General features: G+C 34.5%; 5 protein-coding genes, 1 long non-coding RNA gene and 2 pseudogenes across 10 annotated transcripts; 4 read left to right on the plus strand and 4 right to left on the minus strand.

The window, feature by feature from the left end:
- Nucleotides 1-883: 883 nt before the first annotated feature.
- LOC25491607 (uncharacterized) lies at nucleotides 884-3799 on the plus strand. Of its 4 annotated transcripts, XR_003011694.2 has the most exons (5): nucleotides 889-1212; nucleotides 1998-2107; nucleotides 2266-2390; nucleotides 2906-3457; nucleotides 3550-3799. It is a non-coding gene; the product is annotated as an uncharacterized lncRNA (long non-coding RNA). The 4 variants fall into 4 exon arrangements; XR_003011696.2 differs by having other exon boundaries at nucleotides 884-1212; nucleotides 2257-2390; nucleotides 2906-3799; XR_003011695.2 differs by having other exon boundaries at nucleotides 897-1217; nucleotides 2906-3799.
- A 4200-nt stretch (nucleotides 3800-7999) lies between these two features.
- LOC25491608 (F-box/FBD/LRR-repeat protein At4g26340) lies at nucleotides 8000-22543 on the minus strand. The gene is made up of 5 exons (XM_024780411.2): nucleotides 22393-22543; nucleotides 22036-22309; nucleotides 8679-9132; nucleotides 8396-8548; nucleotides 8000-8212 (listed from the first exon to the last, which is right to left on the minus strand). Exons 1-5 carry the CDS (start codon nucleotides 22541-22543, stop codon nucleotides 8000-8002), a joined length of 1245 nt encoding a protein of 414 aa, XP_024636179.2.
- Nucleotides 22544-27960: 5417 nt separating this feature from the next.
- LOC11425558 (putative F-box/FBD/LRR-repeat protein At3g56780) lies at nucleotides 27961-31160 on the plus strand (annotated as a pseudogene).
- Nucleotides 31161-35892: 4732 nt separating this feature from the next.
- On the plus strand, nucleotides 35893-38100 carry LOC11421273 (protein AGENET DOMAIN (AGD)-CONTAINING P1). Its single transcript, XM_039833706.1, has 3 exons — nucleotides 35893-36326; nucleotides 36450-37358; nucleotides 37697-38100. The coding sequence occupies exons 1-2, from the start codon at nucleotides 35916-35918 to the stop codon at nucleotides 36522-36524; spliced, it is 486 nt and encodes a 161-aa protein (XP_039689640.1). The 5' UTR covers nucleotides 35893-35915; the 3' UTR covers nucleotides 36525-37358; nucleotides 37697-38100.
- Nucleotides 38101-41719: 3619 nt separating this feature from the next.
- On the plus strand, nucleotides 41720-43478 carry LOC11424368 (FBD-associated F-box protein At5g18780-like; annotated as a pseudogene).
- A 2175-nt stretch (nucleotides 43479-45653) lies between these two features.
- LOC11434081 (DNA repair protein RAD51 homolog 3) lies at nucleotides 45654-50188 on the minus strand. Its single transcript, XM_003605111.4, has 9 exons — nucleotides 49994-50188; nucleotides 49783-49884; nucleotides 48233-48355; nucleotides 48003-48036; nucleotides 47789-47859; nucleotides 47477-47703; nucleotides 47161-47292; nucleotides 46368-46434; nucleotides 45654-46005 (listed from the first exon to the last, which is right to left on the minus strand). Exons 1-9 carry the CDS (start codon nucleotides 50103-50105, stop codon nucleotides 45830-45832), a joined length of 1044 nt encoding a protein of 347 aa, XP_003605159.1. The 5' UTR covers nucleotides 50106-50188; the 3' UTR covers nucleotides 45654-45829.
- A 1401-nt stretch (nucleotides 50189-51589) lies between these two features.
- LOC112421251 (methyltransferase N6AMT1) lies at nucleotides 51590-52767 on the minus strand. Its single transcript, XM_024781994.1, has 2 exons — nucleotides 52641-52767; nucleotides 51590-52532 (listed from the first exon to the last, which is right to left on the minus strand). The coding sequence occupies exons 1-2, from the start codon at nucleotides 52641-52643 to the stop codon at nucleotides 51762-51764; spliced, it is 774 nt and encodes a 257-aa protein (XP_024637762.1). The 5' UTR covers nucleotides 52644-52767; the 3' UTR covers nucleotides 51590-51761.
- On the minus strand, nucleotides 52642-57749 carry LOC11434540 (pentatricopeptide repeat-containing protein At2g22410, mitochondrial). Of its 2 annotated transcripts, XM_039832985.1 has the most exons (3): nucleotides 57617-57749; nucleotides 53948-56261; nucleotides 52642-52767 (listed from the first exon to the last, which is right to left on the minus strand). In XM_039832985.1, the coding sequence occupies exon 2, from the start codon at nucleotides 56005-56007 to the stop codon at nucleotides 53986-53988; it is 2022 nt and encodes a 673-aa protein (XP_039688919.1). In that variant the 5' UTR covers nucleotides 56008-56261; nucleotides 57617-57749; the 3' UTR covers nucleotides 52642-52767; nucleotides 53948-53985. The 2 variants fall into 2 exon arrangements, with proteins under 2 accessions (XP_039688919.1, XP_039688918.1); XM_039832984.1 differs by lacking the exon at nucleotides 52642-52767 and having other exon boundaries at nucleotides 53556-56261.
- Between the last annotated feature and the right edge of the window lie 3006 nt (nucleotides 57750-60755).

A 60755-nucleotide genomic window follows, 5' to 3' on the forward strand; every position in this document is an offset into this window, starting at 1 on the left:
CAGGGAAAGCTGTCACTGGGCTGCTCGCCTCGCGAGTAAGGTTACTCGCCATGGCGAGCAATTCCAGTGGCTACTCGCCACCAACTCGCCTCCAGAGGATGACAGTTTGCAGAAAATTCTGTTTTCGTGAAAAATCCATTTTCACCCCAAAATCCCAATTTTTGACTTCCCAATGCCCAAATTGATTCCAAAGGTTTACCCAAATGGTTTTAGACATGAAAAGATACTCAAATCCATATACAAACTTGAATCAAACATCATTTTAAACAAAATCACCATTTGACCCATTTTCTCAAAACAACAACAACATCTCATTTTTCATCATCAATCGATAATTATGTATACCCAAGCCATAATTCACCCACAACAACATCAGTTAATAGCAACAACATCAATGGAACATGAATCACATCTCATTTCAACAACAACATATTAAAATTCACTAATTGAGTATAATTTCATAACTTAACATTTATACATACTTTGAAGCATGTAATTTCACCCACAAACATACCATAATCATCAATTCATGCACACACTACACCATTTATTGTCTCTGGCAACAGTTTTTTTTGCAACATGTGTAAATTGTTGCCTAAAAGCTAGATTAGGGGACGTTTTATGTACGTTACGAGAAATATTTTTGTAACAGCTTATAAATGTCCCCTAAAAGCTCTTTGGGGACGATTTTGAAACTTTCATAAGATTTATTTTCGGTGACATTCAATAAGTGTCCCCTTAAAAACATTTGGGGACGATTTTCAAAGTTGCATTAAAACTTGTCTAAAATAGTAGCAATGCGAAAGATGAGAGAGAGTGTCTGAAAACAAGGAACTTAGGTGAAAATACAAAAATTACACCATTACCCTTATATCATTTTGAAAACGCAAAATTACCCTTCTCTAAAGGTTTCTTTTGCATCGTCATCTCTCTTCTCAAACGCCAAGTTACTTCTTATTTCTCTTCTCATTCCAGTTCTGCCGCAATCGATGACAAATTCCACCAGATCCACAAAGTTCCATCAGATCTATCATTATTTTTTAGTTTTACCTTCGGATCTTTCAGTTTCTCTTTTTATCTCTTCTTTAGTGACGATCCTGATCTGAAATCCCGATTTCAAATTGCGATACCACCATGAACCCTAATTTTGCAGTTCAAATTCCAATCGTAGCAATCGTGAGACCGCGATGAACCCTAATCTCACTCCTCTATGTAAGGTCCTAATTTTCACACTCTTTTGCTTTCAATTTTGGCATTTTATCTTCTATTCTTTTTTATTTTTTTATTTTAGGATTTCTTCAAATTCATTTTAATCGCATCTCTGTTAGTTCACAATTTGTTTTTTTCGTGTGTTTGCCGAGATTTCACAGTTCTACTTTTGTTCATCTTACAATTTCATTTAGATTCAGAATTTTGTTTATTTATTTGGGTTTTGTTTTTGTGGCTCTACGTAGTACTATTACTTATCTAGGACTGTTGATAAAGTTTGGAAGGTGTGAAGTGGAAGTGAAAGTGTTGAAAACAAGTTTTGATAGAAGGAATGTGTGAGTGGGAGTTTATTCCTTGAGTTTGTAGGATTTATAATATGGTCTGAGAGTGAATATGGTCATTTAGGTTAATTTTTTCACAATAATTTTATCCTCCAATACTTTTTTTTATAGTTATAATGATCACGTTGCAATGTTTGTGTTATGGTGTGTATTCTATAATAATAATGATACTAGTTTAATTATGATGTTGACCTTAAAGTGCTTGTTCCTTTTATGCTTATATTAATAGTTGGGGAAAAAGAGATGTATTGTATCACTTGGTAAGCAAAACGTGTAATGGGATCCCTTATATGTTGTTTTGTTTAGGAATTAGCTATTTTAATCCATGGCTTTGATACTAGGCATATCAAATTGACCATTATTTTGATGCTAGGCATATCAAATTGGCCTTATGATACTAGTCTTTAAGCTATTTTAATTGTTGTGTACTTCCCTGCTATGTATCAGGACCTATCGGATACGTGTCCGACAATAATACTTTGGCATTTTTGGAGTATCGGAGCTTTCATAGATGCAACCGCGATGTATTTATTCTATGCTACAAAAAAAAAAACCTTGTAAGATATAGAATTCTTTTGATATTCCTATTTAATATCTAGCATGAACCTCATGCTTTATCATATGATATATGAATTATGAATCTAGCAAATGAAACATGGGAGTGGGTCAATCTAAAGAGGTAGTTTGTGTGGTTCTCTCATAATAGTGTTTGCAGGGACTTTTTATGCTATTTCTACTTTTGGGGCACTTGGAATTGGAGCTAATATTTGATAAAAGAAAGAGTCTTCACGGTGCAACAATGGTTGTGAATGGCTTCAAATTCTTGACACATTTCTCAAGGTACTCTTAGGCTTTCTAGTATCATCAGAACTTGTTATTACGTTAGGCATTGCAACATTGATCTTCATTAACTAATTCTAAGTTAGGCACTCCAACATTGACTTTCTATAACTTGTGGTTGACCTAAAACTAAATTTGATTAACAAATGTGAAATGTGATTACGTCCCAATTGGTATCACAAATACTGAAAATACTAAGTGTATCTTAGAAGCCGCCTCCACAAAAATTTCAATGCATGTTATCTCATGGGCCGGACACTTCAAAGAACAAAAGACTATCACCAATAGGAATTTGAGCAGAGATTAGTTTGCTTGCATAATTTAATATGTTAATTATAAGGTACTAGCTTACTCAAATGAAGAAGGAAGTTAGGTAAAGTTACCAAAGGGGCACTAGTGAGCTCCTAGGAATGAAATTACTTTGAACTTTTTGAACCATCATTCTCTAGTAAAATAATGAGCAATGCCGACGTCAAACGCTTTAATACACTCTCTCTGGTTGATTTTTGTTTCAGGTTACATCTATTTTGTTGAAAGAAAATGAGCTTCATATGGTGAATACTCCTGCTCGCATCATGTTGATTTTGGTGGTAAGGTAAATTTAGTTGGTGAGCTTAATATGTAAAAGGAACTTATATATATAATTGAATTTATTATAATTAGATAATACTAAATATAATTGAATTTATTATAATTAGATAATACTAGACTTGATATTGTGTTGGCTACGCATAAGGTGTGTATGTTTAGTTTGACCCCATCATTGAATTCGGAGTGGAATGGTATTGTGGTTGCAATTGCTAATTGGGTTTGAATTTAATATTGTGTTGCTATTGTTATATTATGAAAGATAAAGAATGCCAATTTGCATGATAGTTATGAATGAAATTTTTTGGGTTTCTATGTTGTTAGCAGTAAATCCCCTTTTTAATTTTTTTTAACACATCCATGAGTTTTTAGAAGCAAGTCCATGAACCTTACATGTCTCAAGGCCACCTATATTTTGTGGAAAGAAATTGAACTCAAATAGGGTTGATGCTCCTAGATATGTTGATTTTGGTAGTGAGGTAAACTTGTGCTTTTAAACTACATCTTATTTTGTTTTCCTTAAGCATATTAATTGTATCATTGACTTGTTCTACTTTGTTCTATTTACTAGCAATTTATAAGGCAGCTGGTGATATGAAGTGGATTAAGTGGAATGAAGTGATGTTGGTCATTATGTGGAACACACTCCAATATGTCTTGGCATTGGTTCGATTTATGTCGTGATTTTATGTATAAAGTATTGTGTGTATTTGGTGTAGAAATGTTCTTGTATCATTGAAAATAAATGTGTATTGATATGTGAATGGTAAAATATCTTGTTTTACTATGTGAATGGAAAAAAAATCCATGAATTGAACACATTTAACTGCTCGCTTTTTTTTTTTTTTAATATAAAAAATAACATTAATTAGCCATGGTTCAGTCATGATCGTGGCTTACGATTTTTTTTTTTAAATTATAATCTATCGCTACGTTTTTCGCGTGTTCTTATTGTTCTACCTTTAGGCAACATTTAAAAGCGTCTCCTCAGAATCCCAAAAAAATCGTCCCCATTCCTAAGGTTTAGGCGACGTTTTCAAAAACTGTGCCCAAAGATCATGAAAAAACGTCCCCATAGACTATAGGCGACGCTCGTATAGGAGACGCCCGGAAAATGTCCCCTATACCTTTAGGGGAAGTTTTCCTTAGTTCTGGCAACATTTTTCGATTGTTGTTAAAAAGGATAAATGGTGTAGTGACAAGAAAATAGCATCACAGCAAGAGCACGAATTTAGCAACAATTGTTCATCAACCCATTTTCATACAACATGAGAAAATGTAAAAATTGTACATGATTATGATAATAACTAACCCAAAAAATTGTACATGATTATGATAATAACTAATCCCCTTACCTTAGATGATGTTTAATCTTAACTTAAGCTTCACTTTAACTCCTAATTGCTTCAATCTTCAAGTTTCCCCCTTCCTCTAACCTTGTTCTTCCTTCACCTCTCACTTCTCTCCCTACCTCTCTCTAACTTAGTGAAATTAAAAGGAATGAATGAATTTGCTCTCACAACCCTAATGTTATTTCCCCCTAGTGGGCTTAACCCGTTTCTATTCAAACCACAATTCTAAAAAGTTTCTATACACTCAACGGTAATTACTAACAACGGTAAATTATAACCAACGGTCACTAACGGTAAAAACTAATCACTACACTAGTAACTTAGTAAAATAAGGGTTCTCACTAATTATTAAAATAATTCTCATCAAAATTACCATTTTACCCTTACCCGCTAAATGACCAAAATACCATTCTAATACGGTAATCCATGTAAATGCACCCAATGACAATTAAATACACACAAGCACAAATAATCACACACAAACACATAATAAAAGTAATTGAAATAAATCTAGCTAAAAATCGGGCTGTTACACTTTACGCATAGCTGCTGCCATGATATCAGTCATGATTTTATATACAATGACATGATAACATTCTTGAGATAATGGATGCATTGGAAATTACGATAATCAATGTTTGTTCGTATAACGCTTGTTTCACAGAGTTCTGCTATGGTTTAGTCATATGACTCATAATGTAAAACGCTTGTTTCAGAGTTTAGGTATATTATTTGAACTATACGGTAACACAGTTAAAATATGTTCTTAAATAGCGGTGATTTTACATTGAAGAATATCAAAGTAAAACTCTTATCCTAAACAACGGTGATTTTACATTGAAGAATAAGACATATAACACAGTTAAAATATGTTCCTGGATAGCGGTGATTTTATTCTGAAGAATGACACAGTAAATATCTTATCCTAAATAGAAATGATTTTACATTAAAGAGAGTAAAAATCTTAGCCTAAATAGCGGTGATTTTACATTAAAGAATAACAGTTAAAATATATGTTCCTGAATAGCGGTGATTTTAGATTGAAGAATAACACAGTAAAATTCTCGTCCTAAATATCGGTGATTTTGCATTGAAGAATAACACAATAAAAATTTATTCCGAAATAGCGGTGATCGCCACTCTTTAGGTTATGAAGATTATATGGTTATATGATAAATATGGTAACTGTGAAAGAGACGTTCTGTCGACATTGCATTTTATACCGTGACACGTAAAACAAATATGATACATGATGGCCTGATGGCTGTACGGTGCTATACCGTGACACGTAAAACAATTGGGATGAAACATTCACGTTGATGGGTTCTTCTTGCCGGCTGCCAAATAATCATCTTCTAAATAGATACCTTCATTAGACAACATTCTCTTATTTTTCTTACATAGGTGAAACCATAGGTAAATGCCAAACAATTGTCTTAACTTCAGTTTCTTAACCCTTACATTATTTGTGTTGTTTTAGTTTCTTTTCAATTTCATTTATTCATCATTGAACATGATTGAATTCATATTAACATGGATTTAATTTGTATTCGACATGCTTTGTTGACAGAGAGGAAAGAGTACACAATGTAAGGTAAGTTTATGAGATATACATCAGTTAATTGCCTTCCAAAATTCCCCATGTCACATTGAGTAGTTTCAGTTTTGTGATTTTCATAGTCATTTTTTTCAAGAAAATTGAGAATGTAATATACAACTTTCAAATTTAATACAAGACATAGATCTGCAAAGTTCAGAATAAAATTGATGACCTCCTTCTATACGTGTGGAAGTTTTTATTTTATTACCATTTTGTCAGTTAAAAAAAAAGTTACTATTTTGTCATTATTAGTTCGGTGGACCAACATAGGTTTCTTACCTGGTTTCAAGTGGTTAACACTTAACACAATAACATGGTGCAAGAGGTTTGTATTATTCTCACAAGGGTGGTTTCAAAGAGGGTTAATATCATTATGCTATCTAGATGATACATTCAAATTTTGGATTCCTCTTAAGACAAAGTATATATATGTTATGCTCTTGGATCTTGAATAATCTGTAGCACTAATACTTTTGATGGAAACTGTGTTCGGTCCAGTGTTCGACACTGACACGAACACAGGTTGTTACATTCATCTAATTCATTTTCTAAAAATTTTCCGAATGTCGACAAGTAAGTATCGTGTCCAATGTCAATGCTCATAGCTTAAATATACTATTGCTATCTCATACGGGGATATTGATTTGTAGGTTGAATGTCTCTCATATCGTTCTGATCTGCAATTTTTATCTCTCTAGTAATGTGTTTTTGTTTTGTTTTGTTTCCATATGAAGCAGTACACAAGATGATGGAAGGGGATGGGGAGAGGTGTGTGCCATCTGCCTATATAGATAGAAAAGTCTCCTCTTTCTTTTGAATGCATGCTTCAATAATTGAATTGTACCAAGGGTTTTTCTTTATTTTTTTTTGTTATTTTGTATCTATTTAATTTTCTTATTGTTCTAACTAAATTTTTTGTTCCCTTTTCTTTTGTTTGGACAGTGACAAGTGTGGTGTTTCCTCAAAAAACTGTGGTGTTAATTGACATTACAAAATCTGTAACAATCCATAATGTAAAAAGGGATAAACCATTCTAGATGAAGTAGGGATTCTGTGAGGAATGGCTAGAAACGAGAGATAACAAAAGTAGATGAAGAACAAAGGAATATCATCGGAGCATCACACGAAACCAGCGATGGTGTGGATTGGCCAACCACGATGATATCAATGTGAGTACAACGGGTTATCACAACGGCGATGCAGGGGCGGACAACCATAAGGCTTGGTTGCTAGGCACCAGATTATTACCTTTTTTTTTCCTTTTGCGATTGGAAACACATAGCGCACACACAACACCTCTCACTTCTTCTCACTCAGTCGCTCTCTTCTTCTCTTTTTTCATCTGAGGAAACATGGTTCTTCTGAGTATTTCAAGAGGGAACATTTTCTTTTAAATTCAAACAAATGTAAACTTCTGTTTTGTGTAAAACAAAATTTTCTTCCTATGTACTTGCAGTTGCAGTGTGCCTCGTAAGACATGAACAAATAATTGATCCATGTAATTTGTTCTAATTTCCCTAATGAAATACATAACATAAATGTTCAAATTATGATTGAACACACTAATTTCTTCCGTAATTATGTACAAGGAAAGAAACTCGTAATTGATCCACAAACATAAAAAAATTTACTTTAATATGTAAATACCACAAGACTATTTTCTTCTTACCTTAGATTGTATAGAAGATCAAATTCATGAAACAAGGTTTGTAATCAGCTAATAATAGAAAAGAAAGTACTTCATCAACAAAGGTGATTATGATCCATCAAAGTGAACACTAGTTAATGTCCCAAGAAAACAAAGATTTACATGCAATGACAATAATATCACAGTAGAAATCACGAAGTTAATTTGCAACAAGTGGCATGAATAATTACAAATCTTGCACCTTTTGCATAACATCTAACGAGTTCGAAGAAACTTTAGAAGCTTTGAGTGTTAAGCAAGATTTGATTCGGCATACTATGACAAAGAGAATGGATCAAGATCGAGAGTTCACACCATTTACTGATACTACTCAGTCAAATGCAAGTCGACACATTACTGATGCTCTTGGCACATTCGATAGTCATTTTAGAATGTCATACTTCTTCCCTTGGTCTACGGTAATATCAGCAATAATCACTGTCTTTAAAACAAGTCCTTTTTGCAAAACATCCTCAACAAATGATATCTCATCTGAAAAACCTCGAAATCCTTTAAATTCAATAAAGGTAAGGTGGGATACGAGACAATTAGGAGCAGTTGGCTGTGGAGCCCATCCTAAAATTGGTGACTGTTTCTGCAGGCAAGAAAAGGACTTGAATAAGATGCAATATTCATTAATGAATTAATCATGTTATATATTAAGTGGTGTACTGTTCAATAAGATGCTACTTCTAATTTATGTAATCAATATTTCATTAGAATTGATTAATTTTGCATCAAAGTTATGTAGATCAAATTAAGCTTTGATTAAACAAACCTCCTTGTTTCGAATTTTAAGAACTCGAAGAATAGGACATTTGTGAAGCAAGCTGAGGAGAGAATTGGAGCTAAACCAGGGAAGAGTGAGATCTAAATGAAGCAAATTGCAAAATTCTTGAAAAAGTAGATCACGGGGTTCACCAAGCAGCCACTGTTCGTCCGCATTGTCAAGTATTAATTAGTACAAAACCATATATATCTATATAGATATAAATCATGATTACTAACTTACACCATATAAATTATGAAGTAAACATCAAATAACTAAAATAAAACTTAACCTTGGTTGTTGAATCACTCAAAACTAGATGTTTTGCCCTGGAGAGATTGTTGAGGAGCTTGAGTAATGGGACGACGAAATCATACGAGAAAGGCATGAGATCGAGACTTGCTTCTATAACATTGTGCAAGTTTTTCATGTTTAAAACATCGCTGAAACTGTATTGGTAAATGTTTATGTACTCAAGATCTGGCGCGTTTATTTCAAGCGAAGGCCCGACCTCCTTACTCTCTATTCCAATTTTCAGCCTTTTCAAGGTAGGTGGAAGGCAAACATTGTCCAAGCTATTGGTTAAAAATTTAAGATCTAGAACTTCGATGTTTGGGCAGCCACATAGAAGTGCATTCACCATAGGCACTTCCACATAACCGAAGATGTCAATTAGCAGTATCTTCAGTGATGGTAAACTTATTGTCGTAAAGCTTTGTATGTTTAGATGAATTGCATTGCAAAGACTGTGGAACAAACGAATTATTTTATATCACATTCATAACTATTTAGCACTGATACATAAGATTTAATGTATATACACTATGGTACCAAACAACAACACGACATGAACATATTGGTTATACCAAAAATGTTTCATAGATTTGAAAATCCCAAAAAAGTGATTTAATTTAGTATGTCAATTGATGGCATATTGGACACCGAGACATTGGTGTTCGACAATACGTGACTTATTGATTACATTCAATTACTTATATCTTCTTCTCTCTACAATTCTTTGTTGGGGACAATGTTTTAAAGATGATTAGCATATTCTACTTCCAAAAGACTTTTGATGCCCTCATTTGTCTCCTTCAAGACCCTTGGTGTGTAGAAGTTTACATAATTTCTACTTTAGATTCTCTAGCCGTTAATCAGGTATTAGATTCTATGTATAGCCAAGGTTTATGCAATAGATTAAATAATTTTAATTTAGATTTTGTTGCTAGGGACAATGTTTTAAAAGATGATTAGTATTTCTTCAATACCTGAAGTTTTTTTTAGTGGATTCCCTGCAAGACATCTTTTACGAACTACTTATTCTGAAATTTGCACTAACTTTGAGTATTCCTATTGTTTGTCATGACAAAGAACAGAAGCCTATAATTACCAACCAGGATGCATGATGTAACACCCCGTTTTCCCAATATACAAATTTCTTAAACAATTATCAGAGTAAAAACCATAAACGGGATATCACATAGAAACGTAATCCAAAAACAGTTAAATAATAATTTAACCTTCACAATATCTTTAACATAGCAGCGGAATATTTAATTCAAAATCATAAATCAGTTTGGCACGTAGGCCCCATCAAAATAGTTCATATTCCATAACATAATAAAAATAACATATTATCCACGTAAGAGAATGAAGCATGTTATAGCATATAACCCCATCCCGTTACGTATCAGAGCGACCTAGACGACACAGTGAAGGCAAGGCCAACTCACGAAGCAACTGCACACTAAGCACGATCACCTGCAAGTTACCCATACGAAGGGCAACATTTTCAAGCAGAAGGGGTGAGATTTCATAATAAAATAACATTAATCAATGTAATTGCGAATCATAAATTAACATCAATCATTCCATTATTAACTTTGCATAAATGCTAAACAGTTATCACGTAATCATATAACCAATCATTATAAACAACATAACATAATCAAATAACACTTATCACATAATCACATATCCATTCATTATCAACAAGGCATCTTAATCATGACAATGTGACAATGCTCCTAGACTCCTTATATGCATGTGGTACCAATCGTCATCATAAGTATTAATATACTTTAATCGTGCGGAGGACAAAGCTCCTATAAAACGTGCGGAGGACAAAGCTCCTAATTTTCGTGGTGAGGACTAAGCTCAATGATATGCTATGCATGGACACATATGAACAAAACATCATAATCATCGTAATCATGTGCATTCAATAACTTGATGCAAAACGTCATCATTTTCATTATATTCATATATAAACATTGCATACTCAGTTAAATAACAGCAGCAGCATAGTCAAGTCGCATAACAGCAAGGAGATATCAATATATCAACAACAATTTACTAGAATCATAATCATTTCAATTATATCTTACATATTGCATAATACCTTAATCATGCTCAAATAATATCAACTTAACTCAATAGCTTTACAGACTGCATTAAACGTTATCATAAGGTTTCATTACCAATTAGGGGTTCACTCTGGACCAAAAAGTGCGACACAGATCGCACAAACACATAATCAAGTTCATCCTGGTTGTACTCGCGAGGCGAGAGTACTTACTCGCCATGGCGAGCACCACTCAACTCACAAACTAAGCTTGTTCTGGGTTCCCTCTGATCCTACATTCATTCCTAATCAATACTAGGTAAGTTCAGGTACTCAAAGGCATACAAGATTCAACTAAAAAGGTCGAAACACGAAATATGACATGCACTCTGCCTAAGCTCGCGAGGCGAGGAAGGTTGCTCGCCATGGCGAGTTGAACCAAACAACTCGCGAGGCGAAGGAAAGGGGCTCGCGTGGCGAGCGATGAAGTTCATCACTCGCCGTGGCGAGCGATGAACAGAAGCACGGGCAGACTAGGGTTTTTCTCAAAAATCCCTCACACAACATGGTTCAAAGCCTAATTTTGATTCCAGAATTCATCCTAAACATGTTCTAAGGTTATAGGACGGTTCTTACATCAATCTAAACAAGTTTTACCGTTTGATCATCAATTTTTAGGGCTTTGACCTAATTCCAAAACTTCTCTAAATCAATCCTAACTTGGTCAACTAATCATCAGAATTACAACAATCAATGCTATTGAATTACTAGTCTCACCCTTACCTGGTTATGAAGAAATCGCAGCTCTCTCTATGCTCTTCTCCCTTCTAAGCTTTTTCTCCCTTTTCCAAAAGTTTTCACGTACAATGAGTTTCTAAAATATTAGGTCTTCTCCTATTTATATCTTTTTCTAATTACTTATCTTATCTCACTTTCTCCCCAAGACTATCTAAAATATCAAAACAGCCCTCAACTAAATATTTTATATTATTTTCAAATCTTTATTTTATTTAACAATAAAATAATTCCCATATCATAATCAAATCCTTCAATACTCATAACTTAACACGTCATCGATCAAATCACCAAAATCACCACAAATCATCAAAACATATCAAAATCATACATATATTATATAAATATAATATAATCACCTAAACTCGATTAAATAAACGATTAAACGAAAGTGGGCGTTACAACTCTCCCCCACTTAAAAGATTTTCGTCCTCGAAAATTTACCTCAAGCAAACAACTCTGGATAAGACTCCAGCATCTTACTCTCAAGCTCCCACGTCAAGCTTTCACCAGTCGCTCCCGACCAAACGACTCTCACGAGAGGTATCTCCTTGCCTCTCAACGTCTTCACTTTACGATCATCAATCCTTACCGGTAAAGTCTCTACCGTAAGGTTGTCTCTAACTTGCACATCGTCGCTTTGGATTACATGAGATGGATCCGGAACATACTTTCGAAGTTGCGACACATGGAAAACGTTGTGCAAATTCGAAAGATGCGGCGGTAAACCCACTCGGTAAGCCACCGTTCCAACTCTTTCCAATATCTGATACGGACCAATGAACTTCGGGGTCAACTTCTTTGACTTCAAAGCACGTCCTACACCAGTCATAGGAGTGACTCTCAAAAACACGTGGTCTCCTTCCTGAAATTCAAGATCTTTTCTACGCTTATCATGATAACTCTTTTGTCGACTCTGCGACGCCTTCATTTTCTCTTGGATCATCTGAACTTTCTCAGTAGTTTGCTGAACAATCTCTGGTCCTAAGACCACTCTTTCTCCTGATTCAAACCAACACAACGGAGTTCTGCATCTCCGACCATACAAAGCTTCGAACGGCGCCATTCCAATACTAGAATGATAACTATTATTATATGTGAACTCGATCAACGGAAGATGACTATCCCAAGTTCCTCCTTGCTCAAGAACACAAATTCTCAACAAATCCTCTAGCGACTGAATTGTCCTCTCCGACTGACCATCTGTCTGTGGATGATACGCCGAACTCAATCTCAACTTCGAACCCAAGGCCTCTTGCAAACTTTTCCAAAATCTAGAAGTAAATCTTGGATCTCTATCTGATACAATGCTCGAAGGAACACCATGCAACTTCACAATCTCCTTGATGTAAATCTCTGCCAACTGGGCAACAGGGAAACTAATATTAATAGGTAGAAAATGAGCTGACTTCGTCAACCTATCAACAATAACCCAAATTGCGTCGTTCCCTCTAGGAGTATTTGGCAAACTCGTCACAAAATCCATCGATATACTATCCCATTTCCATTCTGGCACGTCTAAAGGTACCATCATTCCAGCAGGTTTCTGATGCTCAACTTTCGACTTCTGACAAACTAAACAGGAATACACAAACTGTGCCACATCTCGTTTCAAACCAGACCACCAGAAAATCTTCTTTAAATCATGATACATCTTCGTAGCTCCCGGATGAATACTCAAGCTACTTCTATGACTCTCTTCAAGAATCATCTTCTTAATCTCTTCATTGTCTGGGATACAAATTCTTCCTCGGAATCTCAACACACCTTGATCATCGATTTTAAAATCACTGTCTTCAGTCTGATCTCTAGCAATCAACAAGTCCACAAACTTTACATCAACTTTCTGTGCTTCCTTGATACCTCTCAGAAATTCACTATCAATCTTCAGCATACCCAGTTTCACACTCTGAGGTGACCATTCGCAAACCAAACTCATATCTCTAAACTGTTCAAGCAATTCGAACTCTCTGACCATCATGGCGGACATATGCAATGTCTTCCTACTCAAGGCATCTGCAACAACATTAGCTTTACCTGGATGATAATTCAAACCAAAGTCATAATCCTTCAACAATTCGAGCCATCTTCGCTGTCTCATATTCAATTCCTTCTGATCGAACAAATACTTCAAACTCTTGTGATCACTAAACACCTCAAACCTCGAACCATACAAATAATGTCTCCAGATCTTCAATACAAAGACTACAGCCGCCAACTCGAGATCATGCGTAGGATAATTCTTCTCATGAACTCTCAACTGTCTTGAAGCATAAGCTACCACTTTACCTTCTTGCATAAGTACACCTCCTAAACCCAACTTGGACGCATCACAATAAACCACAAAAGGTTCATCTGACTTCGGCAAAATTAACACTGGAGCAGTTGTCAAACGCTTCTTCAATTCACCGAAACTTTTCTCACATTGGACGTCCCACACAAAAGTTTTACCTTTACAAGTCAACTGTGTAAGCGGAAGAGCTAACTTAGAAAACCCTTCAATAAACCTTCTATAGTAACCAGCTAAACCCAAGAAACTTCTAATCTCAGCAACGGACTTTGGAGTCTCCCACTGTGATACCGCTTCGACTTTAGACGGATCCACAGCAATACCATCTCCGGAAATAACATGGCCAAGGAAACTCACCTCATTCAACCAGAATTCACACTTAGACAATTTAGCATAAAGTTTCTTCTCTTTCAACACTTGTAAGACAATCTTCAGATGCTCAGCATGTTCTTCTTCAGTCTTGGAGTAAATTAAAATATCGTCGATAAACACAACTACGAACCGATCCAAAAATGCATGGAAGATGCGATTCATATACTCCATAAACACTCCAGGTGCATTGGTCACACCGAAAGGCATAACTTTATATTCATAGTGACCATAACGCGTTCTGAAAGCCGTCTTCTGCATATCTTCGTCTTTTACTTTAATCTGGTGATAACCTGACCTCAAATCAATCTTGCTGAAAACTCGTGCACCCACTAGCTGATCCATCAAATCATCAATTCTCGGAAGTGGATACCTATTCTTGATAGTTACCTTGTTCAACTGCCGATAATCAATACACAACCGCATACTACCATCTTTCTTCTTTACTAGCAAAACCGGCGCTCCCCAAGGTGAAACACTTGGTCTAACAAACTTCTTCTCAAGCAAGTCTTCTAACTGTTTCTTCAACTCAGATAACTCAGAAGCAGACATACGATAAGGTGCCATCGAGACCGGCTTCGTTCCAGGAACAAGATCAATAGAAAACTCAACTTCTCTCTCTGGAGGCACATCAGGAATCTCATCTGGAAAAACTTCAGGAAATTCACACACCACCGGTAACCTATCAATCACTGCTTGATTCTCAATAGATAAAGTAGCCATTAACGAAAACATCAAGATACCGTCGCGTTCCAGTTGCTTCAGCTGCTTAGTAGATAAAAACTCTGCACCACTTTCCTCTTCGACGGAAGAGAAATGCACTGACTTGCTAAAACAATTAATAAGAACGTGGTTGTACTCTAACCAGTTCATTCCCAAAATCACATCCATACCACTCAAAGGTAGACAAACTAAATCCATTTCAAAATCACGACCAAACATAGACAAAGGACATTTCAAACATACGAGAGAAGTAGTCACCGAACCCTTAGCTGGAGTTTCGACAACCATCTCTCCATTCATATCAGACAAATCAAGACCCAAAGCAGAAACACAATCGAAAGCAATAAAACAATGCGTAGCACCAGTATCAATAATAGCAACTAAAGGAGTATTATTAATATAGCAAGTACCTCTGATCAAACGATCCTCATTCTCTGTCTGAGTCCCAGTCAAAGCAAAGACCCTACCAGTAGTCGGCGCCCTCTTAGGCTGGGTACACTGTGAACTAATGTGACCCTCTCCATTGCAATTAAAGCAAACAATGTCTGTACGGTTGCAATCAGCTACAACATGACCCTTCTTACCACACCGGACACACTTCTTGATTTCCTCAGGACAGGCGTTGCTCTTGTGGCCTTTCTCACCACAATTGAAGCACACAATCTCTGCAGCATCCTTCTTCTTAGGTCGCCTAACATCGACCATCTTCTGTTTACCCTTGTCAGCGGGGGCACTGTACGGCTTAGGACGACTCTGCTGTCCCTTGCCCTTCCTTTCATTCACTACCTTGTAGTGAGCCTTGGTATCCTCCTCATAGATCCTGCAGCTGTTAACCAAATCCTGAAAAACTCTCAGCTGCTGGTATCCAATCGCCCTCTTGATGTCGGGCCTCAAACCGTTCTCGAACTTGATGCATCTCGAGAACTCAGCATTCTCTGCAGTATAGTGCGGATAGAACTTAGACAGCTCCACGAACTTGGCAGCATACTCTGTCACGGACATATTTCCTTGCTTCAGCTCAAGGAATTCGATCTCTTTCTTCCCGCGAACATCTTCCGGAAAGTATCTTCTCAGGAACTCTCTCCTGAACACAGCCCAAGTCACGACAGCTCCTTCCTGCTCGAGGGTAGGCAGAATAGCAACCCACCAGTCATCAGCTTCATCGGCCAGCTGATGAGTACCAAACCGCACCTTCTGATCTTCAGTGCACTGCATAACTCGGAAAATCCTCTCAATCTCCTTAAGCCACGTCTGGGCTCCATCAGGGTCATAACGTCCTTTGAAAGTCGGAGGGTTCTTCTTCATGAACGTCTCCAACATCCTAGCTTCAGCATTTGCACCAGCATTCACGTTAGGTTGTTGTCCCACAGCTTGGGCAACAGCTTGTAGAGCAGCAGCTAACGCAGCATCGTTCCTTCCAGCCATTTCTGATATTCTACAAAAGTAGCAACAACAACATAAGATAGTAATATAAATATTACTAAGACTCGACACGACTCTCTAATTGACCGGACGGATCGACCTGCTCTGATACCAATTGTAACACCCCCCGTTTCCCAATATACAAATTTCTTAAACAATTATCAGAGTAAAAACCATAAACGGGATATCACATAGAAACGTAATCCAAAAACAGTTAAATAATAATTTAACCTTCACAATATCTTTAACATAGCAGCGGAATATTTAATTCAAAATCATAAATCAGTTTGGCACGTAGGCCCCATCAAAATAGTTCATATTCCATAACATAATAAAAATAACATATTATCCACGTAAGAGAATGAAGCATGTTATAGCATATAACCCCATCCCGTTACGTATCAGAGCGACCTAGACGACACAGTGAAGGCAAGGCCAACTCACGAAGCAACTGCACACTAAGCACGATCACCTGCAAGTTACCCATACGAAGGGCAACATTTTCAAGCAGAAGGGGTGAGATTTCATAATAAAATAACATTAATCAATGTAATTGCGAATCATAAATTAACATCAATCATTCCATTATTAACTTTGCATAAATGCTAAACAGTTATCACGTAATCATATAACCAATCATTATAAACAACATAACATAATCAAATAACACTTATCACATAATCACATATCCATTCATTATCAACAAGGCATCTTAATCATGACAATGTGACAATGCTCCTAGACTCCCTATATGCATGTGGTACCAATCGTCATCATAAGTATTAATATACTTTAATCGTGCGGAGGACAAAGCTCCTATAAAACGTGCGGAGGACAAAGCTCCTAATTTTCGTGGTGAGGACTAAGCTCAATGATATGCTATGCATGGACACATATGAACAAAACATCATAATCATCGTAATCATGTGCATTCAATAACTTGATGCAAAACGTCATCATTTTCATTATATTCATATATAAACATTGCATACTCAGTTAAATAACAGCAGCAGCATAGTCAAGTCGCATAACAGCAAGGAGATATCAATATATCAACAACAATTTACTAGAATCATAATCATTTCAATTATATCTTACATATTGCATAATACCTTAATCATGCTCAAATAATATCAACTTAACTCAATAGCTTTACAGACTGCATTAAACGTTATCATAAGGTTTCATTACCAATTAGGGGTTCACTCTGGACCAAAAAGTGCGACACAGATCGCACAAACACATAATCAAGTTCATCCTGGTTGTACTCGCGAGGCGAGAGTACTTACTCGCCATGGCGAGCACCACTCAACTCACAAACTAAGCTTGTTCTGGGTTCCCTCTGATCCTACATTCATTCCTAATCAATACTAGGTAAGTTCAGGTACTCAAAGGCATACAAGATTCAACTAAAAAGGTCGAAACACGAAATATGACATGCACTCTGCCTAAGCTCGCGAGGCGAGGAAGGTTGCTCGCCATGGCGAGTTGAACCAAACAACTCGCGAGGCGAAGGAAAGGGGCTCGCGTGGCGAGCGATGAAGTTCATCACTCGCGAGGCGAGGATCATCACTCGCCGTGGCGAGCGATGAACAGAAGCACGGGCAGACTAGGGTTTTTCTCAAAAATCCCTCACACAACATGGTTCAAAGCCTAATTTTGATTCCAGAATTCATCCTAAACATGTTCTAAGGTTATAGGACGGTTCTTACATCAATCTAAACAAGTTTTACCGTTTGATCATCAATTTTTAGGGCTTTGACCTAATTCCAAAACTTCTCTAAATCAATCCTAACTTGGTCAACTAATCATCAGAATTACAACAATCAATGCTATTGAATTACTAGTCTCACCCTTACCTGGTTATGAAGAAATCGCAGCTCTCTCTATGCTCTTCTCCCTTCTAAGCTTTTTCTCCCTTTTCCAAAAGTTTTCACGTACAATGAGTTTCTAAAATATTAGGTCTTCTCCTATTTATATCTTTTTCTAATTACTTATCTTATCTCACTTTCTCCCCCAAGACTATCTAAAATATCAAAACAGCCCTCAACTAAATATTTTATATTATTTTCAAATCTTTATTTTATTTAACAATAAAATAATTCCCATATCATAATCAAATCCTTCAATACTCATAACTTAACACGTCATCGATCAAATCACCAAAATCACCACAAATCATCAAAACATATCAAAATCATACATATATTATATAAATATAATATAATCACCTAAACTCGATTAAATAAACGATTAAACGAAAGTGGGCGTTACACATGAGTAGAGGAAATTCTTCTCAAACATCTATACCTATAAATTTAATCAAACTCAAAATATTGTAAAAAATATTGTTCATAATTTATAAGATTATCTTGAATAATAGTTTTACTTTATGTCATAGCTTTGAGGGGTGCATTTAAACTTGATCTACAGTCTCATTTGCAATCAATCAAACATTTCAACTGTTGAGATTGTCTTCAAATTTGTGGTCTGGAAGAACAGGGAAATCGTGACACGATTTTGGTATCGTGACACGATTTCGGATGCCGTGAGCTAGGGTTGCAGGGGTGCAAATCGTGGCACGATTTGGGAAAATCGTGACACGATCCAGAAACTTGCTCGTTAAGTATCCGTGATAAGGACTGGTCTTTTCTTGGGTGGTACGCAGATCGTGACACGATTTGGGAAATCGTGACACGATTTCAACAGAGGAAGGCTAGTATAAAGTGTTCTTGTGCAGATTTGAAGAGAGAGGGTTGGAAGAGAGAGACCTGGGAAATCAAAGGGGAAGCTCTAGGGTTTATGGTTCTTTGATTAGAGTATCTCTTGGGTTGAAAACATGGGAAACACCTTGTAGAGAGAATCATTGAGTGTCTTGGTGAGATTGGGAAAAGGGTAGAAATTAGGGTTTGTTCATAGTGAACATGTCAAGCTAATTTCTTGTAACCTTTTGTATCCCTTTTGTAAGAACTCATTTGATAGTGGATTGGAGAGTACAATCTCTCCTCCAGAGTAGGTCAAGTTTGGACCGAACTGGGTGAACAATCTCTTTGTGTTTATTGTTTTCTTCTTCCCTCTCCATTGTATCTTGTGATTGTTGCTTTGTGTTTCACACTTGGTTCCTAGATTAGATCTAGGTGGTGTTTTGTTGTTTCTTGCTTGCACAATAAACTTCGTTTGGTGGTTACCACTCTCCGTCGCTCCACACATCATTATTCTTTGTATTGGTGTGGTTCGATCCGGTCTTTGAGGTCCGGGGATTCACAACAATTGGCGCCCACCGTGGGGCAACGGTGTGATTTGGTTTAGTGTGTACCATGGGTTCAAAGTGGGATATTGAGAAGTTCACCGGGCTTAACGATTTCGGGTTATGGAAGGTGAAGATGCAAGCGGTGTTGATTCAACAAAAGTGTGAGAAAGCTTTGAAGGGTGAATGTGGTTTACCGGTCACCATGTCACAAGAGGAGAAGACCGAGATGGTGGACAAGGCGAGGAGCGCCATTGTCTTGTGCCTCGGGGATAAATTTTGAGGGATGTCGCGAAGGAACCAACCGCGGCATCGATATGGTCTAAGTTGGAATCGTTGTATATGACCAAGTCGTTGGCTCATAGACAATTCCTCAAGCAACAACTCTACTCATTCAAGATGGTGGAGTCAAAGACCGTGATGGAGCAATTGGCGGAGTTCAACAAGATCCTCGACGATTTGGAGAACATTGAGGTGCAACTTGAGGACGAAGACAAGGCTATACTCTTGTTGTGTGCTCTACCGAGATCATTTGAATCCTTTAAGGATACCATGCTCTATGGCAAAGAAGGCACTGTCACCTTGGAAGAAGTTCAAGCGGCTTTAAGAACCAAGGAGTTGACCAAGTCCAAGGACTTGAGAGCGGATGAAAACAGTGAAGGCCTTAGTGTTTCAAAGGGGAATGGTGGTGGTAGAGGCAGCCGGGGAAGCTCAAAGAGCGGAAACAAGGATAAGTATAAGTGCTTTAAGTGTCACAAGTTGGGACACTTCAAGAGGGATTGTCCGGAGGAAGATGATAGCTCCGCGCAAGTTGTGTCCGAGGAGTATGGAGATGCGGGTGCTTTGATGGTGAGTTGTTGGGAGGAAGGTGAAGGTGAGGGTTCTCACCTTGGAGTTGATTCATTGTAGACGGTGTGGTTCGTCTGGAGAGACGTTAAACACTCAACGTCAGCCTGGAGAGGCGGTGGTGAGAATACTCATGATCAGTCTGGAGAGGCGGTGTGAATAATACTCATGATCAACCTTTGAGGTGGAGTGGCAAGGCGGAAGCATAGTGGAAGTACTCATTTGGAAGTTGAGGTAGCGAAAGCTCAACTTGAGGTGGAGTTGGTGACTCCGGGAATGGTACGACTATGGAGGCTTTGGGAGTGTATGCTCTAGTTGTGAGCATATGAATTCTTCATGAGGACGGATGGTATTCCGGGGTTTGAAGAATGTATGGGGTGGCTTGTGTGATTACCTAAAAGACCAAAGGTGATCGGATGCAAGGTGATCTTCAAGGAGGCGGGAGACGTTCCGTAGTTGAAGATGGCTTGGTGAAGACTTGTGGAGCAACTTGGTGTAGAGTTGGATGCAAGGGAAAAGAAAGGGGTGGTTGATGGTTAAAGTGGCATCATCACCAAATTAGAAGTCAAGGTGGAGAAATGTTGAGATTGTCTTCAAATTTGTGGTCTGGAAGAACAGGGAAATCGTGACACGATTTTGGTATCGTGACACGATTTCGGATGCCGTGAGCTAGGGTTGCAGGGGTGCAAATCGTAGCACGATTTGGGAAAATCGTGACACAATCCAGAAACTTGCTCGTTAAGTATCCGTGATAAGGACTGGTCGTTTCTTGGGTGGTACGCAGATCGTGACACGATTTGGGAAATCGTGACACGATTTCAACAGAGGAAGGCTAGTATAAAGTGTTCTTGTGCAGATTTGAAGAGAGAGGGTTGGAAGAGAGAGACTTGGGAAATCAAAGGGGAAGCTCTAGGGTTTAGGGTTCTTTGATTAGAGTATCTCTTGGGTTGAAAACATGGGAAACACCTTGTAGAGAGAATCATTGAGTGTCTTGGTGAGATTGGGAAAAGGGTAGAAATTAGGGTTTGTTCATAGTGAACATGTCAAGCTAATTTCTTGTAACCTTTTGTATCCCTTTTGTAAGAACTCATTTGATAGTGGATTGGAGAGTACAATCTCTCCTCCAGAGTAGGTCAAGTTTGGACCGAACTGGGTGAACAATCTCTTTGTGTTTATTGTTTTCTTCTTCCCTCTCCATTGTATCTTGTGATTGTTGCTTTGTGTTTCACACTTGGTTCCTAGATTAGATCTAGGTGGTGTTTTGTTGTTTTTTGCTTGCACAATAAACTTTGTTTGGTGGTTACCACTCTCCGTCGCTCCACACATCATTATTCTTTGTATTGGTGTGGTTCGATCCGGTCTTGGAGGTCCGGGGATTCACAACATCAACGATTATCTTTTTTCATATTTTATCTGTTCGTCCCTAACCCTATTTTATCGTCTCATACAATCGGTGTGACATACAGGTGTAAGTGTTATGTGTTAGTGATTCAAAAAATCCAGAAAGAAAAAAAAAAGATTGGAGCGATGAGGAACCAAAGATTTAACTTTCCCAAAAAAACATTTGTCGTTTAAAAAAGAAAAAACTAGCAGTAAAAAATGGAAGCACATGCCTGAGTGAAACGAGGTTAGGGCAAGTGAAGAGGCTCAGAGGAAGCTTGAAGTTGGGTCCATCGAGGTCATCATCATCGAGGTCGGGAAGGAGATCGAGGTCGAGTTCCTCGAGGTGAGGCCCAATGACGACACGAACCCAACTGTCAACTGAACGGGCACGTAAATTGTTGTCGTTGATAATGGAGTGAGCACAGTTAAGACGCATCTTCCGAATGCCGCTGGGATTACGTAGGAGCACGTTGTTCACCAAAACAACGAAACTTGCGAGTCTTTCTATACGGTTAGCAGAATGGTAGATTCATAGAAATCTAGCACATGGAGATGTTTCCAAAGGTGTTGCCATCGGCGAGAAAGACGGCCAGTGGAAACAATAGTTTTGGTCGGGAGGTATGACAGGATGTGGTTGAGGACATCCTCTGGTAAACTACTAATCCTGTCATCTTTCTCTTCCGATGCTTTTCGTCGTTTTGAATTTGACTCTGCCATTGTTGTTTGGGCACTTGCCATTGTAGTGATCAATTTTGTTTTTGACTTCACAATATATTCAGAATGATGGCAGAAAGGCTAAGAAGTTTGGATGAAACCACAGAATACAAACGAGAGGGAGAGAGAAATCCTAATTTGTTAATAGATCCTCCTCTCTTTAAATAATATATACTAGATTTTTGACCCGTGCTCCGCTCGGGTTTATTGCAAAAAGGATTGACATACGAATAATAAAATGCAATATATAATTGGTATTGGTAACTGTTAAAAAAATGAGTAAAATGAGTAGTAAGGTTACGTCTTTCCATTTGCAAAGTTCTAAATGTCAAAATATATGATTTTTGTGTTGTGTCTGAAATTTTTACACAGTTTAGGGGTTATTTTTTGTTGAGAGAAACACGTTTAGGGCTTGGTATATATAACCAAGTTTACATGGAAATTAGGGTAGCCGAGTTTGCATGGAAATTAGGGTATTCTGTTTGTAAACATATTAATTAAAAAAGTGTAGAATATATTGTCAAAAAAAAAAAAAGCAACAACATAGGAATGAAATAAAGGCATGAAATTGGTTCCAAATAGAAAAGTGTACAAAATATTGTAAAAAAAAAAAGGCATGAAATTAGTGCGATGAATTTTTCTGTATAAAATATTGTAAAAAAAAAAAGGCAAGAGGATAGAAATGAAATTGGTGCGATTCATTTTTTTAGTATTAAATAAGTGTACAAAATATTTCCTTAAAAAAGAAAGTATACAAAAAATTGCCAAAAAAAAGTATAAAATAGAAGACATCAAACGTGATCATTGATATGTTCATAGTTTCTAGAACAAATGAGCAGCATCAAATAAGTGTAGAAAATATCAAAAAATTGCCAAAAAAAATAAAAATAAAAAGTATAAAATAGAAGGCATCAAACGTGATCATTGATATGCTCATAGTTTGTAGAACAAACGTGCAACATCAAATAAGTGTAGAAAATATTTCCTTAAACAAAAAGGCAAGAGAATAAGAATGAAAATGGTGCAATGCATTTTTTTAGATGAAATTTGTTAAGTTAAATAATTGCAAACCTAATAAAACAAACGAGCAGAAAAAAATTAGGTTAAATTGCTGCAGACCTAACAAAATTAATAAATAAGGATACACACTATAATAATTCTTTCAAATCTTTCTCACAAATTTTTTCAAATCTTATGCCATAAATATAGGAAAAAACAGTTTTTTCACGTATCTTATGTTATGGATTTAGAACAGTAGTTTATTCTTCTCTCTTTTAATATATTAATCTAACTAATTTACATGTAAACTAATAAAAACTATGGCTTAATTACCTTTTTGGTCCTCTAACTATTTAGTTGGTATCAGATTGGTCCTCTAACTAAAAATTGATTTATTTCGATCCTCTAACTTTCTCATTGTTACTACATTTAGTCATTTCTATTAGTTTTATTCAAATAAATGTTAGGGTTTGTGTTATGTGGGTACTGACCTCCTGTTCCACACATACATATAAACCATAATAGTTATCAATAATATCAGTCACTATTTAGTCATTGCAAATGAAACAATTAACGGAAACTGATCTTGGAATATCAATGTTGATAGTTTTTTGTTATTTACAAATGATATACTTTATTTATTAATTTTTTTTTTTGTTGCATGATATACTTTATTACTTATCCTCATTGAACATGTAACACATTCTTTCGGTCTTTGGAGTGCATTTTATCCTCCAAGCATTTCTTTAGTATTTAATGAATCATCATATTTTCATTTCTTTTCTTATTATACTTTTAACTTTGGATATTATTTCTCAATTTCTTCCACAGATTTTTCTTTTGATAGTAATGGGGAAATTTTGCTAAAATTCATTCAATGTATCTCAAACTTTTTAACCAAGGACTAACAGTTCTTATGTCTTCCACATCTAGAGTGGTTGTTGCCTGTTATCATGAATTAGTTGTTGCCAAGTTATACTTATGTTAATCGACTTGTATATTGCATATAAGCATCCTGAACCTTCAGGATTAACTAAAGTTTATTCTCTAAGCTAATGGTAATTCACTTTCATAATTGATTGATTCGCACAGGACATAAATTATAATAATGTCATAAAAAATATGAACACAAGAAAGAAAATAAACTTATGATTAACATAAGTTATAAGGAAGAGGCCATGCAACATCTTAAATTCAACTAAGATTTTCAATGGAGAATGCATCTGTGTTAATGATTTACCCTTATTCTTCTCTACCAAAAGAATCAAATGAAGCATGTTATTAGTATTTGCATGGAAAACAATTAATGGCCACAAAGGTTTTTTTTTTAACAACTAAGAGTTATTGAGATAACATAGAACCAATGCACAAAATGTAATCTGGATGTCAATACAGAACAGCAGCACCACATCATATATATAATAGTTGTGTTCAAGACAACACAATACCATAAATAACAGGAAAATAATAACAACAAAAAAAACTCTCGAAGTTACAAACACAGCCACAAAACAGCTTCAAATGATAACCGCAAAAGCTATGGCACACAGAGAGCAATAAAGGAGAGCGATGGCCGGAACAACGACAACGAACGGCACCAACCCAGGATAAAGGGAACCCTGCACCCAAACCATATAACATGAAGATAGTGAGGACTAAAACATACATTATTAAGGAGAATATGACACCATAAACATACAATATCACAAAAGGCCAAATAAAGATAACTCACAGCATTGTCAGAAAATGTTGTAAGTGATATTTTAATATTTGAAACTGCCAAAAGTTCATCAGTGGAAGGGTTTTTATTAAACACATAGCGTCCCTTAGTTGCATTGCTCTCATATAATTAGCAGCAACATCATTATCAAAATTAAAAAAAAAAAAAAAAGAAAAAAAAATCATTTCACAACCAGAAAGCAGACAACAGCAAGGAAAGGTAAATAACAAAGATCATACACATGGAGGAAAAGAAAAACAGAAATAGCTACTTCACATTAGCCACATGGAAAGAAAAAAGAACAATTGAAAATTTTAGATAAATAAAAGAAAACAAATAAAGTGTAACACAGGTGAAGAAAGGAAAAATTGATGTGCAAAAAAGCAATCCACTCGTATTTTTCTTTAATCGATCCTCACAGACCACAAATCAAACCTGCACAAAAGAAACTAAAATATTGTCAGAACTCCCAATTTAAAATAGCAAATCTTTTCAATGGTCCTTGCAAATGTTCAACAATTTTGCAACCGAACTAATGTTCAACAGTTTCGATCTCAAAAGCAACCGAACTTAATTGAAGGAACAGTCTGATCCTTCAATTATGCATGCTTAAAACATCATGCAATGCAAAACCAAAATTCAATTATGCAAAATAAAAGATTGACCACCCCATGTTCATTTTGAAACCATCACCAACAACAATATCATTCTATAGTTGAGTTAGTTCAAGTGGTTCTCAAGAGAACAATCCAATTTGAGCTTCATAAGCAATTCGACTTTTCCTGCAACTTCATTCCCATAACACAATAAATTGAATGTGGTCAAGAAATTGATATACATTTTGCTCAAACATATAATTAATGAACCACCATATCATAACATAAATTAGAATACATAAATAAGAATATATAAGAAGACATAGATAAGAAGACATAAATAAGAAGACATCTTTTTCATTAAACTACTATTAAACTATAAGAAAATAGACATAAGAGCCAGGATATTAATTGGTCAGTAAGCAAACCAATATAATTGAGTGTCCTCTAATTGTAAAGATAAGAAAATTCCTAATGCTTACAAACCATTCTGCAAAATAAAGTGGATCAAATGAGTATGGTTTATAGGAGTATAACAAAATCAACTTAGAAAAACTGAAAACAAAAGTGAATATATAAACTAAAGAGAAGATTAGAAGAAAAAAAAATAAGCAAATGATTTAATCTACATGACTATGTCTTGTGGAAATCCTACTACACAAAAAAAAAGTAACTTGATACAAAGCAAGCCATAAGTGACACAACAATCAAATTTCAATAGTGAGCTAAATATCCTGCATAGCATAAACAAACTCAACATCATTGTGTTAGGTTAATATTGTAGTACCCATCAAATAAATAAAATATATTATTTAGGTTAATGGTTTGCATTGTAGTCCCCGTCAAATAAAATATATTCTTTAGCAACATTGAAAGGAAAAAAAATGGAAAATTTTGCATTTAAGCCAATTAATATATTTTTAAAATGGGATAATACCAAAATCAAAGGCTTCCATCCTCTATATGAGCATCACTTTTTGGAGATATTGAGCAACCTATCAGTATATCAATTCACTCACCTATCACATTTCTAAAAAACAATAAGAGAGACAACAAAATTGTTTGAATTAGAACAAACATGAAAAAAAAAAAAAAAAAAAGGATTTGTGCATCACAATTTAAAAAAGGTATGGCAGTGAGAAACAGAACATATCGATTCAAATGAGCTCAAAAAATTATGGGTTAATAGTGTTTTTCACCCCTGTAATATATGTTATTTCCGGTTTTCGCCCCTATAAAATTTTCGGTTTGATTTGCACCCTCGTAAAATTTTTATTTTCCGGAAAACACTCCTAATAGGCCATTTTCAGAATTTTTTTTCAAGAAATTTTGGTTTTTTAATGGCCTATTAAGGGTGTTTTCCGGAAAATAAAAATTTTACGAGGGTGCAAATCAAACCGAAAATTTTATAGGGGCGAAAACCAAAAATAACATATATTACAGGAGTGAAAAGCACTATTAACCCAAAAATTATTTAGAATCCATTACTCATGAAAAATGCCTAAATTCTTTATCTCAAAACCTAGAAAATAGAGATATAAATTTTGTACCAAAAAAAAAAAAAAAAAAGAAAAAAAAAAGAGAGATATAAATCAGTGTCAGAAGAAAACCTAGAAAATGAGATATTTCTTCATCATGATGGAGTGTGTCATAGAATGGGAAGGAAGAGAATTGAACAGATAGTGGGAGAAGAACAAATGATTAGGAAATAGAATGGAAAAAGAAAGGATTTGCATCAGAGGGAAATGTAGGAAAGGATTGCATAAAAAAAAAAAAAAAGGACACTTTGTTATTATGGAAAAGATTGCATCATAAAAATAGGAAAGTACTGTTTTCATAAGCATGAGTGATTAGGTTTAAGAGCAAGAGAAAGGAAACGATGGAAACGATTTTGTTTTGTTTTCCATATAAAAATGGTAAGGGTTAGTTACGATTACCGTCTCTTTGTTTAGAGGGTAATTACACTCTCATGATAAATGTCAAATAAAGAGTTTAATCATAAAGTAGTCAGTCTTACAATAAATATTTTGCGTCTGTAGATATGAATGGCTGCGGTTACAGTGCATAAGTGCATAAATGCAGAAATGAAAAGCATTATGCACCATAACCGCACCTGATATGAAATAGACAAGAGTGGTGAACTGAATAGACACACAACGTGAACCGAGTAATGGTGAGATTCAAATTCGACCCAGGCTGCGCGGTGGAAGTTAACAACATCGATGGCGGCATATACACCCCATGGTTCAACGGCACCATCATAAGCCGCGTCTCCTCCAACGAATTCTTGGTTGATTACAATGATTTGGAACTGGAACAAACTGTTGTCGGAATTCACCAGATCCGACCAGTGCCATCGCCGGTGAGTGATTTTGAATTAAAGATCGGCGATGATGTGGATGTGTTCTGGAAACAAGGATGGTGGAAGGGCCACATAAAGGAAGATTTAGGGTATGGAAAGTTTAGGGTGACTGTAACTGGCACTCCTACGAAAGTGTTTTCAAAGGAAAAGCTTAGGATTCATCGTAATTGGATCATTGACAATTGGGTTCCCCCAATCCCTCAAAAGCTTAGGGTGAGTTCTTCGTTTATTTTTAATAAATTTATAATAACAATAATCGAATACTATACCGTAATACCCCTAACTGCACTTCACTCATGTCCCAACGGGTACTCTTTGGATTAGGCATGTCCTGTGTCGGACAAGTGTCGTGTCTGACACTGAGACATATAATTACACTGAATTATATGATTTTCTCAAAGACTGCAGTTAACAATGTGTATCAGGTGAGTGGATGCTAAGTAAAAAGAAGAGATTTCTAATATGGTTTAATTGATTTATGCAGTCTTCAAGTTTATTAAATATACTGTAATCATAAATTGACGTCTTTGCCTATTCGATGCCTTGAATTCCCGGGTCTGTTGTCTTTGTAAAAGGCCATCATCCAACATAGACTTTCAAATAGAATTTCAGAATAAATGAAGTTTTTATATTTTCATAAAAAGACTAGTGAATTCTTCAAAACAGCTTATATAATTGAACATGATATGCCAGATTAAAATGCTTTGAGGTTCCTCTAACATTTTTGATATATGCTACTATGTTTCCCTTGTATTGTGTTTCTCATTAATTCCATCAACTTCATGGTGGAAGAGATGTAAAACAATAGTTTGATTTAAAACTTCATAGTGGTCAGAGGAGTTGAACTGCAGTTAAGTGGAGGTCGGAAATGAGCTGTAATTGGGGATATTAAGGTAGTTTTGAGGTGCGAGAGAGTAATTTTTGAGCTTAAAGAGCAATTTCCAGATACAAATAAAATATATACACTCAAGAATGATTTTGTAAATTGATATGGTTTCTGTTTGGATTAACTTATTTGAAGTTGAAGGGGAAAAACTTAGTTTTTTATAACTTATTTCCATAAAAACTCTGATATTTTATGAAAAAAAAACCAAAATATGTATGAAAATACTATAAATTTATTTTATCCTTTGTTATACAATACTTATATTCGTAGTGCTTATGCTATAAATGTTTAATTAATTATTTATCCAATGAGAAACTTTGTAGGGAACTGAAGAAACAGAGGAAAATAGAAGAAATAGGATTGGTGAGTTACCTGACTGCATACTCCTCCACATAATGAGTTTTCTTGAAGCACGAGACGCTGTTCGGACTTGCATCTTGTCTAAACGATGGAAGGATCTTTGCAAACGTCTCACTACTCTCGCATATATTCCGTCGTGGGATGAAAGTAGTTTTAAGAACTTTCAGTCTTGGGTTCTGTCTAGTAGAGATCAATCATGTTCCCTGCGTAATCTGACTGTTGATACTCAGTTTCTGGAAGGTGAAGAAGACCTACATACACTCGTACAATATGCTCTTTTTCACAATCTTCAGCACTTGAATATTAAGATAAATCAAAGCTTGACTCCCAAACCTGAGTTACTACCTTTAATCTTAACCTCTCACTCTTTGACATTTCTTGAGCTTTCTTATCGTAGGGGTAAAGCGGCTGTAAAATCTGTCCTTCCGAAATCTTTTCATTTGCCTGTATTAAGAACTTTACATCTTGAATACGTCAACTTTGTTGCAACTCACGATCACTATGTTGATCCCTTTTCAAACCTTCATGCGTTGAATACTTTGGTGCTCAGGTTTTGTGATTTGATTGAGGATGCACAAGTCCTCTGCATATCTAATCAGACACTGTCCAGTTTGACTATATTTCACATATCATCAGCTGATGAATTTTCGCTTTCTACTCCAAATCTTAGTTCTTTTACTATCTGGAAAATTCCTATTTTTAAGAAACTCTTATCCTCCACAAGCAATCTTTCTTTTCTTCAACAAGTAAATATTGATGGCTTCTTTGAAAGTATTGAACGATGCTCCATATTTAAGGATGCTTCAGTCTTCTTAAGTTGGCTTCAAGTGCTTGCCAACGTAAAGATTTTGAAAATTGGTTACTCTGTCATTCAAGCAATAGACTATGTAAGTCACTTTAGTATACTTTCACTTCTTTATTTTGATTTAAACAATCATCTGGGTCCTTAAATATGTTAGACGATGTCAGCGTAGTCTTTGAATGTATTACAAAAACATTTATGAATCTGTCATTTGCTAATCAACTTGGTCCTGAAAAGTGTTTTATGTTAATTAAACTGGTTAGTTGTTTGATCTATGAAATCACCAACAAATTAGTCACTCATGGACGTTATTGAAGTTTCCATACATTTAGATATTATCGTGACACCGCCTCACACATTCAGTGACTAGAATGATTGTTCACTCATTTATATATATTTTTTTGTTTCCTCGTTTATATTTTTTTTAATGTTCATAACATCTCTATATTCATGCAGGATATCCATTTGAAAATGTCTCATATTCACTCTAATTGTGCAGGAACACCTTGCAAATCTTATTTCGAAGAAAGTGCAACCTCCACACTTTGCTAGATTGGAGTCATTGACAGTGGTGAAGTATTTCCGTCAATCAGTAAGTGTACCTGAAGATGATATAATCAAAGTAGTGGAACACTTGCTTCAAAACACTACTCCAATGCCTAGAGTTAATATCACGGAAATTTATGAAGATTATGACCAATATTATAGATGTTAAGATTATTTTCACCACCAAAAAGATCTTTAGATTATTTTCTCGTAGTTCATGTTGGACGTAGCTTTTTTCCGCTGTTGGTTTTAACTCTATTTTATGAGGACAGATTGAGCAATTTTTCAAAACAACTATATAGTAGGATTGAAACTGGAAATGAATTAGGAGATCCTAATTCAAGTCTAATGAAAGGTCCCCGCATTCCTTTGCGAGAAAGTCAATGTGTGACTGAGAAAGTTTACACCTACTTTCTTTTAAATTTATTTCATAATCTTACTTTATTGTGAGTGCATGACAAGTAGCTATAAATAGGAATTTATATTGCTTGATCATTTTGGTTGAAACTAGGAACAAAGCTTTGTTTTTCCCATTATGAGTTATGACAGTGTGTTTAACAGTTTCTCTCATTTGGTATGTTAAATATCTAATTCAATGTCAAGCACACCTAAATTCAGAAAAAGTTTCCATACACGAGATACACATCGAAGTTTTTACCAAAAACAACGTTCTGAAACATAGGAATGAAGTTTTCATATGCAAGGAACAACTCAATGTGACATATATAATTCATCATGAAGAATAGTGCAAAGCAGGATCTTCATAAATCTATGACTTAACATCCAATTTTCTCTTAAACTGCTCCATTATAAGCTCCATCTGTGAATAGAATGAAGAAGTTCCTGCTCCATCAACAACCGAGCGGAATTCTTGTAAATTGAACTCCAGATTTTGTCTTGACGGATAAACCATAACAATGTAGCCGGTGGCCTCACATGTCATTGGATGAACGCCACCATCAGCTCAACAATCTAACTCTGCATCTGGTGTACGAAAGATCATATTCTCGAATTCCATGAAAATGTCTCTACTTATTTCACCGAAACTAATCTTTGATTTTTATTACTTCCGTTCACTAAGGAATCAAGAAAAAATGATTCAAATTCATGAGTCAGATCACACAGTGTCTCGAACAAGTTGAGAATTTTGAACATACGCCGCGCTAAAGTTAAATTATCGCTCCACCGTAAACCTCTTAGATAGAGCTGTATAGTTGACAATCGCTCGGAAATAGTGTTCTAATAACAACCTTGGAAGTTTTTATTCATCTTTCATTCACAAATTCCTGAAATATCATGTTTAAACCCTAGACCTTTAACTCTTCAACTCTTTTAATTCCTTAGCTCAAAGTAGGATTTGAACCTAATACTTTTAACTCCTCAGCTCTTTTATTTCAACGGAAAGGAGGGGTTTTAATGGAGAGTGGAAAAGAAAGATATTTTAATCAAATATATATTTGATTCACATGGAAAGGTGAGAGATTTTAAAATTAATTTACATTTTAACCCTTAAAAATCTTAGACAAACGTTTATTTCTTCTTCTTCTTCTCCAAGTCATGGCTGATCACAACACCAACAACCACTGATGATCAAAGAGATAAAAACAAAACTCAACAGCAACAAACAAAAACATAAGCTCTAGCTCCTAGTTCATGTTTGCAAGTCTTCTCAATCCCATAATCTCTATCAAATATTCAAACCTTGCTTTCTTTAAAGGTTTTGGGAGAATATACTTGCAATAGTCAAGTTCTAACCTATTCTTGTTCACTTGATCTCTAAGAAAGTTATACCTTAAATAATTGAAAGATTTTGGTGTTCCTAGAGGCTTTTAGTTTGTCTTTAGTTATTGCATAGCCCTTTTTTTCAACCAAACCAAAAATAAATATTCCAAAAATTAATGTTATTATATTCTTTAATAAATGAAACATTTTAACACAAAGTATATCAGACAGATGAGAATAACAAAAAGTTGTGTCTTGAAGAATAACCTTTTTCGTTAAATTGACTTAAAAAAGCTTAAACTTTAGGCAAAATTAATCCATTGAGTCATCTTTACATTTTTTTTTCTTTTCTCCCATTAAAGTTATTATCTTTTAAACCATGCAAGCATAAGTTCCATTTTCGTCATTTGTTATTAAAAAAAAAATACTAAGTTGGCGACTTTAGGATAGTTTTTTTTTTTTTTTTTTTTAAACTAGGTATCTTTCGCACGCGCAACTTTAGAAACTAATCCCTAAAGCCTTATGTAACCCAAATGGCCGGCAAACTCTCCCTAAAAGTTTTAACGTTGTTGAATACCAAAGCTAGATTTAAACCCAAAACCTTTTTTGAAGAAATTAAACCCAGAACCTTGGTTAAGTTAGAAGAGGGTAGGATACTCTTATTTTTGAAAAATATTTTTTCTAAAATTAAGAAAATCCCAAAATTTTATGAACATCTCAATCATCTTCATATCTTCATCATCTTCTTTCTTAAACAAAAAATAATAATGTTTACTGAAATACACCTCCAAATAACATGTATTTCAGGGTTATGTACACCTCCATCTTCTTCTAAACTCCAAAAACCAAAATTTGCATTAAAATCTTAGAAAATTTTGTGGTTTATAAAATTTCTCAATAAAACCAAAAATATTATGCCCCCATTGCCATGTGCTTTTTCTGTCGATTAGGATATTTGAAGTTATATTTGAATGTACATATCTTATCGATTTGGACAATTAACTTTTTGTTGTGTGTTGCATTTTTATCTATCTTTCATTGAACATTGTTGTAGTATTCGAATCCTTTGTTAATTACCATAGCACATTCAAACCATTTCCTTTGGCAGTCGATGAGGTCGAACATAGAAATCTGCAAGCAAACAAGCAACACTCAAGCAAGAAACACTTGACGAGGGATGCGAAGATGGAACGACCAAGTAACCACCAGAAGACATAGGCAAACAAAATGAGATATGGATATAACAAAGGTCACAAAGAAGACGACCAACAAAAAATTTAGGCTTAAAAGATTTCTCAATAAACCCAAAAAATTTATGGGTTTATTGAGAATTTAGAGATTTTGGTTTTTAAGTTTAGAAGATTACTTGAACATAGTACTCAGATATATATTATTTAGAGGTGTATTTGATCAGTAGGCATATTTGATTTTGTTTAAGGAAGATGTTCAAAAGTGGGTTTCTTTTTTTAATAGAAAATATTTTTAAAAAATAAAATTATCATATGTGGCTTGTCAACTTGTTATTTTAAAATTTAGAAAAAAAAAAATAATAACTTGTGTACACATTATTATAAACATCAAGGGCTTAAACGAAGAAAAAAGAGTAAGAAATTTATTTTTATGGAAAAATAAGGTCAAATATCAAGTTTGGTCCTTTTAGTTTGACAAAATTTCCAAGTTAGTTCTTTAAGTTTCAAATAGATCCTTTTAGTTTGACAAAATTCTCAAGTAAGTCTTTTAAGTTTGAAAAGTTTCAAATAAGTCATTTTAGTTGATAAGCTATTTCACCGTTAACCTACAGTCAGTTAATAATTAACCAATGTTGAGGTAGCCTTTAAGTTGTTGACTTGAATCAAAATGTTGCCTTTTACAAGCTTCAAAGGTGTCAAAACGTTATGTTTAATGGTCACAAATGATCATTCTAGCACTATAAATGTCATTTAATTGTGTGCAAGAAAGATATTTGTTGTTGTAAATAACTGTCTTTCTAGCATTATAAATGAATATGTGATCATTAAACATAGCGTTTTGACATTTTGAAGCTTTTAAAAGACAACATTTTGATCCAAGTCAACAACTTAACGGCTATCTCAACATCAGTTAAACAGAGACTGAAAACAAGGGTAGCGGTGAAATAGTTTATCAACTAAGATGACCTATTTGAAACTTTTGAAACTTAAATGACTAACTTGAAAATTCTGTCAAACTAAAAGAACATCATTGAAATTTTCGAAACTTAAATGACTAACTTGAGAATTATGTCAAACTAAAATGACCAAAAGTGATATTTGACCAAAAAATAAAGTACTTAAAATGTTACAAATAAATAAAACCAAAATTCATTAAACTAAATAAATAAATGAAATAGAAGACTTTTCCCGGTCAAAAAATAAAATAAAATAACTTCTGCCCTTTGATTAACCCAACTTTCATTTTTTTTTTTTTATCAAAATTTTAAAAATAGCACTTATGATCATTGTTATAAAAAACGCGACTTAAGTACCAAAATCCAGGTTTTTGCAACTTTGCGTAGCTTCAAAGACTCAAATCCATAGTAAAGTCCCAAAATCAGACAAAATCCTATCAAAATCGCACAAAATTGTGAAATCCGTTCAAAAAACGCAGGATTTTGATGGATTTTGTGATAAGGGTCAATTTTTGACCCGGTTCGTAAATTGACCCAATTTGAATCCATGACCCGGTTCTATAAATACCCTAAAGGCCAAAAAATTTCCTTCTTTCACTTCCCCCGCTCTTCCTCAATAGTTACACGGGATTGTTCATTTTTCATCTAGTTCAAAATGAACTAAACCTAACTAGATTGCCTCCTTCCTTCAATCCATCATCATTTCCTTCAATCCATCATTCTTTCATCTTCAATCCTTCATTGATCATCTTTTCCATTTCTTCTTCCATCATTAGCTTATTTCAACATCATCAACATCTTGCTTGTGATCAAGTATTTTGTCATGAATTTAGCATTATTATGACTACTAAAGAATATTTGCATCTAGGCTTTGAGTCATTTATGACTATATGTAATTTATAACATATATTTAGCATTATTTTTGTTTTGGTAGAATCCTCGATTTTGATTACGATTTTATAAATCTCAATTTTGCTACTCCCTTTCAACTTGAAGTAAAGTCCCGATTTTGATAACTTTCTTTATGACCCCCTAATTGTAGCTCATTTTGTAATTCTGAGGCCCACTTGATTTTAACCTGGTCAACGTCAATGTCAGGGACCAATTGTATATTTTTTAAAGAGGGCTAGTGTAATAAATTGTCCATTTTGTTAAAAAAAAAAAAAAAACTGACCTAACTAAGACCTAACCCTATAAAGTAATATTAATAGGGTTGTTTTACCGAGCAGTGAAAGTGTACACATCGTGAGAGTGATCATGGTTGAAAAATTCAAGTTCGATCCGGGCAACAAAGTGGAAGTGAGCAACGACTGCAGTGGTGGCATATACCGCTCATGGTTCACAGCCACAATCATCAGGTGGTTCTCCTCCGACAAATTACTGGTCGAATTCGATGACGAGGACGTGAAGCCAACAGTTGTCGGTCTTCATCAGCTCCGACCAGTGCCCACGCTGGAGATTGATGATTGGGAAGTGAAGATCGGCGACAAAGTGGAGGCGTTCCGGAAACACAGGTGGTGGGAAGGCCGTGTTAGCGAAGATTTAGGGAATGGAAGTTTTCGTGTGTGTTTTACAGACTCAGGAGAGATTGTGTTTCCAAAAGACCTTCTTAGGGTTCATCGCAAGTGGATTAATCACAATTGGGTTCCCCCAATCACAAACCATAAGGTAGTTATTAATTAATGGAATAAATATAATTCTCACTTAAATTTGATCTCTAATTTTCATACATAAATACTTATATTTTCAGTGCTAATGGCATAAATATTTATAAGTTGTTTATCAAACCAGGAACTTCTTATGGAACTGAAGACACAGATGCGGGAAAATAGGATTAGTGAGTTGCCTGACTGCTTATTGCTCTAGATATTGAGTTTTCTTGAAGCACGAGATGCTGTTCGGACTTGCATCTTGTCTAAACGGTGGAAGGATCTTTGCAAACGCCTCACTACTCTCACATATACTCCGTCTATACATACATATTCGGATGAAAGTTTTAAGAACTTTATGTCTTGGGTTCTGTCCAGTAGAGATCACTCATATTCACTGCTTAATCTTACTATTAATGCTTGGATACAGGAAGATGAAGAAGAAGAGCTATGCAAACTCATTAATATAAATCCACTACTCTCTTTGAAAATTAATGGGTATGGAAAGTGTCCAAAATCTGAGTTACTCCCTTTAATCTTTGGCTCTCACTCTTTGACATTTCTTGAGCTTTGTTATTATAGTAGGTATGACGGGCATGCAAAGTGTCCAAAATCTCTTCACTTACCTGCATTAAGAACCTTGCATCTTAAATTTTTCAACTTTGTTGCAACTCACAATCATTGTGCTGACCCTTTTCCAAAATGTCATGTGCTGAAGACTTTGGTGCTCAGGTATTGTTCTTTGATTGAAGATGCACAAGTCCTCTGCATATCTAATCAGACATTATCCAGTTTGACTATAAGTAATGTATTAGCTGACCAATTTTCGCTTTCTACTCCATATCTTAGTTCTTTTACTATCGATAGTAGTTATTTTTTTCATCAACTCTTGGCCTCCACATGCAATCTTTCTTTTCTTCAACAAGTAAATATGTATGGCTTTTCCTGTAACGAGGACGAGGAAGCTTCAATCTTCGTAAGATGGCTGCAAGTGCTTGCCAATGTAAAGATTTTGAAATTTGGCGGTTCTGTCCTTCAAACAATACAAGAGGTAAGTGACTTTAGTGTACTTTCACATCTATATTGATATATAGTCGGTGTCAGTGGTCTTTGAATGTACTACAAAAACATATATGCATTTGTCATTTGCGTATCAACTTGATCCTCTAATATTGTTTATGTTATTTAATATGTATTTCATTTGTTAGTTTGATCTATGAAATAACTAACAGATTACACACTTACGGATGTTTTTGAAGTTCTGTACATTCAAATACTGCCCCACATGTTCAACGACTAAACTCATCTGTATTTTTAATGTTCATAACATCTCTGCATTCACGTAATACATCCATTTAATAATGTATCCTATTTATTCAAATTGTGCAGGACTTCCTCTTAAATACAACTTCGAAAAACTTTCAACCTCCACAGTTTGTTAGATTGGAGTTGCTTGTAGTGCACGCACATTCAAATAAGGAACAAGAAATAATGGAAGTAGTGAAACACTTGCTTCAAAACACTACTTCAATGCCTAGAGTTGATATCATATAACATATCTTTAGAGGACTCCAATTTGGTTGAATAAATTATAGATCTTAAGATTATTTTCTCATAGTTCAAGTTGGACGAAGTTGGACGAACCTTTTTTCTGCTGTTGGTTTTAACGGTTTTAACGCTATTTTGTGAGTAATTGATTTTTTTTTTCTTTTTCTTTCTATGATGTTTCCTAAAAACATATGAAGTGAAGAATTTTAAGCTTTATAGGAATGAAAGTGCAGATGTAAAGAATATTGTTTAGGGTTAATTAAGTTTTTAGTCCCTATAAATATTCACAGTTTTGTTTTTAGTCCCTACAAAATAAAATCACACTTTTTAGTCCCTGTGACATTTTCCTTAAGCATTTTAGGGACCAAAAATATTGATGGAAATTTTTGATAGGGACTAAAAATGCCGGCGGAAAATTTTATAGGGACTAAAAGCACTAACGAAAAATTTTGTACGGACTAAAAAGTGTGATTTATTTTTATAGGGACTAAAACCAAAACTGCAGATATTTATAGGGACCAAAAACTTAATTAACCCTATTGTTTAATATATCACCCGTTTGCTAGATAGCACAGAGTTATTTGTTGCTGAACATCCAGTCGGTGTAGAATCTCGTGTAAAATCTGTGACTGAGCTACTAAACATGCAAAATTCAGAAGATGTTTTACCGTAAAATAATTCCTTGCCAAAGCCATTTATAATCAAATTGGTAGAAAATTTGAGGGAAAGTGCTTCGTTCTAAATATAAGGGAATTTTGGGAGAAAAATACTAATCTAGTTTCTCTACAGCAACTGGTACTTTGTGATTTTTACAAAACATTGACATACAAGATACATGACATAGTATCAGGGAAAAGTATACTGAAGGAAAGACTTGCCCAGACTAGGGTACTTGTGCTTGGTGACATGAATGGTTTGGTCCGGGAAGTAGAATAATCATCACAACAAGAGAGATGCATCTTCTTACATCATGTAGAGTTGATCAAGTGTATACAATAAAAGAAATGGACGAAAGTGAATCTCTCAAGCTTTTCAGTTGGCATGCATTCAAGCAACCAAGTCCGACAAAAGATTTAACTACACATCTTCTTACAGATGTGATTAATTATTCTGGAAGATTGCCACTAGCACTTGAAGTACTTGGTTCCTATTTGTCTGACTGTAAAAAAATATTAGAGTGGCATAAAGTTTGATATATTAGAAAAGCATAAGGTAATTACTAATTAGAGAACTTCTTGTATAGTTTATGTATGTTATAATAAAATAAAACAAAAAAGTAAACAAATTATAAATTTATGAAATTTAGTTTCATTCATTATAGAGAAAGACATGCAGGATAAAAGTACATGCGATTCATGAGTTGTGTTGTACAATGAAACATCCAAGATAAAAGTAGATGTGTTTCACTTCAATTCCGCACTGATTTTTTCTCGACAAACTACGTGGAACGATAGGAAAGGATGTGCAATGAAATTTGACTATATTGATCATCCGGTTTTCCATTCAAAATTTTATCAGAGAAAAGGAATAGACAGAAGTAATTGTCAATACCAAAAACGCCAAATGAGCTTTGAATCGAAGACTGGTCGAGTGTTGCCATGTTGTTGTTGCAAACAAAATAATTAGACAAATTATGAAACACAAAACAGTAGTGAAATAAGTATCTTCATCAAATTCCAATTTCCCAATAGATGGTTGAAGGAAGATCTGAAGCAAACCCAACAAATCTCCATTTCATGTTCTCTCAGACGGGTATGTGTGAATTGTGATTAAAAATTGCTTACACAGACAGATGAACAAAATTTTTACTGTGAGAAACTAATTTTGGCTTTGGATGAAAACTTATCTTCTTATTTCAGATGTAATTTCTTGCAAAGGACCAAAAATTCTTTAGGCTATTTATTTTATCAGCTTCTGCAATAATTTAGAGTACCTATTAATTGACATGAGTTTTTGATTGTTAGGTCTCAAGGTCAACTGTCCCAATCTAATTTACGATTGATTAAACACTCACACAGACACGACATTGAACCACGAATTTAATCACATGTGTCAGTGGCATGTTGTTATTAGACATCGACACATGTTGGATACTAAATTGGCATTCAATCAGAAATGTCAGTGCTATGACTCAAAGATGTCAGTCTTTAACTCTGAGCCAAATACAAATTAACACACTACACTACCCTTCGGAATAGACTAAACTGTCGGTATTTAAATTAGACACATGTTGGATACTAAACTGGCATTCAATCAGAAATGTCAGTGCTATGACTCGAAGATGTCATTATTTAAAGAAAAAGCTATGGAGAATTTTAGGAGTTTTTTTCAAGTATCATTGGATTCATTTCTTATGCATTGAGCTCTTCCAATAGACTCATTTAATCAAATTATTGATACACACAGTATTGAACAATTCGAGATTCTGATTGAGAACTTGAAAACTCCTATGTATCAATATAACAATTCGTTTATCCAACATTGTTTTATTTAAACTTTTTTATATAATTATAGTTAAAGAAAATTGTTTGAGATTCAAACTATGGAGAAGGGTAACACATGCCCTTGATACATAATAGTATTTCCATGGTCTAGTTTTCTAACAAATGCAGGCCGCCGGCAATGGCTGATTATTAACGGTGTGTGTCTTTACCGGCAGAATATGGCCGTCAGTAATCTAGGAATTTCTTGTTGTGACTTTTATTTCTGGTAGGGTTGGAAACAAGTCGGTTCAAACTCTTCTAAACTCGACTTGACTCGATAAAAATTAATTCAGCTTGAAACTCGACTTAAGTTCAATACAAACGGTTCAATACAACTTGGATAAAAAAAATTCCTAAAAAAAGTCTTTTTTTTTTTTTTTAAAAGAAGTCTATTTTTTTATCTTTCACCTTTTAATTTTTTAAATTTAGAAGATTAGGTAGCACTAAGATTTATAATATTTAGAGGTGTATTTGAGTAGACATATTTGATTTTATTTAAGGAAGATGTTTAAAAAATTAAGAATTTCTTTAATTATAATAAAATATATTTTTTAAAATATAGTTATCATATGAGGTTCGTGAACTCGGTAATTTAAAATTTAGAAAGAAAAAGATGGAATTCATGTGCACATTTTAAAGATAAAGGACTTAAACAGAAGAAAAAAAAAGAGTAACGAACTTTTTTTACAGAAAAATAGAGTATTTATAATGTTACAAATAAATAAAACAAAAGTTCAACAAAACAAAATGAAACAGAAGACTTTTTCCGATCAAAAATAAAATAAAATAAAATCTTTTGCCCTTTGATTAACTCAACTTTCATTTTTGACAAAAAAACTTTCAAAATATTAGTTTTGGCCACCAACTTTAGTTCATTTTGCAAAAGTGACGCCCCTTTGATTTTGGTCAGTCAACGACTATGCTAAGGGCCATAATTGATGGTTTCTATTAGTTGTGGTGGTCAGGGTTTGAACCTTGGATCTTACATATATTATGCATTGTCCATACCAACTGAATTAAGCTCATGAGGACATGGTTTCTATAAGTTGGAAGACTAAAAATGCATTTTAACCAAATAATAAAATACACGTGACATCAAAAGTCATTAAATATGATGTTTGCCTCAATTAAAATCAAGGGGAATGTCACTTTTATAAAATAAAAAAAATAAAAAAAATAAAAAGGGGTTAAAATTGGAGGTGCCAATAGTGTTATTTACTTTGGGACCAAAATCACTTCTTTATAAAATAGTAAAAAGTCCAGTTTTAAAAAATAAAACCTGACCTAACTAAGAACTGTGTTTGACATGTAGTTTTGCCCTAACCCAATAAAGTAATATTAACAGCGTTGTAGTAGTGGAATACACACCTTGAGAGTGATCATGGTTCGAAAATTCAAGTTCAATCCAGGCAACAAAGTGGAAGTGAGCAACGACAGAGGCGGCGGCATATACTGCTCATGGTCCACCGCCACCATCGTCAGGTGGGTTTCGTCTGACAAATTACTGGTCGAATACGATGACATGGACGTGAAACTCAGAAGAGATTGTGTTTCCAAAAGACCTTCTTAGGGTTCATCGCCAGTGGATTAATCACAATTGGGTTCCCCCAATCACAAACCATAAGGTAAGATAGTTTATTTTTAAGATTATAATAACAGTAACAATAATTTGTTGGAAAAATTAGTTATTATATTAGTCTCTAACTCTCATACATAAATACTTATATTATCAGTGTTAATGCTATAAATATTTATACAAGTTGTTTATCCAACCAGGAACTGAAGCGACAGCGGCGGGAAAATAGGATTAGTGAGTTGCCTGACTGCTTATTGCTCCATATATTGAGTTTTCTTGAAGCACGAGATGCTGTTCGGACTTGTATCTTGTCTAAACGGTGGAAGGATCTTTGCAAACGCCTCACTACTCTCACATATACTCCGTCTCTATTTACATCTTCGTATTATGGGTATAAGAAATTTATGTCTTGGGTTCTGTCCATTAGAGATCATTCATATTCCCTACTTAATCTAACTATTGATACTTGAATTCGGGAATGTGAAGATGACCTATATAGACACTGTCTAAATACTGAGATACTCCCGTTAATCTTTGGCTCTCACTCTTTGACATTTCTTGAGCTTTCTTATTATAGTAGGTATGACTGGTATGCGAAGTGTCCAAAATCTCTTCACTTACCTGCATTAAGAACCTTGCATCTTAAATTTTTTAACTTTGTTGCAACTCACGATCATTGTGCTGAGCCCTTTTCAAACTGTCATGTGCTGAATACTTTGGTTATCAGTGGTTGTTCTTTGATTGAGGATGCACAAGTCCTCTGCATATCTAATCAGACATTATCCAATTTGACTATATCCTACGTATCAGCTGACCAATTTTCGCTTTCTACTCCAAATCTTAGTTCTTTTACTATCAAAGGTAGTTCTCTTTTTCATCAACCCTTGGCCTCCACATGCAATCTTTCTTTTCTTCAACAAGTAACTTTTACTGGTATGGATGGCTATTTCACTATCGGGGAAGCTTCAATCTTCTTAAGATGGCTGCAAGTGTTTGCCAATGTAAAGATTTTGAAAGTTGGCTCTGCTGTTCTTGAAACGATACACAATGTAAGTGAATTTCACATATATATTTTGGTTACACAATCATTTAGGTCCTTGAATATGTTAATCGGTGTAAGTAGTCTTTGAATGTATTACAAAAACATATATGATTTTTGTTAGTTAATATGGTCCTCTATATGTATTTCATTTGTTAGTTTGATCTATGAAATTACTAACAGATTAAACACTTACGGATGTTTTTGAAGTTCCGTACATTCAAATACCGTCCCACAAGTTCAAAGACTAAACTCATTTGTATTTTAATGTTCATAACATCTCCGCATTTGCGTAAAATATCCATTTAATAATGTCTGCTATTCATTTGAATTGTGCAGGAATTCCGCTTAAATCCCATTTCGAAGAAAGCGCAACCTCCACGCTTTGTTAGATTGGAGTTGTTTATAGTGTACAAGCATTTTACAGATGAAGAAGAAACACTTGCTTCAAAACAAGAAATAATGGAAGTAGTGGAACACTTGCTTCAAAACACGACTTCAATGCCTAGAGTTGATATCATATAACATCTATTTAGATTACTATAAATTATAGATCTTAAGATTATTTTCTCATAGTTCAAGTTGGACGTAGCTTTTGTTTTCATTATTTTGAGGTTAATGCCTCAACCTTTTTTCTGCGGTTGGTTTTAACTCTCTTTTTTGAGTAATTGTTCTGGTATTTTCTATATTGTTTGCAAAACAATATCTTTTGGTTTGGCTTAGTTTCTATCATTTGGCTTGTTAAATATTTAATTTAATGTTGAACATGCCTACTGCACAATACTATACAACAAAGGTGGTTAAGTATATCTTTTTTCAGCTTTCTTGCAACTTAAGAAACTTCAGTTTTCGACCCTTTTACATACTGCCTGAAGTATTATTGTATATATATGTTGATATCTGTTTTAGTTTTGGTATATGAGGGCCCTTTTGAAAAAGAAAGAGTTTAATTGTGGTGGGTTGACAGTCCAAAACAGTTTTGTACACTCTCAACCAATCAAAACATATAATAAATCTGTTAGTAATTAGTATTGTTTTTACAATTCTATCCTTTAAGAGAGTAAGTTAGTTTATATTTTCAACATACTATTTAATGTTGATTGAAGAAAAAAATATAAAATAAATAGGGGTATGTTGGTAAAGAATTAATTAATGTACTTGAAAATACCAAATGGATCTTATAAAAAGAGATATAAATTTTTCTCAAAAAGGTTTTATAATTAGGGAGGGAGGTAGTATATAAGACTCATAAGATAACAAAAAGTTGTGTCATGTTTTAGAAAAATATTAAGTTGGTGAGTTAGGTAGGATAGTCTTATTTTGTTTTTGATGTATTTTTCTTGATTTAAAAAAATCCCAAAAAGTTATGAACATCTCAATGATCTTCATTATCTTCTATCTTAAACACAAAAAATTATGCTTACTCAAATAGGGGTGGATGGGGGGTTTTACTAAAAAATTGGTTTTACAAATAGGGGGATTAAAAGTTCACAAATATTTAAATAGGGGGACCAAAAATGCATTTAAGTTAAAAATAAATGACTTTTTCCGGTCAAATAATAAAAGAAAAAACGTTTGCCCTTTGATTTACACTTTCATTTTTGTCATCAACACTTTCAAAATAGCAGTTTTGACCCCAACTATAGTTAATTTTACAAAAATGATGCTCCCTTGATTTTGTCCAATGTTACGGTCCAAAATCGATGATTTTACAAGCAAATATGTATGGCTGTCCCAATAAAGGGGAAGCTTCAATCTTCGTAAAATGGCTGCCAACGTAAAGATTTTGGAATTTGGTTATGGTATCATTCAAACAATAAAAAATGTAAGTGACTTTAGTGTACTTTCACATATATATTTTGATTACACAATCATTTTAGTCTTTAAATACGTTTGCCGATGTTACTACAATATCTCTGAATAAGTGACTCAAGTATGTTTTTGTTACTTAAGTTGGTCCTCTAATATGTCTTTCATTTATTAGTTTGATATATGAAATTACTAACAAATTACACTCATGAACGTTATTTAAGTTTTTGTACATTCAAAATTCATATACTAAGTGACACTACCTCACATGTTTAAAGACCGGATAAAATAAGTGTTACAGTCATGTATATTTGCTAATCAATTTTGCTCTTCAACTAGTTATTTAATTTGGTCTTCTAATATATCTTTCATTTGTTAGTTTGATCTATAAAATTACTAACAAATTACACACAAATGGACATATTTAAGTGTTCATATATACAAAATTCAAATATTATAGTGACACTACGTCACAAGTTTAAAGACAAAATAAATGTTTTACTCGTTTATATTTTTAATGTTCATAACATCTCTGTATTTATGCAAAATATCAATTTGAAAATGTCTCCTATTCACTATAATTGTGCAGGAACACCTTGCAAATCTTATTTCAAAGAAAGTGCAACCTCCACACTTTGCTAGATTGGACTCATCGACAGTGGTGAAGTATTTCCGACAATCAGTAAGTGTACCTGATGAGGAACAATTGCTTCAAAACGCTACTCCAATGCCTAAAGTTCATATTCGTGCTTGACTCTTTGGAATATTTTGTCAATCAACTCATTGGCTTTTATTTGGCTTTTTTTGTTATTGTGCTCAATTCTGGCTTTTATTAGGCTTTAGGATGTGAGTATATCTTTTGTTTAAGATTGTTTTTATTTTTCTTCCTAATTTGATTGCAAATGTTAAGAGTGTTGCATATATTGATCAATCGATCGGTTATAAATGGGAAAAATGGTCAGATAGCTACACAAAAGTTCACTATACTGAGGCTACACAAAAGCCGGTATCCTTAAAAGGCCAAAAAAGAAAAAGAAACATGTTCTATCATCTTCCTACTCAAAATCTCACACCATCTTGATTCTTTTACTGCTTGAAGTAGAATTACGTATCCCTCTAGAAGTCACAGAGTATGGTGCTGAAGCTGATTTAAGAGAAGGAGACTTGTCAATGTATGCATGTCTTTCATCGTCATTCCAATATAAGATGATCCGGTTTGTGCACGAATGCGACCAGCTATCACCTGTTCAGCATTATCAAAAGTATTGGTTTTTCGGTGACAAAAATTGATTCAGAATAAATTGATTTTGTAAACTCGACTTCGGATAATAGTGAGTTGAATTGAATGTAAATTAATTTATGTTTGAATAAATTCATGCAAAAATAAGTTGAATAATACATATAGGACTAAAAGTTAGCTATAGAGGCAAAAACTTTAAATTTCAGCTTCAATTCAAGATAGAAACAATTCTGGAGGCAAAGTCTTGTACTCGGAATTTCCAAATATGTTACAATCAATTCTACACTTTTTAATCAATTTTGTCTCCTCCAAAAAAGAAACCAAATATAAACTAAGTGAGATGTTTCAGCTAAAATAAAAGTTACCTAGGGCAAGGGTCAATTGAAATGAACCTTCAATATGCTTAGTTGTAACTTGATTCAACATAACAACCTGCCATAAAATTTAACATACCTTCAAATTTAGAATTGAAAACTAAGGGGGTAGAAATGTACACGAGATAAAAGCAAAGGAAGTTGGAATTGACAGCGGTAGAGAGCCTATTTGGCCTAACCTAGTATCCTATACAAAGCAAAGGAGGTTGGACATACACCTTAATTAAGTATTTAGAGCATAAGGACTATTTATAAAAAAAGAAAAAATCAAGTCAATTTGTTTTTCATATAAACTATAAATTGTGTTCATGAGCTATTCTCTCAAAGTATAACAAGTACTTATGTCAGTAGATAAGCTCAAACTAAGTCAATCCAAATAGACTTAAAGGTATTCATTTGGCACATGGCATTGCCTAGGTGGATGACGGAATCATAGATTCCACAACCACCAGGTCAAGATGTGGAATCACAAGTCCTCATCCCTCTATATAAACAAGTTATTATTCAATCTTTTATTTTTTATGTTCTCTTCATTTATATGCTCTGTTTTGACCTATTCACTAACTTAGAGTTAGAGTGGCTTTGCAGGTATCCAATTCCTAATATATAGACTTCTAGTTTAATGCACCCAATAGACGGAATCAGAGGTACGGACAAAAGCCTTCCGATAAAGCAAAAACTCGATAGCGATCAACACAAATTTCAAATTCCTCATGTCAATGATATCAAAGATCAATTCAATAAAAATGCACATCTCTTACAAGCAAAATGAAATGAATCTTACAGCCAAAGAGAAGTTTTTTGCAAGCTTCATCAACTTCAATGACATTTCACCAAGTAATCGAGTCCGGAGAGCCATATCATCAAAGTCTTGGCGGAAGTGGAAAGTAACACTGTCGATAATGATTATCTTCACCTATAATAATGCATTACAAGATTATCATGATGGAAAACTTAAGTTTTACTAAAACAATTGACTAAAAGCAGAAGAAAATAAAAGCAATGTACAGTGAGAAGGATTGAGGAAGATTAAAATGAAGAATTGTCTTTGCAATGTTTCCTGAAGAAATATCAATTGAATATATGAATACTATGCTTACATCTTTATGCTCCGTGACAAATTTGTCCAAGTAATTTACCAAAGCAATTTGTTCAGTATAGCTGCAAACACGAAAATAGAATATATTTTCCAAGATACTATTCGGGTGCATTTTAACTCCAAAAGCTTGATTATCCTTGTAAAAGTGGTGGCTATATTCTGACAAGTCTTCAATGCATGCTTCAGCAATTTGAAGAACACGTTCAACCATAAAGCTTCCTTCTGTATCTGAGTATCACACATGCACATGAAGTGAAATCAATGGCTTGCATCAAATGTTGAATGTGTATTAGGATATAATTAAGACTCTTACCAATGTATATTGCCTTCCCACCTAAGCCACCATAGTCTAGAGGAATCTGAACATTTACTGCAAGTTGAATCCTGCAAAAGTAAACATCACTCATTACTTAAATCATATGTTGAAGCGTGCGAATCACTTCAAAGATTGCAAAGCATCCTGCAAGGTGAATATTTTACAATTCAGGATGGAGAATAAGGTTGAAAATAAGAATGAGAAAGCATACCCTATTTGTGTTTTACCAATTCCCGGGACTCCACCTAAATAAATAAACTAAGAATTAATTGCGACTCATAAAAGGGAAGGAAGAAAGAAATAAAGAGGAAAAGCACAAAGTATTCAGGCTCAAAAACATGTAATGTGCATTTCGTTTGGAAGCTGCGATTAAGACTAATGTATATTCAATTGGAACTTATAATTATATGGATTCAAAGTTTAAACTAAACGGTTACTTACCTATTTCAGTGACTTCTTTGCAATTGATCCCTCCACCAAGGATGTTATCTAGATCCAAACAAGAAGTGGTAATGAGAGAAGAAAATCGTTCCTCATTGAGCATATCCCAAGCAGTCTGACCACCTGCTTGACCAAAAAACAGAAAAAGGAGAAAACACAACAGTGAAAAAAAAATTGATTATTTGAAATACATGAGGGAATATACATATGTTAGTTGAATACACAACTTTGCTATAAAAAAGTTGAATAAACAGCTTTCACCAAACAATCTATGTATTCCAATTTCCAATGGTAACAGAGAAAGCTCTTATTTCCAAACAAAGGGCATGTCTGGATGGGCTTATTTGAGTTTAACTACTGGCATAAACACTTATGAGTTATGAGACTGTTTGGAAGCGATAACGAAAACAGTTTATAACATGTCTATAAAATTTATCAGCTTATTTGCATAAACTCTCCAAGATAGATTGTGAAAACAACTTATAGCTTATATGAAAACAATGACTTTATTTTATCTTTTTTTATAAAAATAGCTTATACATAAGCACATATATGATACATGATTATGCTATAAACACTTAATTAAGTTGTTTATCCAAACTGAGCTAAGCAAAATGTCTATTAATTTTCTCATTCAGCATATGGCATGAATTTCCAATTCTATAATATGAACAGTCCATTCAAGGTATAAAGGGAATAGTGTTCAATTCAACGAAACCTATCGTAAGCCTTTGTCTTATAGAACGAACAACCACTTGTCGTTCTGTCTAGGTCTGCTTCAACGAGCCTAACTACCTTATTGAGAGAAAGGGGCCTTCAACGAGAAAGGGGCCTTCAACGAGCCTCACTACTTTTTTGAGAATGAAATGCTATATCTTCCATATAATTTTAAATCCCATCTAGGGCTAAGCCATTGTTTAAGAGATTGAATTGGTCCAAAATGTATGGCTGCTTCAATGAAAGTGTTCCTACACTTTTGACCAAAGATCACCATTATCGGCATTATTCACATGGTAGGCAGCTTCAACTTTAAGAAATCGATGAAAGCGGCTGCTTTTGCCTTCTAAACTCTCTAAAAGCTTGATATTATAAATTAAAACTTATTTATGTACCGTTACTTAAATTTTCATGTCTGCACCGAAGAACAGATAGGAACTTTACATTTAACTCAAATTATAAGTTAAAAATAATGAGAAAAAGCTGACAAAATCAATTGTAATCCTTACATTTTCACTATGACGCACGGACACTTCTCCGATTAGGCGTGTCCCGGTGTCGGACAGCTGTCGTGTCCGACACCGACATTTATAATTACACTGAATTATGTGATTTTCTCAAATTATTAGCGGTGTCGGTATCTGTATTCGTGCTTCATAGCATTTTCACCATTTCATTTCAAAAGAATTTGGAAACAGAAATGTAAAGCTAATATGGTCTTTTAAAATGAACATGAAATATGAACTATTTATCACTGCATAAAAGAAAAGCTATTCTTGAAAACAAATGGAAATTGAAGCTTCTATACATGATTGGAATCAAAGAATACATACCATGAATAACATTAGCGTTACTCCCACTTGATTTGTCCAAATCACTACTTCTGGTTGCAAAATTTAGAATTTCCAAAGCTTCACTCTCAGAAACTTCTATATCTGTTCAAATCAAATAAGGGGTATGTGTAAAAAAATGAAAGGAAAAGTAAGGGGGGGGGGGGGGGGGGGGGGGGGTGGGGGGGTTTGAAAATGAAAATGAAAATGAAACCTCGAGCAAGGTGAGTGGTGGAAGTGCGAAGAATGGAGTGAAGTGTTGTGTAACCAGCAGCTAAGAGCTTTCCTCTCTTCGATGCGGAGATTGGTAGCATTCCGATTTCCATGTCGACCACTCTCTTTAGTTACCTTTGCATACTCTTCTTCATTTTCGCTATTCATATTCCTTTTCTTGTGCGCTTTTTTAAAACATCAAATTCAAAACCACTCTTTTTATAAGAAAGGAATAAAAAATATATATTAAAACTAAGTAATCATTAATTTTTAGAGAAGTTTTCAGGTGACGTCATTCTCCAATCAATTAAAATACAACAGGGGAATACATGGTGAACAACGTTTGGCCAGTGCGCATGCCTCTATGCACGAGCCAAATTAATCGCTCATCTTTGGTGGGTCGAAAATCGATGCGAAAGCAAGAATAAAAAAAAATTAAAACCCACCAAAGGATAGATTGGTCATTTTCATCTATCTACTCTCTTTATCCTGCTTAGTACCACCACCCCTAACTAATTTTAATTTATTTTTTTAATTATTTTAATGAGGTGTTGGGTTTTAATTGACTGGGTGTAAGAATGATATGTTAGGTGAGAGTTTACCTAAGAATTTCTCTAATTTTTATAATTTTTAAAATATTTTTATAATATATATATATATATATATATATATATATATATATATATATATATATATATATATATATATATATATATAAAGTTGTGAAAATTAGATACATCCACTAATATTAAAAATAAAATCATTAACCAGGGAATATAAAATGTCTTATAAATATGACCTTTTTTTTTAAATATTCTTATCTTTTTTATGAGATTTTTTACATTTTATATCTTTTCTTCTGAATAATTCTACTATAAAAATCAAACTATTGTTTACAATATAATATAATTTTAAGAAATATGTCACATAAATATAGTTCAGCTGATAGAGACAATGCATAATATAATATTATATGTGAGCTCTAATCATTAGACTACTTGATAAAAAAAAAAATTCCGTTTTGGTTGATAGACATAAGTGATAATAACCACTTTAACATTTTGTAAAAAAAAAAAAAAAAAAAAAAAAAACCACTTTAACATACACACAAATGAAGGAAATCGAATTTAAACATGGAGTAACTAGTCCAACAATTTTAACATTTGTTAGTTGAATTAGAATTTGTTGAGAAAATAAATTTAAAAAACACTGCACTAAGTTAACAAACATTCTCATACATGTTGTTTATATCAATTTAATAAAATATTTAATATTTACCCTACACTTTCAATTCAATCAATCATCTGGTAATAACCCTAAAATATTATATCATCTAGTAATAACGTTCCATTAAAAATTTAACTTTATACCCTGTTATTTTAGTAAAAACAAACTTTAAACTTCTTTTTCGTTTTAATTTAACAAATTAACTTTCTTTTTCCTACAATACCCCAAATGGACATACTGAAAAAGTTTTTAATAGATCAATGACATCAAAACAAAATGCACTGGCCGGAGTTTGAATCTCGCATTCCCTACTTATTCATAAAATTCTAGTCACTAGGCTACTTGACCAACCCCTTAAAAAAAAGGCTACTTGACCAACCAAGAATAATAATTCAATATAACTAACTAAACCCCAAAGTGAGGTAATGATTGGTGGTTGTATATATAAGCATTCTGTTAACCAAGGGCAATACAAAGCATAATCAGTTGCCAAGACAAAAAAAAAAATATCTAGAAACACGTGCAATCAATTACTTTCTGATTCAACACTTGTTGTCACTATTGTTGCCTCTCAAGTATGAGATTAGAGGAACTTGTGAAAGCAAAGATCCCATGAACCCAGAAGTAGATTGGCCATTTTCATCTAATCCATTATCTAAATCCCTCCAGAATTTGATAATATGTAGACTTTCTTCCTCTGTTGATCTTTGAACAACAATCTTAGAAGTGTATCCTTTCTTTCTCATTTCAAGGCAAATCTCAGAAGGATTATTTGCTGTGAGAGTGACCATATATAACCATCCTTTTTCCGACAATAGAGCATCTGCAACAGGCAAAATTCTATCAATTACGCTTCTTCCATTCTCACCACCAGCCCAAGAAGCGGTAATCCCTTCAGACCCGACTTCGGCTTCAGGTGTAGGAACATAAGGAGGGTTCACAACCATTACATCAATCATCCCTGCTAGTCGGTTCTCAAGTCCCGATGCAATATCGGTTATTATCAACTCTGCATCAACTCCATGTGCTTCTATTGTCTCGCGTGTCACTTTCACTGCATGTGGGTTGATATCAGTTGCAATGTAATTTACACCACTACCTTCCTGCCCAAGAATAAGAGCCAGGGAAGTAATAACATATCCACTTCCACAGCCTATTTCCATGCACAGTGCTGGATGATGTTCCAATAGGTTAGTGCGGTCGGCTAGAAGAGCGTCTACAAGTGCAAAAGAATCATCACATGGTTCATAAACCTCGTTGTGGGAACTAACAAGGCGAATTTGGGCAGTTTTGGATAAATCCTTGAATGAAGCCTATAATTGGAAAAAATCGATGTTAGTAAAACTAAATAGTTCAATTAATTCAAAGGTAAAAAATTGGACTGAGTAAGTAGCAGCAACCAAAGATTTATGTCACCTTACCATTTTCACTGTTGTTTAATTTGATTGTGATATGCAAATAACTACTTTTTATCAATTCCAATGCTGAATCACTCTGGTCAATGTCAAGTCTGCGTTCATAATGCCAACTTCTCCCAACTTTTAAGTCCTGAACCCAAGATTGCAGATTTGTTAACATCAGAGACAACAAGTATATCGGAACTAGAAGGCACAAGTAAACAAATACATATGAATCATGTATTGAAAATGTAATCCTGAGGCAGATGAACAGGGAGAAATAAGGGTCCAAAAATATGATTATATGATTTTTCCACATGGTTTAAACAATTTTTCCACATGGTTTAAAAAGACTATATTTTTTTAGAAAAAAAAAAAAAAAGTTAAATGACTGATGCAAAAGTGATCAAAATTCATATTAGCAATATATACAAGAGCACAGGGTTCTGTCTATAAATGTATCTAAAATTTCTTTTTAGTTGACATCGTCCAGCATAGTATTGAACAAATTTATAAAGTCATTTACCATAGGAGTCGAAACTCCAACTTATTGAAGTATATAATATCAATTATTGACCATAGAAAGCTTTGGAGCAGAGTAGCAGCTCAGAACCAAACCATAAGTAGGGTAGAAGAATTGACCATCGTAAGGAGGAAGCTATTAAGCGAGGACAAAAGGAAGGGAAACAGCAAATAATTCTGCAAAACAGAATCATATAACACATGCATTCTCTACAGACATTGGAGATTACACATTTTCAGTTTTTGCTTTATGATAACCAACTTAATCGAAGTAGAACTCCGAATGAAAGAAATGGAAGAGCATAATACATTCATAATTAATCGCTCTCTTGAAATGTATAAAAATTTGTCACCATTTAGGAGAATGGTAGACAGATAACATTGAAATGATGCAGCAGCCAGGAAATTGAGTGTTCATTCAAACTCAAAAGCACAATAAAACTCATGCAGGTAAAGAGAATATAGAAATCATGTAGTAGCAGCCTAACCAAGAGAAACTTGGTAATGACCAGGGAAAATATCCATGTTTTCTAACTATGACGCTGAAGTATAACCACAGATATATCAATCAAATACTCTACATTTTTCTGTACTACCAAAGAACTACAAACTAGTATAAAATGACAAAAGAAGATATAGGTAGAATGAAAAACATCTCCTAAGGCAGGGAAACTATGATAGACACGACTTCATGTTATATCCGTACATTTCCTAAGGCAGAAACTCGTCAATAGAATGAAAAAACTAGGTCCAGCTTGTCCAGTAAAAAATAATAATTAAATGAGCAGAGATATAGCAAACAGGCTGACAAGTTCAGGAAATGAGATTATCTCCATGAGCAGGAACATCATGTTAATTCGAGAAGCTCGAGTTGTTTTGTCAGCGTAACCAGACATTCATAAATCCATTCAGACTGTGGATGTGATACATCCCTCACCACGAACTCGTGCACAATGCCATTGATCTCAACCAAGCTGCAACCAGGAGTCTTCTCTACTCCTTTATCATTCATTAGTTTCCTAGCACTCCTTGCCTCCTTCCACATTTTTGCCTCACTGTACATGCTAGCAAGCAGAACATAGTTTCCACTATCTTGAGGATCAATCTCAAGAAGCTTAAAAGCTGTCCTCTCACCAATTTGAACATTTCCATAAACACGGCAGGCAAAGAATAAAGCACCCAAAACAGCAGCATCTGCTGCCATGGGCATGTTTTTAACGAGTTCTTCTGCTTCCTCCAAATGACCCGCCCTTCCTAAAAGGTCCACCATGCATGAGTAGTGTTTAAGCTTAGGGGATACATTGAATTTAGAGCTCATTTCGGAAAAATATTTGCGGCCTTCTTCAACTAAACCTCCATGACAACAAGCTGATAACACACCAAGAAAGGTGATCTCATCAGGCACTATTCCAATATGAATCATTTTTGAGAAATAGGATAAAGCATCTTGAGCATTACCATGAAGTGCTAAACCACAAATCACGGCTGTCCAGGTCAAACAATTTCTTTGAGGAATCTCTTCGAAAACCTGGAGCGCCCTTGCAATATTTCCACACTTGGCATACATGTCAACTAGGGCAGTTCCTAAGGCGACATCAATAGAAAGCTTGTGTCTTTCAATATAATGGTGAATCCATATTCCAACATCAAGTGCTCCTAGCTGTGAACATGCTGACAGGCAGTTAACCATGGTTACTTTATCAGGTTCTATTGTACGAATTTGCATTTCATGGAATAGAGCCAATGCCTCTTTACCCTGCTTCGCCTGGACACAGCCACTGATGATGGCATTCCATGGCACAACACTCTTTTCTGGAATTTTATATAAAATCTCTCGAGCAACATCCAGAAAACCAAATCTGGCATATCCCAAAACCATTGTAGTCCATGAAACAAGAGTCTTCTGTGCCATGTTATCAAATAGAACTCGCGCAGTCAACAATTCCCCACACTTCACATACATGTCCATAAGTGCGTTAGTGAGTGGAATTGTAAACTCAAGACCGTGTTCTTTGATGTAACAATGAAATTCTTTGCCAAGATTCAAATCTTGCACCTGAGAACATGAAGAAATCATCCCAATCATCGTAATCTCATTTGGTCTCACTTTCTCGGCCTCCATTTCCTTATAGATTTTGATAGCCTCAATTGCCAGTCCCCTTTTAACACACCCAGTAATCATTGAATTCCAGGTTACGAGGTCTCTCACACGACTTTTATTAAACACATCATAAGCCACACTCAACTCCCCACACGAGAGTAGCATAGTAATCGATGCATTGTGCACAAATATATCACATTCAAACCCAAACTTCAACACATGCCCAAGTACACCAAGACCGAGACAACTTGAATATTGACCACAACAACCTTTAAGCAACAACGGGTAAGTATGATTATCCGGTTTCAACGTACCACCTAACAACATTCTCTTATACAACATAAAACCCCCTTCTATATCTCCACTCTCAACATACCCCCTAATTGCAGCGTTCCAAGAAAAGACATTCAGTTCTTTAATTCGATACAATATTCTAGTACAATAATCAAGTTCTTTTGACTCAGATAAAGCGCAGAATGCGACAAGGCGACTCGCAGCAAACCCATTTTCGATCAATCCCGTCGAGACCATTTGAGCCTGGATTTGCTTCAACTGGACAAGTGACTTGCATCTTTCTAGGATAGAAAGAAGAGGGTTTTCCCTAACAAAACTGTGAGTAGTGTTCCAATTAATGGTTTTGGTAATTGGTGACAATGAACTGGAATTATGAAAAATTGAAATTATGATACCTAAATTTTGGGGTGTTGGAATTGAACTGGAATAATATCTATATCTATATCTGAACTTGTTACCAAATAAAATAACCATTGTTTGTCGGTAAGAGCTAGCTTAATTGACAATCCCGATATTGCTAGACTGGAAACCTTCTTCTGGGTTCGAACTCGGGACCTCACAATTGTGTCAATGAGTTAAAGGTGGTACTTGCCACTTTGTCTACAAAACCTAGCTCAACTGACACTGCTGATGTTTGCTAGGCTAGACACCGTCACCTAAGCACGAACCCAAACTCTCGCAGTTGTATGTGTGAGTTTTCGTTGATGTTTTCTACTTTGTCTACAAACCTAAAAAAAATAAAAATAGAATAAACAGTTAATTTGGTCCCTAAACTATCATTGTTCCACCAATTTAGTCCCTAAACTATGAAAAATACATCAATTTAGTCCCTAAACTAGCATAAAAAACGATCAACTTTTTTAACCGGGGAACTAAATAGTTGGATGAGAGAAAATTTATGGACATTTTAGTTGATTTTAATAGTTTATGGACCAATGTGACTCTTTATTCCAAAAAAATTGCTTGATAACTCTACTCTAATATTTCAACTAGGGGTGGCAAATGGATGGTTTGGATGGATATTGATTCAGATGTAAATGGATGGATAAAAAAATATCCATGGTTCCTTTACAATCCACTTAATTTATTTAAAACAATCCAATCCATTAAAAATAAAATCCATCCAATCCATCCATTTTCAGTTTTTTAATGGATGGATATCCAATCCATCAATATTTTTTTTTCATAATTTCATAAAATAAAATACCAAAATGAATAATTTTTTATGAAAAATAACTTATCTTTATCAATTGTTTATTAAAAAACAGCTTAATAAAAACAACTTATTTTATACAAAAAAGCTTATTACAACTTACATTAGTTAATAGAGCAAATTAACTCGTTTTAAGGTTGAGATTACACTTATCTTTTAAAATAAGGGACCAAGAGACATTTCAGCTTTCTTTTATTACTGTTTCGTCAAACATTTGTTACATGCTTCTTCATTTGTAATATTTTCCTCTTCCATCTGACAGATAGTTACATTGTTTCATTTCTAATGTTTTGCCCTCCCATGGTGATTGAATCAAGATTTCCACAATATTGAATAAAATCTTAATTTTGCTAAAAATCACGTGTTTCTACAAACTCAATAATTCAATTACCATAGTTTCAAGGATGATGTTAATATCATAATATGAAGGACAAAATTTATACTGCATAAGTATCCACAACATATAAATTTTGGATAAGGATTGTTTGTTGTACTCTTGTCCATGTTTTTACCTTAATCAGTACAAAAATCCAGCCAACTTTCACTTCAAAATCAACAACAGAATGATTAAACAGTATAAGAAAACAAAACAAGAATCAAACAAAAAACTAAGAAAACAAAACATTCTCACATTTACAAAAATCAATTGTTAAACATTCACAAACAACTGCAATCTTAGAAACCCAAATCAGAAAACTCAGCAATCTCACATTACAACAAATTAGAGGCTCACAAACAACAACAAAAACCCATTTCAAAAAACAAAATACCATTTTCTGACGACCGACAAGTGAAGAAACACTGAAACAACTTATTTAATAAACGATTTTCGAGGCATTTTGGAAACACTGAAACAACAACAAATCTCACCTTTGTAGAATCGGAGAATTCGAACCGGTGACGACTGACGAGTGAAGAATCGGTGATGACTGATGAGTGAAGAATCAGTGAGGACTGATGAGTGAAGAATCGGAGGAAGAGAGCGATTTGCCTACGGATTCAGTTTTTATTCAAGCGTTTCCAGTGGCGGAGCCAGACCTAAAATTTTGGGGTGGCAGCTTTAAAAATAAACTAAAATATATAAATCATATAATATACAATACGACCCATTTCGGTGTCGTTCAAAAAATTTCAACAAAATAATACTAAAAACCGATCATCATATTCAAAGTGATGCTTTACGCATCCCGACTTTTCATCTTAACTTTTCCTGTTGAAACAGTTCCAAAATCAACTAACAATACATGGTTTCAATGTTACATCAATTCTAATAACATTAAAATTTCATAACAATAGCCGGTTTCAATTTCATTGAAATAACATAAATGATTTCAAAATGAACCAATTTCACTTGATTTTCATAAACAGAAGACGATGATAGCTGAATTCAAAAGTTGAGCCAGGTTTGATAGATCTTTCTGATGGAAAATGCCATGAATGTTGCTACTTTTCATGACAAGTTGCTAGAACATGCTAGTCATATACAGAAAAACCAAACACTATCAAAAATAGAGGAAGATTAGCTCATCTAGGCATGCTAGAAGTTGAAGATATGCTTACATTGTTTTGAATCAAATAAGCTTACATTTTCCATCTTTTCCACCTCTACTATTTAGGATTATTGATTACGTCCTCCTCTCAAAGTCATTGGCAAAGGAAGTAAGTTAACTTTTCTTAATTACCTATAGTAACTCTAAAACAATTTGACTAGTTATCAGGCTTTCATATTCTACTATTGTTTAAGACAATTATTTAAAACCAGGCTTTCAATTGGAATTCTTAAAACCGAGTCTCTCACACTCAATACAATTATTTAAACACAAGTAACAGTTCAGTAGTAATCAGAGTTCATGTTCTAAACCATAATAATAAGCAGAACATTCATGTCTTAGTAAAACATTCAGAGTTCTGTAGTAATCAGTAGCAATCGAAAACTAAAAAAATTCAATTTCACATTCAATTTCACATTACTAAAGAACATGTAATCATCAAATCAGAATCAGAATTGAAGGAAATAACATTCAATTTCACATTACCTTACAAGTAACAACAATTAGGGTTTGTGGAGAGAGATGGATGGAGATAGCTTTCTAAACTAAAGAATCAATACAGAAGATTGAGGGGGGTGCGGCGGTGATGGATGGAGAAGGAGAAGAGTGGTCGCGGCTCGCCGGCAGTGGTGTGGTGGTGGATGTTGTTCGGTGGTTTTGCTTTGGCTGGGAGAAGAAAAAAGAGGAACGCGCATCAGATGAAAGAGAAAGGGGAAGAGGAAATGAAATTGAATTGGTAATATTCATATTAGTTAAGGGCATTATAGTAGTTTCCAGTGTATAAATATTTTTTTTTATTTTTTTTTAGAGATGGGGTGGCGGTGGCTCCCCTTGCCACCCCCGGTTCCGCCACTGAGCGTTTCAGTGAAGAATCAGTGTCATTCTGAGTTTCTGAGTGGAAGAGGGTGTTTGGGGAAGAATAAAGAATAAAAATTAAAAGTTCAGTTTTTCATTGGGGGAAAAATAAACTATTCAGATTTTAATTTTTTTTTTTTTGTTTTTTTTTTTGTCAAGTAAGATAGTGGCTAGAGCTCACACAATTTAATTGTGGAGAATTGGAGTATTCGCGGTTCGAACCCTAGCTCCTGGATATAATATGCAATATCCCTACCAACTGAGCTAAGCTCACGGGGATTTTGTTTTTTTGATTTTAAGGTCAAATGCATCTAAAGATGTTTTTCATTTTTCTCAAAGTCGTCCTTTAAGTTTCAAAAATCTCAAACAAGTCCTTTTAGAGAATGGTGATGATTTAGATGATAGTCTAAAAGGACTTGTTTGAAACGATTCAAAAACTAAAAGGACTTGTTATTTTTTTAATAAAAGTGGTTTTATTCATTGGATAAAAAACAATCCATTTGATCAAGTTGGATGAATTGGTGGCCGGAAATTGTGATTATTGTGGAAGGAAAAAATATGGGAAAAATGGAAAGGGGAAAACCTTGCGGCGAAGTTTCTTGGTATTGTGGTGGCCGGTAACGAACTCCAGCAGCATATACCGGTGAGGTGAGTTCAGTGCGATTCCAATGGAGTTGCAGAGTCTGAGTTCAGTGCGATTCCAATGGAATTGCTGCTCTTCTCTCGTATATTTTTGCTCATTTCAGTCGTTCTATGTGAGTTAACTCACGTTGAAAAATACTCCTACGTGAATAGATTCATGTTGAAAATACACTTGTATGAGTTAACGCACGCTCGGTTATTTGACAGAAATGAGCAAAAAAAGATGAGAGAAGAGCAATTATCAAATTTATGCGCATTTTCTTAGATACTTTTTGTATGCTTTTAAATAAATTAACCATAATTTCTTCAAATTTATGATATTCTCAAAGTTTAATATAACATAAAGGGGGCTGCTAACTTACACCCACCTGAAAACACTAAGGTGCAAGTTAGCAAACTGCACCCACTTATAATTTACTAAGAAAGATGGGTGTAAATTAGTGAAGGTTGCTAACTTACACCCACCTTAATAATACTTATAAAAATGAGTGTAAATAATCAAGTGGGTGTAGGATGCTAACTTGCACCTTAGTGTTTTTAGGTGAGTGTAAGTTAGCAACCCCCCACATAAAAAAATCTATTTTTAATTAAGAACTATACGAAAAGCACTTAAGAAAATGCACATAAAGTATACCTTGTATTCATGCAATTAGTCATTTACCTCTACAGACAATTCTAAATGTCAAATATACCTGTTTGCAATTCGAAAATCAGAAAAAACAAAGATTTTCGAATAACATAAAGATTGAGTTTCGAACTCCGAATATCCCACTTATTCATCTTTAAGATGTGAATTTATAGTTATTAGATGACTTGTCAGTCAATATGGATAGAATAATTTAAAATTAAAAGAGTAAGTGAAACCTAAAACAAGTGTTATTAGAGGTTGACAACCATAAACTACAAGAAAGACCTCATACGCTAGATGATATTAAATAAACAAAATACCACCAATTCAAAGT

Source organism: Medicago truncatula, chromosome 4 (assembly GCF_003473485.1).
Source record: "Medicago truncatula cultivar Jemalong A17 chromosome 4, MtrunA17r5.0-ANR, whole genome shotgun sequence".
NCBI classification, from domain to species: domain Eukaryota; kingdom Viridiplantae; phylum Streptophyta; class Magnoliopsida; order Fabales; family Fabaceae; genus Medicago; species Medicago truncatula.

Coding starts and splice junctions, on each gene's coding strand:
- LOC25491608 (XM_024780411.2), bottom strand. CDS start 22,543: ATGGCAAGTGCCCAAACAACAATGGCAGAGTCAAATTCAAAACGACGA. Junction 8,549..8,678: donor TGAGTGATTCAACAACCAAG/GTTAAGTTTTAT, acceptor GCGGACGAACAG/TGGCTGCTTGGTGAACCCCG. Junction 8,213..8,395: donor TTAAAATTCGAAACAAGGAG/GTTTGTTTAATC, acceptor TCTTGCCTGCAG/AAACAGTCACCAATTTTAGG.
- LOC11421273 (XM_039833706.1), top strand. CDS start 35,916: ATGGTTGAAAAATTCAAGTTCGATCCGGGCAACAAAGTGGAAGTGAGC. Junction 36,327..36,449: donor CCCCAATCACAAACCATAAG/GTAGTTATTAAT, acceptor TTATCAAACCAG/GAACTTCTTATGGAACTGAA.
- LOC11434081 (XM_003605111.4), bottom strand. CDS start 50,105: ATGGAAATCGGAATGCTACCAATCTCCGCATCGAAGAGAGGAAAGCTC. Junction 47,704..47,788: donor TGGGAAGGCAATATACATTG/GTAAGAGTCTTA, acceptor TGTGATACTCAG/ATACAGAAGGAAGCTTTATG. Junction 46,006..46,367: donor TCAATTGACCCTTGCCCTAG/GTAACTTTTATT, acceptor AATGCTGAACAG/GTGATAGCTGGTCGCATTCG.
- LOC11434540 (XM_039832985.1), bottom strand. CDS start 56,007: ATGGTTATTTTATTTGGTAACAAGTTCAGATATAGATATAGATATTAT.